Genomic DNA, 60,948 nt, shown 5'->3' on the forward strand with positions numbered 1-60,948 from the left:
CTTGTACAGCAGAGAGACCGGCCCGCCCTCCCAGGACTAGCTAATCCCCAGTGAATCAAACAACAGGACGGACACAAGCCTTTTAAAGGCAAACCACCAGTGCCCACCCCAAACACCACCTCTAGCCTCTCTCTTTTCTCTTTAAGTTGTTGTTTATTTACTTGCTCAAAAGGCAGAGAGAGAGAGAGAGAATCTTCCATCTGCTCGTTCACTCCCCAGATGGTGCAGGGGCTAAGCTAAGCCAAAGCCAGGAGCCAGGAGCTCCATCTTGATCTCCCACATAGGTTTCAGGGACCCAAGTACTTGGGCCATCCTCTGCTGCCTCCCCAGGTTCATTGGCAGGAAGCTGGATTGGAAGCCGAGGAGCTAGGACTTGAACCAGTGCTCGAATCTGGGATGTCAGCATCCCAAGGGGGCTTAGCCCACTGCACCACAATCTCTGTCCCCTCTGTCGCTTCTTAAACTCAGGAGCCCACCACACCTGCCCTAATCATCCCAGGGCAGGTTCCAGACATCTCCTGGACCCCAGAGCCTGCAGAGATTATTCAAGCTGGCCAGTCCTGAACCTGCTCACCTGCCCTATCTTCCCTTCCCCATGCAGTTGGACCAGTGCTCAAACCACAGCAACAGAAATCTCTCTCCCTCTCTCTCTCTCTCTCTCTCTCTCTCTCTCTCTCTCTCTCAGCTCTGCTTCTTTTGGTGGTAGCATCACTCTAAGATGTAAGGTGGTGGGAAAGATAACCACAGAATGCCTCCTATACACCTTCCAGCTTGGTAACACCAGGGAGCGAGAGCTTCTCTTTCGCCACTGCCCTTGCAGAAGGCCCAGAGCTGACTCTCATTGGCCTGGCTTCAATCACACACCTGAGCCTATCACTGTGGCCATGGCGGGCGAGGGGGTGGAGATGGGGTAGACCCAGTGTTCTGACTGGATAGATTTTCCTCAAACCAAGGAAGGGGTCAATCCCACTTAGAATAAGAATGGAGATAAAGTTTGCCAAAGGAAAAGAGAGTGGATTCCCCCATTCCCTCCAGGAATGCTCTGAACCCGGTCCTGGCCCCTCTGATTCCTGTGGCCCTTGTCACAGTCCAGATTTCCTTCTGAACTCTAGAAAGAAATCGGAGGTCAGGGAAGAGCCGAGACTCACTTCGACCCATCAGTCTCATTGTACCTGTGGGGAGCAACTCGGACTATACTGTTACTGGAATTAAGACTTATTCTATGCATCTGCTCTCCCACAATATGGCGCTGGGAGAGAAGAAAACAGCTTCTACACAGCTGCCTCCAGTTCAGCCAATAAGCTGTAGGACTTGCTCCTGATTGGAGGAGAGCAGCGTACTCGGCCTGTGGGCAGCCGAGTTGGGATTGGCAGAGGAGGACTATAAAGGAGGAGAGAGACGGCATGCACCAGGAACATCTAAAGGGAACATCTAAGGGGAACATCTGAGGGAACACCTGTGCAGCCCCCAAGAGAGCCGGCCGGCGGTGTGCCGCTCCCCCGCGGAAGTGGGGAAAGCGGCCAGGGGGAACCGCCCTTCCACGGAGGTGGAAGGGACAGTAGCCAACCCGGGAAGAACCAGCAGCAAACCCGGGGAGGGCCGAGCAGACGAAAGAACAGCGCAGGGTCCTGTGTCGTTCCTCCACGAAGAGGGGGAGCAACAGTACCAACAAACAAAACCAACTGAATCGCTCTTGGCTGTAACCACACAGCTTCAAATACAAGATCGCGTCTGACCCTGGGCTTGGAAAAGCGTGCCATGATTGTCCTTGGCTCTGCCAACTGCTTCTGATGGGAATGAAAACCACTTTTGTTACTGGTGGTGCTGGATTGGGCCTTGGTGGTAAATCATCTGAATTGTCATTGTTCCCGTCGGGGTTATTGTATCGCCCTGTCTGGGGTCACCCTTCTATAGAGAAAAGTGGTTCTTTTCATCCTCTCTTCTAATGGAGTTCGTGTTGCAAGGGGTGGTTGTCCAGGCTGCTGTACCAGGGGCACAAGCATGATAGTGACCTCCCCGAGCGGAAAAGTACCTTGCCATTCAGAGAGTGTGTTCCCACAATAGCCGGGGTGGAAGGCAGCCAATAGGACGACACTCGGTTTCTATAGACACAGAGAGGTTAAGCAACTGGATAAAAGTCACAGAGCTATGGTGGCTTGTCTGGGAATACTGGAGAAGAATGATCAGGCATTTATTCAAGGCTTTATTTAACAAGATTAGGCTTTATTGCTGAAAAAAAAAAATAACTAGGGCCAGCTCCCAGCTCCACTTATTTTGGTGCATGAAGCATGGCAGCTCAGACGGACAAAAAAACACAGATACCAGGTCACCAACAGTCGGGACTAAAGCCCAGGCCAGCCACCAGCACATGGGCTCAGCCACAGTCCGGCGCTGGAGAGCAGTTCCCGCTCAGGGCCAGCACCCAGGAGCCCACACCTCGCTGCAGACTCCTTCCCCTCTGCCCAGCTCCTTCCTTCTTCCAAGGGGCGGGCCGCGGGGCTGGGGACGGGGCTGAGGCTCTGCCACACCAGGGCCTGGGCCAGTGTGGCAGTCACCCACAGAGGCGGGCCCTGCCCCCTGCCCCCTGCCCCCTGCCCTCCACCTCCGCCCTGCGCTCTCAGCAGGTCACACTGGCCGGGCAGGAGGAAATGGCCCAGCCCCAGAGGCCTCTGGGTCCTGTACCCTGTGCTGGCCCCAGACCCCCTGAAGCTGGTGTCTTACAGGTTGGAGCCCCAGCACTGTGTGGAGTGGGCAGGACTGGGCTGCTTCAAGTCTGCCTCCGCCCTGGCCTGGATGCAGGCTTCCCCGCCATGGCCCCGCTGTACACAGCTGGGAAGGCCTGCCAGGGGGCAATGAAAAAATAGGAGATGCCAGAAACCCACCCAGGTGGTAGGACTGCTTTTTCTTCATGGGAGAAAACCCCACCCTCACCTTCTCCCAGCTGGAGAAACTGCGGCTCCCCAGCCCCCAGGAGTGAGGAAAGACCACCACTGGTCAGCCAATGACGTCACTGGAACCTTGTGCACCCCAGAGCCCGTGTTTCTGAAAAGCCCAATATAGAAGGTGACACATTCAATTTGTCTTGTCTCTAGCAACAACAACAAAAAACCATGAGTTTTAAATATGTGAATCAAAAGTGCTGTCTTGTGTACCAGGCATTAGTGAGCCAGAACAAACGCCTTGGGAGAAAAATTCCCCTGAAAATGTTACGTATTCAGGTTACCAAACCACTGGGAATTTAGGCTACTGTCCAAGCACGGGAAGTCCACACGGCACACCCCATGTACCCGGCGGCCTCTGCAGAGCGCTGGGTCGTGGGGGCAGCTGCTGCTGTGGCTTCTCCCAGGGACCCTTCCCGCCTCCTGGGGACCCACAGTTACAACGCCTTCGGGCGGGCTCCAGGGAGCCAGGGCTGGGGGCAGAAGCTGGTGTGGTCACAAAGTCATGTTACAAAGCAGGGAAGGTACTGGTTGTTTCTCTTCCTGCACCAGCTGGGGCAGGGCGGGGTGGGGGTGGGGGCCGCAGCTCCAGGACATCGGGAGATGTCTGGGTTCTAATCCCAGTTCTGCCAGTAGCTTGTCAGGGCCCAGGGTCCTGGTCAAGTCCCCTCCCTCCCCGGTCTCCAGCAGGTACAACATGGAATTGGACGTAAATGGCGTCCACAGGGAATCCGGGGTGAACAGGAGCACAGCCATTCACATCAATGGGCAAAGGTTCGCCTCCCAGCCCTGCTGCTTTCCAACTGCGTGACCTTGAGAAGTCACTTAACCTCTAATCTTCCATTTTCCCTACTGCAACAGGGAGATAACAGTGCCCATCCTGGGGCCCAAGAATAAGGTGCACTAACATGTACAAAGGACTTGGAATAGCTCCTAGCACATAGCTGTCATGCATTGAGCAACTGCTGTATACCAGACTCTACACCAGGCACAGAGAAGATGCAGCGAGTGTAGAAGCCCTTCCCTGACCGTCAGGGGTTTGTGTCCCCAGGGGTGGGGTGACGCCTAGCATTCTGCCTTTATTTATTTATTTTTATTTTTTTATTTATTTATTTTTTTGACAGGCAGAGTGGACAGTGAGAGAGAGAGACAGAGAGAAAGGTCTTCCTTTTGCCGTTGGTTCACCCTCCAATGGCTCACCCTCCAATGGCTGCTGCGGCCGGCGCGCTGCAGCTGGCGCACCGCGCTGATCCGATGGCAGGAGCCAGGAGCCAGGTGCTTTTCCTGGTCTCCCATGGGGTGCAGGGCCCAAGCACTTGGGCCATCCTCCACTGCACTCCCTGGCCACAGCAGAGAGCTGGCCTGGAAGAGGGGCAACCGGGACAGAATCCGGCGCCCCGACCAGGACTAGAACCCGGTGTGCCGGCGCCGCTAGGCGGAGGATTAGCCTAGTGAGCCGCGGCGCCGGCCAGCATTCTGCCTTTAGCACGACGGCAGGCACAGGGCACGTCCCCCTGCAGCCGCCTGCCGTCTCTCGCCTTTTTTCCTGCCCTGCATCCTCCTGCTTCCCCGCCCTGCCGAGCCCACTTGAAGTCTGCCTGCAAAGAGAGCAGAAATAAATAAATAAAGGCACCTGCAAAAGAGGCTCCCCCCTCCCTCCCTCCTCCATCTCCACAATCCGCACCGCCGTCTCTCATCCGCGTTGCGTCACTCTGTCTCTCTGCCTTGCTCCACTCGCCCAGCTGGGGAGCTGCGCGATCCCTCGGTGCCTCCTAGAACACATTCTGGCCTCGCTCTTCCTAGAACCCGGCAGAGCCATCGTCGCCTTGGTCAGTGAGGACAGCGGCTGTGGGAACATTCGGCTTCGCTTTCCCAGGGGATGCAGAAGCTGTTCGGCTCCTGTGCCGCCCGCAGGGAAGGCAGTCTGGAACTGTCTGGGCACTGCCAAGTGCGGACGAGTCCTGAGCCAGGAAGGAGGACAAGCAGCTGCTGTCTCGGGGGCCAGCTGTGGCCGGTGGGGGACCCAGAGACAGGAATGAGGCCCTGGCACTGAACCATCAGCCCTGGGGGGCCTTGGCCGGCAGCCTGGAGGTCTGAAGTTGCCCCTCCCAGCCTGGCCAGGAGGACTGGGTGATGGAAGCCTTTAATAGACGTGCTGGGGAGCTGGCAGGCCAAGCACTCCTGCCCGAGGCACACAGGCTGCTTAAGGAAATCCCTTGCAGGAGCCTAGAGTATGAAAACCAGTTCCACAGACTAGAAACTCTGGAAATCAGCCCCCGCATCTACAACCAACTAATCTTTGACAAAGGAGCTAAAAATCAGTCCTTGGAGAAAGGACAGTCTCTTCAACAAATGGTGCTGGGAAAATTGGATCCACATGCAGAAGTATGAGACAAGACCCCTACCTTACCCTTTTTACAAAAATCCACTCCAAAGGGATAAAGGATCTAAATCTATGACCTGATACCATCAAATTACATTGGAGAAACTCTGTAAGACATTGGCACAGGCAAAGGCTTCTTGGAAAAGACCCCAGAAGCAGGCAATCAAAGCCAAAGTAGACAACTGGGACTACAAGCTGCGAAGCTTTTGCACTGCAAGAGAAACACTCAGCAAAGTGACAAGACAACCAACAGAATGGGAGAAAATATTTGCAAACTATGCAACTGATACAGGGTTAATGTCTAGGATCTATAAAGAGCTCAAGAAACTCAACAGGGCTGGTGGTGCCCTGGCACAGTGGGATAAAGCCCCGGCTTGCAGCACAGCATCCCATCTGGGCTCCGGTTCAAGTCCTGGCTGCTCCACTTCCGGTCCAACTCTCTGCTGTGGCCTGGGAAAGCAGTGGAAGATGGTCCAAGTCCACCCATGTGGGAGACCCAGAAGAAGCTCCTGGCTCCTGGCTTCGGATCAGCACAGCTCCGGCTGTTGCGGCCAGTTGGGGAGCAAACCAGCGGGTGGAAGACCTCTCTCTCTCTCTCTCTGCCTCTGCCTCTCCCTCTCTGTAACTCTACCTTTCAAATAAATAAACCTTTAAAAAATGAAATCTTGTCTTTTGCAACAAAATGAATGCAAGAAAATGAATGCAACTTAGTGAAATAAGCCAGTCTCAGTCAGCAAGAAAATACCATATGTTTTCCCTGATCTGTGATAACTAATAGAGCATCAAAAATGTAACATATTGGAGTGAAATTGACATTTTGAGATTCGATAATCCTTTACAGTCCTTCTCTCTTCTGTTGAGGAACAGTGCTTTTTCTTCTTAGTATTTGTTGAATTCTTTACTTACTGTGGAGTTAATCTTATGAGTATAAAGTAAACTGAAAGTAAATCATTATAAAAATTAAGAGAGGGAATAAGAGGAGAAGGAGGGGGAAGGGTGGGAGGGAGGGTAGTGTGGGAAGTATCACTATGTTCTTAAATCTATGTATACATGAAATACATGAAATTTGTTTACCTTAAAAATAGTTTAATTTTTGTTAATTGTAGGAAGAATAATCTTGGTGGACTTGGCCAAAACAAAAACAAACAAATCCGTCCCAGAGGCATTCCATGGTCCCTCCCTGGCCACCATGCTCACCCAGAGCTGCCAGGGAGTGGGGGGTGAGGGACAGGAGTGCAAGTGACGACTGTTTGGCCAATCCTGGCATCTTCCAGGTTAGGCAGATGAAAGCACAAAATGGGAGGAGCTGGGCTAGGGATTGCTGGTTGGCAAGCACTCCTTGAGGACCTACTGTGTGCTAGGTGCTGTGCCCAGCTCCAGAGAAACCAAACAGAGTGGGTGCACACTGGGGAGCTCAGAGCCGAGTGGGCAGACAATGGCCCCGAGGGAAGAAGGGGCTCCTTGAGCTTCGGGGGGCTCGTGCTCCTGTCCCACCCCCTTATCTTTGCTGGTGCCAAGGATCCATCTACAGGATCAGTAGCTGCTCTGTTTCGGATGTGGTTTGTACCTCAGGGGTTCACGTCTTAGAAGCTTGGTCCCAAGTGTGGTGATAGTAACAGGCCGTGGGACCTTTAAGAAGTGGGAGGTTGGGGCTGGAACTGAGGCATAGCAGGCTAAGCCTCCAACTGCAGTGCCGGCATCCCATATGGGCACTGGTTCTAGTCCCGGCTGCTCCACTTCTGATCCAGCTCTCTGCTACAGCCTGGAAAGGCAGTAAAATATGGCCCAAGTGCTTAGGCCCCTGCACCCATGTGGAGACCTGGCTTCTGGCTTTGGATTGGCTATTGTGGCCACTGGGGGAGTGAACCAGCGGATTGAGGACCTTTCTCTCTGTCTCTCCCTCTCTCGGACTGTAACTGTATCTCTCAAATAAATAAATAAATAAAATCTTTAAAAAAAAAAAGTGGGAGGTCATTAGGCCACTGAGGGGTTCTGCTCTGGGAATAATTAAGGTAGTTCTCACTCTCCAGGGACAGGGTTAGCTCTCACAGGAGCACTGTTACCAAAGAGCCTGGCTGGCCCCTCCCATCTTTGGCTTCCTGCCTGGCATTGCTGCCACGCTCCATCCACCATGATGTTACAGGCGGGGGCTCCGGCCAGCCTATGCTGTCTGGATTTTCATTCTTCCAAATGGAATTAACCTCTGCTCTGTAAGGTACCCTGCCTGGAGTATTTCCTTATAGCAACAAAAACTGACAAATTCAGGGACCAATGAAAGGTTGCTTCCAACCTGACTTGCTGAAAGCCTGCAAACTCTCCAATGGGAAGAGTGGGGAGGGGACTCCCTATGCTTGTGGCCCTAAGGTCAGTACCCCAGCGGGAGGGGCTCCCAACCCTCCAGACCTCCCTCCTGGGGAGTTGTGTGCAGCATAGATGGTGGATGTATAGGTCAGGAAAGGGGAAGGGGCCGACCCCCGGGCACCACCAGCGAGGCACACTTGTGGGATCCTTCCTAGCTTTCTCCTTGCATATCCAGCTAGGCCTGGGCGGGGTGCTGAGTTTGGGGGTGCGGGGTGTCACTGTCCACACTCATTTCCTTGCGGGGAGGGGACAAGAGTCCCTGTGACTCCCACGGTTCTTGACCTTGCATCCCAAAGGGGTCTCATGGTGAAAAGGCAGCTCTTGGGCCATCTAAAACCTGCTACTCGGTTGCCAGCTCTGCGCGGGCCTGGGCAGCCGAGGCCGCGGGTCTCTGGCTCTGAGATGCCAGTCCTGTAGCCTGAGTCAACTCTGATTTGCAGCCGGCGCCTGATGGTTGCCCAACACTCACCACCCGGTCCAGCAGTCCCCAAACCCAGCTGCGGCGCGTGTCCGGGACGCGATGCCTCACCCCCTTCGACGGCGTCCACCGCCAGGCGGCGCCCAGCCCAGGGGCCCGGCCTCCGCTCCCACTCTGGAGCTGCAAGCTGCGCCTCCCGACTCCCAGCGCGCAAGAATAGGGGCCCGGGCTCCGGACGCCGGCTCGGGTCGGCGCTTCCAGGGTGGGCTGGCGGTGCGGCGCGCAGGGGTGCGACACCCGGGTTCTAACCCCGATGCTGTGTGGCCCTGGGCAAACGCGTGCACGTCTCTGGGTCTCAGTTTTCTCACCCGAAAAACCCACATCCTGCGTCCTTTGTGAGTTCCTAAATACACGTGTCAGGCGGAAGGGCCCCCAACGGAGCCACCCAGTAGTCGCAGTCCTGTGCCTCCGAGCGCATGAGCTAGGCTAAACCAGCCTGGGAGCCAGGTTTTATTTCTCGCGCCTGCTCAGCCCCCGGGGGCGGGCCGCGGCTCTCCGAGAAGCAGGAGCCAGGGCTGTCAAGGGTTAAAAGCCGGGCTCCGAGGCCGCCGCCGGGGTTCTGTCTCCCAGCTCAAGCAGGGGCCTGGGTTTGCTGTGGACGTGGAATAAGACAGCGCGAGTGAATCCCCGCGCGCCCCACGCGGGACCAGAGCTCCGCCGACAGCAGGCGGCGCCCAGCGCCCGGGTCTCGGCCTCCGAACCCTGGAGTCACGCCCGCTATCGAAGGCGAGCAGATCGGACGGGAAGGGACCCTGGAACCACAAGGGTGGGATCCGGGCCAGAGGGGGCGCGGGACCTTCCGCAGACGGCCTGAAATGGCGGAGCCCTCGCGTGCGCTCGCGGTTTCAGGAAAGCTGCCCTTGCAACGCGGATTCGGAGAGGGCCCAGGCCGCCAGGTCAGGGGGGAAGCTGCAAACTCGTCCGGGTCGGGGTCCGAAACCGAGTGTGAGCGTCTTGGGCTTGGGCTCGGGCGGGAAGAGCAGGCCATGACCCTGAGACTCCTGGTGTCCTCCCGCAGCACCTGCCCCGCAGTCCCCGGCCGTGGAGCTTCCCCGGGGCGGGCGTCTCCTTTCTGCTGTGTGAATTCGTTGTCTCCAGGGCATGACCCTGCGACCCCGGCCCCCACTCTTTCCCTCCCTTTCTTTTCCCCCCGGGGCCGAAGTGCTCCCGTCTCCTGCCCAGATCCCGGCGCCCTGACTTGGGCCCCGCGGGCGCCCCGCCGCGCGCGCCCGCGGACTCGCTGGACTGCACCGCCAGTTCCACCCGCTCAGCACATTTCCCTTTATCGCTGTTGGTTTTGTCGGTCGGTTTTGACATCCTGTGTCTCTTCCCTTCCTCCGAGTCAGCCAAGCTGAGCCCAGTGAAGCAGACGGGGCGAAGAGGGGGCAGATGCGCCCTGGGCGGCTGCAGCCGCATCTGCAGCTTCGCGCGGCGGGGACTCGCGCTGGGGGGCCTCTTCCCTGTCCCGGCGGCTGCAGGTCCACTCCGGAGGGCCTGGGCGCCGGGCACTGGTGGGGGACGCCTTGGGCGCTGGACCCCAGGGGTCCGGCAAGCGCTGCACCTGCCCGTTGCTGCCTTTCTCTCAACGCCTCCTCCCTGGGGGACCTCGGTCCCTTTAAGTGCGTCTGACTCTCTGTTACTACTATCCCATAAGTAGGTCCTTTTACTATCCACAGCGTTTGCAGCAGCCAAACCGAGCAATAATAATAAAATAACCAAGTAAAGCAAGCCAAGAACTTCTCTAAGCACCAAGATTTGGAGGGAACACTGGGTAGATCCTTGCCAGCACAGATGTAGTCCTCCCCTCGGGCCGGCAGCCCTGCTGAGTCGAGATTTCTCGCTGTCCTCTGTAGGGCTAGAACTGCCTGGGCTTCGCCTGGGTCTAAGTATGTCCTTAGCAGTGCTGGGGATAGACTTACACTCACATTTTATCTGTGGGCTATCTGCTGATACATTTACACAAAGAACCATCTGCTGCTGTTCATTTGAAATTCGAATTGGGCATTCTTTCTTTTCTTTTCTTTTTTCTTTTCTTTTTTTTTTTTTTTTTGCTAAATCTGGCCTTCCTAGCCCTGTGTGCCCTTCCCTGGGTCTCACAAAGGCCACCCACTTGAACTTGGACTCCTAGCTGGGCCTGCAGAGAGGCCTGATGCCCTGGACATGCCCTCTCCAGGACCACTAAGGAACCCCAGAAGCCCCCACTTCTGCTCCAGTGTTCCGGGCACGCTCACCCAGGGCTCTCCTCCTTTCTCCTTCCCTGCATGCCCCAGCCTGCCCCCACGTTCGTATCCCCCCACCCCACCCTGCTCAAGTGAGCAACTGAACCCATGCACCTGCTGTCTCGGATGCTGCAATGGACACACCCTGGCCTGGGCGCTGAGTGAGACAAATCCCCCAGCTTGGGGCTCTTCCTGAGGCCTCCTTCCTTGCCCCAGCAGGAGAGGAAGGGCCTTGCCGGATGGGTACGCCCACCCCCTTCCAGAGCCCATGTGAGGCCAAGATGGGGGAAGGAATGTGTGTCTGGAGCCCTGGACCCTGCCCTCCGCTGAATATGGCTCTGGGTTCTCAGGGGCCTGGCACACGGCTGGCGCTTCCACCTGCTCACCTGGGAAGGAAGCGTCCTAACGCCCAGCTCTCTGCACTGCAGTGAGCTAGATGAGAGAATGCAGGTGCCCCAAGTGTGGCTTGGGGACAAAACATGCAGGCAGGTCCTGCTCCCCTGCCTCGCTGTCCAATTCCAGAGCCGCCTGAGCAGCATCCACACTTGTTTCCAAACACACACACACTCACACACACTCACACACACTCACACACACACACACACACAGAAAGCCAGTGCTGGCTGGTCTGTTGCTGACTCAGAGGACAGAAGCCTTAGCCTCTATGGGGTTCTTGGGGTGACTCCCCCCCTGACTGCCCAGAGGCGGCGGCGGGCGACCTCTCTGGCTGAGCTCACGGGGAGTCCTTAGTGTAGCCTCTCGGGTCCCATCTTCACGTCTCTTGGGACGCAGTTGCCTCCTGGGATGCAACCGTGAGGCTGCAGCAGTGCCACCACGGAGAGGAAGGACAGAACCTCCGCAGCGTGGCAGGCCCGGGAACCTCATGCTGGCTCTGCAGGGGTGCCTGAGGAGCCAGGGTGCTCTGTGCTGGCAACCCCAAAGCGAAGGCCCGCCTGTTCCCGCTCTGATCTCCTCCAGACACGTGGAGGACACCTGAGTTCCTGCCATCACAGGGGCTGGGGCGACAGGGACGAGTGCAGCCCTCTGCATTCAGAGCCTGGGCCCTGCAGCTTCGCCTCTCCTGCACCCCTCGCCACAAAAACCCTGCCTGACTCTGGGCTGGCGGCCTTCCCTCACCTGCATCCCAGACTCTCCTGGCTACAGGGTCTCGTCCAGAGCCCTTTGTCTTAGTCCATTTGCTGCTGCTCCAACAGAATTCCTAAGAGTGGGTTATCGATAAATAAAATACACTGAGGGCCGGCACTGTGGCGTAGTGGGTAAAGCTGCCATCTTTGATGCAGGCATCCCATAAGGGTGCCTGTTCAAGTCCCAGCTGCTCCACTTCTGATCCAGCTCTCTGCTTGTGTCCTGGGAAAGCAGTAGAGGATGGCCCAAATCCTTGGACCCCTGCAACCACATGGGAGACCCAGAAGAAGCTCCTGGCTCCTGGCTTCGGATCAGTGCAGCTCTGCCCACTGAGGCCATTTGGGGAGTGAACCAGCAGATGGAAGCCCTCTCTCTCTCTCACTCCCTCCCTCCCTTCCTCCCTCCTTCCTCTCTGTAATTCTGCCTTCCAAATAAATAAATCTTTAATAATAATAATAATAAAATCAATGGAGAGATCTATAGAGTTATTGAAAAGTTTTGGAAATGAGATTAAAAGATGCTTATTTTGGCCGGCGCCGCGGCTCACTAGGCTAATCCTCCGCCTAGCGGCGCCGGCACACCGGATTCTAGTCCCGGTCGGGGCGCCGGATTCTGTCCCGGTTGTCCCTCTTCCAAGCCAGCCCTCTGCTGTGGCCAGGGAGTGCAGTGGAGGATGGCCCAGGTGCTTGGGCCCTGCACCCCATGGGAGACCAGGAAAAGCACCTGGCTCCTGGCTCCTGCCATCGGATCAGCGCGGTGCGCCGGCCGCAGCGCGCCGGCCGCGGCGGCCATTGGAGGGTGAACCAACGGCAAAGGAAGACCTTTCTCTCTGTCTCTCTCTCTCACTGTCCACTCTGCCTGTCAAAAAAAAAAAAAAAAAAGATGCTTATTTTGGGTGCCGGCGCTGTGACATAGTAGGTAAAGCCGCCGCCTGCAGTGCCGGCATCCCATATGGGTGCCAGTTCAAGTCCCAGCTGCTCCACTTCCAATCCAGCTCTCTGCTATGGCCTGGGAAAGCAGTGGAAGATGGCCCAAGTCCTTGGGCCCCTGCACCCATGTGGGAAACCTGGAGGAAGCTCCTGGCTCCTGGTTTTGGATCAGCATAGCTCCGGCCTTTGTGACATCTAAGGAGTGAACCAATGGATGGAAGACTTCTCTCTCTCTCTCTCTCTCTGCCTCTGCCTCTCTGTAACTCTGCCTTTCAAATAAATAAATAAATCTTTTAAAAGAGAGAGAGAGAGATGCTTATTTAAATAAAAAAAAGAGGGGGAGGGATGGAGAAAGAGACTATCCTATTCTTAGAATTGTATCCATGAACTATACTGCAGCTGTTAAAAACGAATTAAAATAAAATTTAAAAAAAAGAAAGAAAGAAAAGACCCTTATTTGTCAGGGTCCTGGGAGCTGGACAGCCCACGGCCGTGAGCCTCCCATGGTGATGGCCCCTTGCTGGGGCGGGGGGACGCTGCAGAGTGCCAAGTTGGCCAACCCGGCCTTTGTACCAGGCCCGCTCCCTTGGGGACCCCATTCATCCAGAGCCTGAGGACCCAAGGGCTCGCCTCGAACACCATTTACTTAGGACTTCAGGGAGTGCGTTTCCAACCCAAGAATGCGGGGACAAACATTCAAGCCACAGCCTAAGAGCAGGAGGAGAGAAAGAAAGAACAAGCGGCCGCCCCACCAGGCTTCCAGGTGCCCGTACAGAGCGGCCTGGCCCTGCCCAGGAGCCAGTACATATGGACTCCCCTTTCTCACGTGGCACGGGCTTTCTTTTTAAGGTTTATTTAATTTATTTGGAAGGCAGAGAGAGAGAGGGGGGCTTCCATCCGCTGGTTTACTCTCCAAATAGCCACAAAAGCCAGGGCTGGGCCAGGCCGCAGATAGGAGCCTGGAACTACATCCAGGTCTCCTGTGTGGGTGCAGGGGCCCGGGGACTTGACCCATCTTCCACTGCTTTCCCAGGCATATTAGCAAGGAGCTGAATCGGAAGTGGAGCAGCTGGGATTCCAACCGGCACCCATATTGGATGCTGGCATTGCGGGCAGCAGCTTAACCCACTGCAGCACAATGCCGGCCTCCACAAGGGGCTTTATACTGAATGCTTCTACCTACATAGCATACCCGAAATGGCGAAATTAGAGAGGCGAGCAGATTACTGGTTGGCAGGGGGTAGAGGGTTAGAGAAGCAGTTAGGCACAGAAGCGTTGCCAGAGGGGATGTCGGGATGGAGTCATTCTACTCCACACTGCAGTGAGACTGTGGAGAATTAAATCCCCAGACCCGCAGCTCAGATCCCATAGAGTCAGGGGCGTCCGAGCGAGGCAGGGAGAGTGTACCCACGGCAGTGTCCTGGCTGTGAGCCGGGACTAAGACGTCATTGCTGGAGGCAGGGTGGGGAAAGACTTCCCTGTGCTATTTGTTGCACGTGAACGTGAAGATACGAGTCTTGCAGATATTAAATCCTATAAAACAACCGATAGAGAAATTCCACTTTAGAAGACAAACGTTCCAGACATATCACTTCCTAACTGTTTCTCTACTCTCTGTGCCCCAGAGTTTGTATACATTTGCTGCATCTCTGTGCTGACGGCATGTTGGTGGTCTGAAACACGCCACAGCGGGAGGAGTGACAAGAAGCAGCTGGTCACTGGGCTCAGCAGGGGCGCATCAGAGTGTCCCAGCCCACGCGGCACGGTGGGGAGTCGTGGCCGCGTTCACGCTGGGTTGGGACTTTGCCAGGGGCCTACAAAGGAGGGAGAACACACAGAGAGGGCTTAAGAGGCAGGCTGGCCCTGATGCTGGCACGCGGCGTCAGAGCTGCCATCTGCTGTGTTCCCAGGCGCATTAGCAGGGAACTGGATCTGAAGCAGAGCAGCCAGGATCTGAGCCAGGCTCTGATACGGGTGCCAGCCTTGTGGCTTCACCGGCTGCACCACAACACCAGCCCCAGCGGAATCCAGGTCTTTCTTAATCACAGGTGGATTTTCCTTACACAGCCCAGTGTCTCACATATAGTAGATGGTCGGCAAATGTCTGCAGAATTACATGGGAAGAGAGAGAGAGAGAGAGAGAGAGAGAGAGAGAGAGAATGAGGGCCTGGGCCTAGCACCTCCATCCGCCCACCGCACAGCCTGCTCTGAGGTCAGAGCGAGTCGCCCCCACCCAGCTGGTCCCGAGGCGGGCATGGGAAAATGCACAGATGGCACTTTGAGCAGTTCACGTTGAGGGCAAGAGAGGGGCAGGGGAGGAGGGAAATACAAGAAATGCTTCAAAAACAGCTGAACTTGGAAAAGCAGCAGAAAAATCTGCCAGGCACTGCCGAGGAGTGCATTTTTAAATGAGCCCGCGCCAAGGGACTGAAGAACTGCTTATGAGCAGAAGGCATTGGCTCCGGGAGCAGGGGACTGACAGGGCGGACAGAACTGCTGAGGCGGGGTAGGGCGGGGCGGGGTGGAAACTCCAGGCGTGCTCTTCATCACTGAATTCCAGGCGGTCACCAGGTGCCCCAGCCTCTAAACCACAGAACCTCTAAATACAACCGATTCCAAATACACCAGCCCCTAAGTCACAAGACCCACCCAAACCAAGGACTAGAGCCACCAGATCCCACAGCTCTGAAACGCTGGGGACCACAGCCACTAATCCCGTAGCAACTGCACTCCACAGCTCAGACACGTGAGTGCTGCTACTATGCGGGAAGACCAGGCCCAAGGGCAATCCATACATGTGGCCCAAGAAGAGCCTTGGGCCCTGGATTCACCTGTGGGGTCCATTGTCTGCCAGCCAGGTGGGGCTGGAGGGTGCACAAAGAGCAAGGTATTAATTTGCTTCCAGGTGAGGCCGCGTGCCTCGCTTTCCCTCCTGAGCTGGGCGGGGGCAGTAATGCTCGCTCCAGGCTGAGTCCTCTGAGTCTGGCAGCCAGCCAAACCCTAGGCTGGCCCGGGGGTGGGGGGTGGGGGGTGGGGTGGTGAGCACTTCCCTTCCATCGGCTGTGCGTTTGGCGTGCCAAAGCCTGCCAGCAGTGAATCCCCAGGGAGAGCACCCAGGCTGCCGTGGGTGGGGGATGTGCAGACTGGAAGGGAGAATCCAGGCTTCCCGTGTGGGTGGCAGGAACCCAGCCGTCTGAGCCATCGTCACTGTCTCCCAGGGGCCACACCAGCAGGAAGCGGGAGTCAGAAGCGGGCGCCAGGAATTGAACCCGGACACTCCAACATGGGACATATTTGTCCCAACCAGCATCTTGGTTGTCAGGCCAAATGCCCGCCCCATGACAACCTTTCAGTGTCCGGCTTGGACAATTTGCTGGACTGTGGTGACTCAAACTGGGACAGACAATGTAGGAAAAGGAGTGAGCTGGGAAGGATTTCATTTACCTCTATCCCTGGGGGATAGGCATTTGGCCAGGAGGTTAAGAGCCCACTGGAGACTTCCACATCAGAGTGCCTGGCTTCAAGTCCTAGCTCTGCTCCCAAGTCCAGCTTCCTGCTAACACAAACCCTGGGAGGCAGCAGATGATGGCTCAAGTACGAGGCTCCCTGCCACCCACGCCCTGGATTGCGTCCCTGATTCCCAGCACCCGGCTGTTCCAGTTCTGAGGGAGCAAACCAGCAGATGGAAGATCCCTCTGACTCTGAAATAAATACATGAATAACTGATTTTTGAAAAGACATGTTACGGCAGCTAAGAGACATTTCCAAGGCTCCTCACTACCTCTGTGCACGCACAGCCTTCTCCTCCCGCCAGATTCCCTCGATTTAGAAGAGGCCCCGTTTAGGTAAGGTCATCGATTCAGCCGGAGAGTTAATTATTCGTCTGAATTGGTTTGTGCGAAAGGTTCCAGAGAGCCCACAAGAATAAATTGAAAAGCTATTAGAACTAACAGTCGAATTGAATAAAGTGGCCGGATGCAATACTAGCAACAATCAGAAATGTAATCGGGTAGGGGAGGGGTCAGCGACAGCAACACAATAACAAAAACACCCAGCGATTGGAGCGCCACGCCTCGCCTCGGGGTAGGGACTGGGAAACTGTCTCTCGGACATTTCTTAACTCTGAAAAGTCAGGAGCCGAATAGACGGAAAAGCTCGCCCTGCTCCTGATGGGAAGATGGGCTGCCCGGTAGGTCACCCTACGGATTCAACACGGTCCAATTTAAAGTCCAGGGAGATTCGTTGCGTTGCCGTGGTTTGGTGTGCATGGTTATCTCAAGTGTTCTCAGAAGGAATGGGCAAGAGCAGATGAGAGGACGCTAGAGGAGGAATGAGGGGACGCCGCCTTCTCAGAGGCTAAGCACGTGACAAAGTAGAGATGCAAACAATGCAGCCAGACGCACGGGCAGACCTGGAGCGGGCGCAGCCGCAGGCAGAAGGTGGTGATGCCCGCATCGCAGGTGGCAGCTTTACCCACTTTGCCACACACTGGCCCCCAGTGCACACACTTTCAATAGCAATAAAGACTTGATAAGCAAAATAAATAAATAAATAAATAAATAAATAAAATTTAAAAAATAGAGCCGTCTAAAGGGAAAACCAATGCTTTTTCTACGTAATATAGTCAAAATATCTTCTTCAAAAGTAAAATGTAAATAGCAAAGTGGGAAATACAGTTGCCACGAATAAAACGCAGCAACTCCACTTACTACATCAGGAGGTCCTGAGACCCCAGCGGACAACTGGGTGACAGACACAGAGAACTCGCAGGACATATGAGGATATCGAAAAAGTTTGTGGAAAAGGGAACTATGATTTAATGTGGGTATAAAAAGTTTTGGAAATCCACGATTAGAGGATTCTTCAAGTTGATTGGCAATTGCATTATTTAAAAGCTATTGCAGGGGCCGGCACTGTGGCGCAGTGGATTAACGCCCTGGCCTGAAGCACCGGCATCCCGTATGGGCGCTGGTTCTAGTCCTGGCTGCTCCTCTTCCGATCCAGCTCTCTGCTGTGGCCTGGGAAAGCAGTAGAAGATGGCTCAAGTCCTTGGGCCCCTGCACCCACATCGGGGACCTAGACGAAGCTCCTGGCTCCTGGTTTTGGATTGGCCCAGCTCCAGACATTGTGGCCATTTGGGGAGTGAACCAGCAGATGGAAGACTTCTCTCTCTCTCTCTCTCTCTCTCTAAATCTACCTTTCAAATAAATAAATCCATCTTTAAAAGCACAATAAATAAAAACTCCCCATTCCATCCCTTCTCCAGCCCCTGGTCAATTCTGTTCTATTTCCTGTGTCTCCGTGATTTTGTATATTCTAGGAACCCCCTGCTAGTGGAATCACACACTGTTTCTTTTGCGCCTGGCTGATTTCACTTAGCAAAAAGTTTTCAAGGCTCATCTATGCTGGTTGCAGCCCGAATGAGGTTTCTCCGTGTGGCAGAACAGTGCTCCGTTGTCTGTGACCTACGCTGCACATCGGATTCACTGGTGTACCCCTGTGTGTTCAACGCCCTGCTTCCACTTCTGGGTGTATACCAAGGGAGTGGGACGGCTGCACCACACGGTCACAGTTATTTCCAAACGCCTCTACCGCTTGTCTCGCTTCTGTGTGTAGCGGTCTGCTCCCTTGGAACCAAGCCAAGCCAAGCCTCGCTCCGATTCTCCCCTGGACCAAGAGCAAGAGGCGCGCATGCGCACAACGGCTGGATTAAGATGTAGGCAGCCCCGGCTTTGATTGGGTATGGCCAAGTGTGGACACAGAGAGAGCCGCCTTGGGAGGAAGAGCGTCCAACTTCCAGAAGAGGAGGTGGCCCATGGCGGGCAGCACTGGGGTTGGTCAGGAGGTGGATGAAGTGAGGGGGAAGTGAGAGCCGGAACCTCTCTTCCAGCTTGTACTGGCTGGGCATGCGTGTCCTGCTGTCTTCATCTGAGCTCTGGGGTACACATTTCACTTATGGACATCGTCACTAGCACCTGTGCGACGCATGGGGCGCGCCGTGTCGTTGGTGGTGGTTACCATCCACTGTCATTGGAGTTTAGAGCATCTATCCTCCCACAGGGAGCAAGACAGCAGGGGCCTGGGACCCTCCCCGGTGGCTGGTGGCCAGCCGCAGCCACACACAGCAGGGAGAGCCAGGCCGGCTGGTCGGGGCTGGCTGCTGTCCCTGAAGACGATGATGGGGCCCCCGTCTAATCTGCACAGCCACTTCAATCCGAATGTGCCTTTAATAGCGCTCGTCAAGTTGCCATGGCTCTCCCAGGAGGCTCTCAGGGCTATGGAAAACAAATAGCCTTTATCCGACCTCTAGGGGAGCGAAGATGTTTGCAGAATTCCAGGAAAGGCAGTTATAAAACTGAGCGTCGGCAAGCCGGCTGCAGAACCGAGGCTGGGCGCTCTGGCTGCTGCCAAGGGCGCCACAAAATGGCTGTATCCACGGCTCACTCTCTTCCACCTGTTTGTCTATGAGTACACTGGCTGCTAGAAGCCCGGAGAGAAAGAGAAAGAAAAACCTACAAGGTCACGTCCTGACTGGTGTCTTTTGTCCCCGGGGCCATGAGGAGGAGGAGTTGGTCATGCAGAAGGCTGCATTTTCACACGAATTACTCATCATAAAAATTGCCATTATTGATGACACGAAGTTATGTTCCGAGAGGATGTATTTATTTATGCGAAAGGCAGAACCAAGAGTCCAGAACTCGCTTGGTTTCTCCCACGTGGTGGCAGGGATCCAAGTACTTAAGCCATCACCTGCTGCCTGCTAGGGTGCCCATGAGTCGGCAGCAGGCTCAGAAGTAGAGGAGCCGGGGCTCAATCGGGGATGCGGGCATTCCAAGCGGGGACTTAACCTGCTGTACCACAACACCCATCCTCAGTTAGATGGCGTTTGAGAAGATTCACCAACCCAAGAAGGAAAACGCTCTTTGCTTTCATAGCAGTTACTTTGAAAAGGGAAAGCAGGTTTTTTTTTGTTTGTTTGTTTTGTTTTTGTCAAATACAAAAGAGCTCCTTAAACAGACCCTGGAGACAGACCTCCGGTGGCTAAGGGGTCTCAGGAGAGGGCGGACTCCCTGCTTCCATCAGCATTAAGACGGGGTGGCCTTTGTGGGGCTTGTGAGCTGAGCTGCACAGGCACGGAGGCAGGTGGCCTGCGGGACCAGTGTCCAGCAGACATCCCTGCGGCCTCATCATACCAACTCAGCACACGTAGCCCTGGGCTAGCCCACTTCACGCCGGGGCATGACAGTGCAACCCCCCCCCCCCCCCCGCCGCGCCCCAGGAAGCTCCCCAGGGTGCGGCTTGAAAGGGGACTCAAAACCCCTTCCCACTGAAAGTCTTTCCACGTCCAGGCCCGCGGAGCCGAGACTTCCCATTAACACTCGTCACTCAGAGCAGACCAGTCGAGAAAGGGCCAGGTCTTCCTGGGCCACCGCATTCACCAGGCAGGACCTCCTGCGAACACCCACGCCCACGGCAGCAGCTGGCCGTGAAGGGCCAAGGGCCTAACACTGAGCTCCCAGACCTGGAGAACCCTGACATATAAGCCCTGCGGGGAGGAGGAGCCTGGAGGCTGGTCATCGCGAGACTTGCACAACTTAAGAAGCGAGGACACCGAAAACAGTGGGCTGGCCACTCCCGCACTGGTTTACAGCAGGGTTTACAGCAGTGGTAAGGGTTTCCCGGCCCTCAGGCATAAACGTGGATCTGCCTAAGCGTCCTACGTGTTTCATTGCTGGGGATGCCAGCATACAATGTACGATAATCAAATATGCAATGCCCTTTACTATAACTCTGCGTCACCAGTTGATTTTTTTTTTTTTTTTTTTTTGACAGGCAGAGTGGACAGTGAGAGAGAAAGAGACAGAGAGAAAGGTCTTCCTTTTCCCGTTGGTTCACCCTCCAATGGCCGCCGCGGCTGGCGCGCTGAGGCCGGCGCACCGCGCTGATCCGAAGCCAGGAGCCAGGTGCTTATCCTGGTCTCCCATGGGGTGCAGGGCCCAAGCACTTGGGCCATCCTCCACTGCACTCCTGGGCCACAGCAGAGAGCTGGCCTGGAAGAGGGGCAACCGGGACAGAATCCGGCGCCCTGACCGGGACTAGAACCCGGTGTGCCGGTGCCGCAGGCAGAGGATTAGCCTAGTGAGCCGCGGCGCCAGCCACCAGTTGATTTTTAAAGGATGCATTTGTCAGGGGCAGTGTTGTGACACAGCTGTTTAAGCTGCCACCTGTGATGTGGGCTTCCCACAGAGCACTGGTTCAAGTCCTGGCTGCTCCACTTCTGATCCAGCTCCCTGCTAATGTACCTGGGAAAGCAGCGGAGGACAGCCCAATGGGGAAGCAGTGGAAGATGGCCCAAGTGTCTGGGCCCCTCTCACCCATGTGGGAGACCCAGATGGAGTTCTAGGCTCCTGCTTCAGCCCTGGCTGTTGCGTCCATTTGGGAAGTGAACCAGAAGATGGAAGATCTCTCTCTGTCTCTCCCTCTCTCTGCCTTTCAAATAAATCTTCTAAAAAAAGAAAGAAAAAGAATGTTTTTTGTTGATGTTTTGCCAGCTCTTGTGTCTGCAAGGCTGTAATTTTTTTTATTATTTGACAGATAGAGTTAGACAGTGAGAGAGAGACAGAGATAAAGGTCTTCCTTCCATTGGTTCACCCCCAAAATGGCCGCTATGGCCAGCGCTGTGCCGATCCGAAGCCAGGAGCCAGGTACTTCTCCTGGTCTCCCATGCGGGTGCAGGGCACAAGCACTTGGGCCATCCTCCACTGCCTTCCCAGGCCACAGTAGAGAGCTGGGCTGGAAGAAGAGCAACCGGCACTAGAACCTGGAGCCTATATGGGATGCCGGCACCGCAGGCAGAGGACTAACCAAGTGAGCCACGGCGCCGGCCACCAGGGCTGTAATTTAGCCATAGTTTGACACAGTCAGACTACAAACACTTGTTATGACAATCAGATTCAGTGAGGGGACGGGGCTCCTGGTCAGTGGGAGGACAGGTGGGATGGCTCACTGACACTGAGCCCACCAAGGAGGCTCTGTCGGTGGGGCCAGGCAGGGGAGTGCAGCTGCACCGGGCCAGCCCCAGTTTCCCAGGAGCACTTGCTCCAAGTGTAAGGGGGACAGGTTTTCCTCTTGCCAAGCTGGTGACGGGGGCCACTTTTGGACTTCAAGTGGACACCGCTGGCTTGGGAGGGGCCGAGGCACTCTGCCTCCAAGAATTGTTCCTCATCTTCTTTGTGGCACCGCCCACCAAGGCAGCAGCACAGGCCTGCTTTGCTCCCCAGACCCCTGCTGAGAGCTGGTGGGGCGCTGAGGGCTTGGACAACTTTACACCCTGTGGCAGCTGACGGCCCCTGTGCTACTGAAGGGGGAGAGGCTGGCAGGGTGCTTTCAAACACGTGTTATCTTATTACAAACATGCACCTCAGGGCTGTTGCTGTGGCACAGTAGGTAAAGCTGCTGCCTCTGACGCCAGGATCCCATGTGGGCGCTGGTTCACATCCCAGTTGCTCCACTTCTGATCCAGCTCCCTGCTATGGCCTGGGGAAGCAGTATAAGATGTCCCAAGTGCTTGGGCCCCGGCACCCACGTGGGAGACTCAGATGAAGCTCCTGGCTCCATCCTGGCCCAGCCTTGGCTGTTGTGGCCATTTGGAGAGTGAATCAGCCAATGGAAGATCTATTTCTTTCTCTCTCTCTCCCCTTATTCTTTCAAAATAAATAAAATCTTTAAAACAAAATTAAAAAGAGAAACATGAGCCTCTTGTACGTGGCACAGGGACAACGTTCTGGGCCCGGCCCTTGGTGGGAGGAGGTGCCAAGTGCTAGAATGGGGTCTTCCCTGTCGTGGGCCATAATACGAAGATAGCATCTGCTCTGTGGCAGCACCCAAAGGGAAAACGTCACCAAAGGCCCAGCCTGGAGGACCTTTCGGCCGGAAAGTGCATGCAGACAATGAAGTGTCTGCCCCGGGGGAGAGGAGGAAAGGAAGCGGGGAGTTTCCCAGTCTGGCTTCTTGCAGCCCTGTGCATAAAGCGGGGAGTCCCTCGGCAGCCAGGGCACAGGAGTGCCAGGGCCCTGGGCACGAGGCAGGTTAAGCAACATCTCAAGAGAGTTGCTCTTGGATGGAGGCCCAGACAACAGCACAGGGAAAAGAGGAAGGGAAATGAGGGGGAGTGGAGGGGAGAGACGCTGCTGAGCACTGACAATGAGAGAGGAGGCAGAGCAAGAAAGGAGAGAGAAAGGGGAAACAGAGGCTGGGGAGGGAGAGCTGTGGCGGACATCCGAGTGGCTGGTGCCCCTGTCGCCATCCTCATCATCATCAAGGACTAATCACTCGGGACAGTCACATGCCAGGATCTGGGGTACAGGGCGCCAGTTCTCGCACCCTACTTGGGAAGACAGCAGCCTATGTCTTGTCGAGGGAGGGGACGCCAGCGCAGGATCCGGGGATGAAGAGGGATCGCAATGGCCTGGGACGCTGGAGGTGCCCAGAGAGCAGTTGGACTGTGATACTGGGTGGCATCCGAGCAGCGAGGAGGGACCCAGAGAACTGTCCAGATTGGCAGGGACAAAGCGAGGCCGAAAGAACACAGGCCCTGCGTTCAGGGCACCGGGAGGAGCACTTTATTGGTCTTTCCCATCACACGTATTCTAGGACCCTTCCGCGCACATCACCTTGGGAAGGGGCTTGGTTGTCCTTTGGGAGCCCAGCAAAGCCTGGAATGGATGCCCGGTACTGGGCCCCACGATGCTGAATGAACCCGCCGCGTTGAGCAGGTCAGTGCTGGGCCTGCAGGCTCTGTGGGAAGAGCGCCACGCAGCCCCTGCCTTCAGGGACAGAGGGCTTTTCCTTCCACCAAATGTGCAGTGAGGAGACGAAGGGATGACCCGTGGCAGGGAAGTCTGCCCTCACGTGAGAGGCAGCAGGCTCTGGGCAGCAAGGACAAGTCCAAGGACAACGGGATCTGCCCTTGTTCAGGTGCTCCATCGGGCAGTGACCCTGCAGCCCCCCTCTCAGAACTGGCTCCCCGCCGGGGTCCTGCAGCCGGCTCAGCACACCCCTTCACCGGCACAGAAGCTCGTCTACAGCTGAGCTCCAGTTCTGAATCAGAAGCCAAAGAAACTGGGGCCAGCACTAGGCACGCAGTGGGTAAAGTCACTGCCCGTGATGCCAGCACCCCCCAAGGGCACCGGGTCATGTCCCAGCTGCTCCACTTCTGATCCAGCTCCCTGCTAATGGCCTGGGAAAAGCACTGGAAGACGGTCCAAGTGTTTGGGCCCCTGAACCCTCCTGGGAGACCCATAAGACACTCCTGGCTCCTGGCTTTGGATAGGCCCAGCTCTGGCCTTTACATCCATTTAGAGAGTGAACAAGCAGATGGAAGATCTCTCTCTCTCTAACTCCACCTTTCAAATAAATAAATAAATCTTAAAGAAATAAAGAAAATATGTTTCTATAAAGCTGGGAGGCAGACGGACTGATTAAGTACCTCACTTCCTCCACACCGTGCAGACCACCCTGGACAGAGGAGTTGCCAGGCAACTGAACAGCATCTGAAACTCTCCAAGTCACACTGTCTCAAAGTGACCTTGGATATACAGCACCTGTTCTTTTGAGCTCTCCAGAAAGTTTAATCTCTATGGCCTTTCCTTCATCCATCTTTTGTCAAAATTTTTTTGTTTATTTATTTTCATTTTACTTGAAAGGCACAAAGAGAAATAGGGAGTCAGGGGGTTGGGGGGGGTGAAAGCTTCCATTTGCTGGCTCACTCCCCAAATGCTTGCAAACAGCCAGGGCTGGGCCAGGTGCCAAGAACCCAACCTGGGTCTCCCACATGGGCGTCAGGGACCCAAGTACTTGAGAGCTGTTCCCTGCTGCCTCCCACGATGCATAGTAGCAAGACGCTAGGTTGGGAGCAGAGCTGGGACTTGAACCAAGCACCCTGACATGGGATGTGTTCATTCCAAGCAGTGTCGTGATGGCCAAGCCAGACGCTCGGCCCTCCTTCGTCTGCACTGTCAAGGGCATCTGGTGCAGTCAGCTGTTCACCGGTACACTGCTCTGACACAGTCACGTCCCTGGCTCAGCAACACTTCTGTGAGAGCGTCCACCCCTTACAGCACTGGACGGGCCTTGGGAACCAAAAACTCCGAACTGCACACCTAACATTTTCGATGTCCACTGAGTCCTGTTTCTTCTTTTCTTCCCTTATGCTTTTCTCAACAATTATTTGATACCTACTACATGCCAGGGTCAGCTGCTGGGTCTACAAGAGCAAACAAGAAGACAAAGTCCCCCTTAGAAAGTACACTCTGAGGAAACGAGGTCAGATACAGAGTAGAGCTGGAAAGTAAGTAAACTCCGCGGGGTGGGGCGTGGGGAGGCCCCGGAAGAGCTCCAGGAGGAGCCGGAAGGAAAAGCCCTCCAGCGGAGGGAGCAGACGCAAAGGCGCCCAGGTGGTGACGTCTAGAGATCTGAGGGGAGGCCGCTGTGGCCCAACGTGAACGGAGCGGAGAGGGTGCGCGGAGTGGCTGGAGCACCTAGGGCACCGCGTGCCGTGGGAAGGAGCTGAAACGTCAATCAAGTGGGATGAGAAACCGCTGGAGGGCAGGAGCTGAGCCATCGCAAGGTGCAGAACTAGTGAGGACATGTATAGGAAGGTCACTACAGACAGGATGGCCAGAGAGTGTCCAGGAGGGCCCTCAGGGACCAGGGAGGTACCGGAGGCCAGTCTTCTGGTCACCCTGGGGGCCAAATACGAATGAGCCGGGTGATCCTTACCATCTCCTCCACCTTAGCTGCCGGGCAGTGGAGCCCCTGAACAGCACCCTGGCCGTGCCACAGTCGGAGACAGACTCACACCCCTGAGACAGCTACGCTAAGTTCTTCCCTACACTGAGCGAAAACTGGCTCCCTCGTGGCTTTCACTCAGCTGCCTCCACATCCCCTGGGCTGCACCCCCAGCTATGCCACCCCAAGATTTCTCATCGCAGGCAGGTGCATACTACTTCCGTCAGCCACTCACTTGACTGTTCTGTTATTACAGAAAATTTCAAATGTTCACAGAAGCCAGGAGAATACAAAGGGTCTCTAAACAGTGCATGTTATGAAAAAAATCTATGCACCCATTTCAAAATGCTTTGCACCAAATAAACTTATCTACTGACCCCACGTTCCCAGGAACTCCCTGAAGTCCTCTTGCAGCACCACACCTCTGCTCACCCGTGAGCAGTTTCAACAACGATCAACTCAGGACCAGCTCTGCTGCCACCCGGCCTTTTGATTTCCTTCACCAACCCGGGCATCTGTGTGTCTTACAGGTGAGGTGACCAGCTCGCAGTACCGGCAGCTCATTCACTTGAGACATCACAACGTGTAGTAACACAGCCTAACAGAGCCAACACACACGTGGCGGCCAGCCTGTCGCTCCACCCGACGAAATCCACAGACTCAAACTTTCCACCAGAAACTCTCCGGTTGGGTTTTTGGATCTGGGCATGGGATTCGTCTGCCCCCAGCGAGTCCCCCTCAGAGCCCATTCCTTGTGCCATCACCTCCTGGTGGACCCTCACTCTCACATATTCACCACTCCCTAGATCCTCTAACACCTTTACAAATTTTGACAAAGGAGTAACAGGAATATGAATAGGAGTGAATGAGGGAAAGCGGTTAGGGTTGGGAAGGATCAGAGAAAACACTGTCTAATTCTGTATTTTACAGATGAGAAAACCAAGATCCTTATAGAGATAGAGACAACATCTGACTCAAAGGCCCGGATGGCAATGAGCCGAGAGCCTGGGCCTCCTGCTCCCCGCTTTCTCTGCCACACCCACGAGCCCTCCGAGTTCCTGAGAGGAGGTGCCCTCTAAGGGAAACGCAGGCCATCGCCGGCCAGGCCAGGGTCCGTGAGCCACTGCAAACCAGCTAAAAGTCAACCACCAGCAACAACCCTCTTACTGGGCAAACTCCTACTAGGTGACAATCCCCCCCCTCACCCCCACCCCAGGCCTCTCTGCCCTCGATTACTTTCCAGTGTCTCCCACCTGCTGCGTTAGGTTTGAAAGCACTTTTCTCTGCTCTTACTTGGTCAATGGTCTGGTACACAGGTGTTATTAGTTGAATTAGTTAGGCACGTCAAAAACATTCACAAGTAATACAGGATTCACCTATATTAGAAATGATAGTCTGTTATTTAGAAAGCTAAACAACATTTCATTTAGAGGAGATGCTTAACCAAACAGACTTCTTAAAAAATTCACCACTCCAGAATGCTTTTTACAATCGTCCCCATTCGAGAAACACTGAATAAAATGGATAATTGAAGACATAACTTCACAAAACACTCTGGACAATACACAAGGACCACGACGTTTTCGGGTCTGTCTCTGTGGCTAACCAACCACGCACCGGAGGCGGGGCCCAAGTTCAGATGTGCACAGCCCAGGGAGCCTCATGGCGGGTGGCCACGCCCTCAGCATCTTCTTGCCCTCAGGAAGAGACACGGGGAGGGGAGGCCTGGGAGCTTCAGCAAGACGCACACGAGCCTGCTCCACGCCCAGCCTGCTGACGTCGTCAACTGTCAAACCACTTGCTCCTCTTGGCCAGGGGTGCCCCACTGGAAGGCCCCAGGAGTTTCTGTTTATACTGTTCGACCAGCCGGTTGAAGTGGATTTCTGCCTTGTTTCCCTTAGCTTTCTTCTTAGGAACCTACAAATAAAAAGGAAACACGAGATAATCCACTTCAAACACTGAATACCACCTTCTCGCAGACCACCTGGGAGAGAACAGAAGCAGGCACAGATACCAAGGTCCACAAGAAAGACGCAGATTTCCAGTGAGCGCGTAGAGATGCAAGTCCAAGAGGCACCGTCCACTGGCAAGAAACTGGGCCACAGCTGTGTGAGTACAGGGCCAACCAGAGTGTTATCTGGCGCTCGGAGGCCTCTCTGACTCCAGCTACCAAAAGTTCACTTTAATGTCGATCCGGATGAGTCAGCCTCGGGTTTAAGCATCCTTGCTTCTTTACCAAGAACACTACCCATGGGATTTCAGAGATAGGTTTCCTATAATAGTGCAGGGTTACAGATTTGCCAGAGACAGATTTCTTGAGTGGGATGGAAACCAAATGCTTCTTTTTACCTTAAGGGAAACAGGAAAGAGGAGAAGAAAGTCTGACCTTACCTGCTCAAGAAGCTGCATGCAATTTTCTACTGAAAGGAAGTAGAGTTCCTTGGGAAAATGCCTAACGCCAGGACTAGAAAAGAAATCTACAGACGAGTCTGGACATCCTGTCGTGTGAGGCGTCTTTAAAGGTTCATGGAAAATGTTACTATGAAAAACCAGGTGTGGATTTCAGAAACAAGCAAGGACACTGCCGAAGACAAGAGCGTGTCAGAAGTCTCAGGAACCGCCCTGCCGGGGCTTCAGCTGCCAACACACGGCAAGGAAACGACAGCCTTCGACCGGAACGAGTCAACCCAGTACCCGCAAACTCAGGAGGTCACAGTACTAGAAACCTTGGTCACCAAGGAAGTAGACAACCATAGCTATTCCACCTGCAGCTCCAACATCCCACTGGGCACTGGTTCATGTCCCACCTGCTCCTCTTCTAATCCAGCTCTCTGCTATGGCCTGGGAAAACAGTAGAAGATGCCCCAAGGCTTGGGCCCCTGCACCCACGTGGGAGACCTGGAAGAAGCTCCTGGCTCCTGGCTTCTGATCAGCTCAGCTCTGGCCATTGTGGCCATCTGGGGAGTGAACCAGAGGATGGAAGACCTCTGTCTCTCCTTCTCTCTGTCTGTAACTCTGCCTCTCAAATAAATTTTTAAAAAATCATAGAAAATCACCATTCTATAGTAATGAAATAATGAATTTGTATAACACTCATCAATGGATGCTAAAGCCACTAGGTGGAAGATTGATGGGGGAAAACTTTGTAAGTGGAGGACTAAGACAGATGGTCCCTAAGCCCTAGGATCAGGCCAAATGGGCAACCAGGTATGACAGGTATGACGTGCCATACATGATGGACGGAAACAAGGAACTACCTATGAAACACTCTTGGCAAGAAAACTGAACTTGATCAAGTCTTTCGACTCAATACCGATTGATAGGCACATGAGATATCACAGAAGAAACAAGGCAAATGGCAGCACAAGGAGGCTGGCAGCTCCATCGGAATGGAATGCATTCTAAAGGCAACTGGCCTGGTTTCTCCAGCAAATTAACAGCATGGAAAAAAGGGTGGTGGTGGCAGGAACAAGTGGCTAGACTCTAGACTGAAAAAGCAGTGCAGAATCCTAAAAAACGAATATAATGTGTGGACTCTGTTGGGGACCTGACTGGCAGTAACCAAGCATAAAAGATGCTTTTGAGGCAACTGAGGCAATTCTAAGATGGCTGTGAACTAGATGATATTAATGGCTTCTTATTCATTTCAGCAGACATGAGAATGGCATGCTGAGTGTGCTACAGCCTGGTCAGTCAGAGGCGCACTCTGAGGTTTCCCTGAGCGACCGATCTCCTGCCACAGGAGGCGCACTTACATGTGAAGTGGGGCTTGCTTCCTTATACCCTGGTGGGGGAAGCACGCTCGGGGACTAGGTGACTGTCACAGCGGAGTGACAGATGGCAGTTTGATTTGCTTTTCTCTTCACTTTCCCAAGGCTTTTCATTTTGCTCAACCAGCCAAGGTAGGACAGTGGCTGCCAGCCCAGGGACCTCGCCATCGCAAAGATGGATGCCCGGCACAACTCACCTGCTTAGAAGAAAACTGCTGCTTCTCTTGCTTCAGCTGGTTTACCTGGGGCCTGGGCTTCTTGGGAGGGAGGGACTTCACCTTGCCTTTGTCCCGTAACCTGAAATAAGATGGCGAGTGTCAGCCTGCGTCCTTTCTCCACACAGCACCCGTAAGTTGTCTCAGGCCAAGGAAAATGCCCTTCTACACACTGGCGCTCTCTGAGCCCGTGAGAGGTTAAGTCATGCCAGACTGTGCTATGGCTCAACCTTTGTAGGATTATTGTTTTTGCTTTTTATGTTTGCTTAAGACCTCATGAGAACCTCAAAGACCTTCATTAATTTAACAAATATTTTGTAAAAATTGACTATTTTACATAGCACTGACCTGTTGCCCCAAACAGAAACTACATGAACGTCAAGTATGTGGCCTCAGCTGACAGAGGAAGACAGGAGACAAATGGCACAAAAGCCGGCCCCAGAAGCCTGCTCCGGGATCCCCTCTGCCAGTGACCTTTGGCCCAAGGGCGCCACCTCCCCGTTGCAGGACTGTGTATGTATTCCCCTTCCTTATGGGTCTGGCACAGCACTCAGCATCACTTTCACCCAGCAAATGCCACAAGGAGGAAGAGAGCTAAGCAAAGACAGACCTGCAGCTCACCTGATCTTGGGGCCTCGGTGCGAGGGGAGCGCCAGGACCTTTCTTCTCTTCTTCCCATCGGGCAGCTCCACCTGCTCCACTTCCTCCTTGGTCTGGAAGCCCATCCAGTTAGTAGAGCCTGCCTTCCCCTTCTGCTTGGAGGGTGGCTTGCTGTGTTCCACGGCGCGACTTTGAGCTCCCTTCTGCTGCTGCTTGCCTTTTGCAGGCTTTGGTGGCTCCTTCTGGGGTTCGTTGGTTGAAGGCTTGGATTTCACTTTTTGCTGCAGAAAGCAAGAAACAAGCCACCTGGTTTCAGGACGAGGTGTGTTTGTGGAAAATACTCAACCGAGGAGGAGCTTGATGGGAGCCTGGTCAAAGAAGGGGGCTTTGTCCTCCACACGTTGCAGACCACAGCGGAGTGAAGCCAAGTGACTCACAGGATCACAGCACAGTAACAGGCAGCTACTGAGTGGGGGCACAACACAGCCACTTCCCTCCCTTAACACACAACGAGGGGAGGGGGTGCTCACCCCAGACTCAAAAGCCAGCAGCAGGGGACAATTACACATGGTATAACATACATGGAAGGGGAATACCATAAGAAGAAAGAAAGAAGCTAGAGAATTTGAACTAAAATCCTTAACAAAAGGAATTTTTCAAAATCAGACATTAACCCACAGATCCAGGAGCTCAGGGAATATATCACAGTGATAACCCCTACCCAATGCTACACCTATCAGTCACACTGGAGAAAATCAAAGGTAAAATCATAGAAGAAGCCAAGGTGGGAAAAATCTTATTTATAGATGAGTAAGGACAAGATTCCGTACAATTTCTCTTCAGAAACTGTGAAATCAAGAAGAGTGTGGAGAGGGATATTTAAGTTTTGAAGGAAAAACAAAATCATCAACCTAGACTTCTATTTCCAATGAACTAATCCTTCAAAAGGTGCAGGAGAAATACAGACTTTCTCAGACAAACAAAAACTGAGGTAGTCTCACCAGTATACCCACCTTGCAAGAAACACTACACACATTTCTTCAGAGAGAAGAAAATGACATGGCAGAAACTCGGACGGACATAAACAAAAGAGCACGCCAGACGGAACAAATGAAGATGACAGGGAAATGGTGCTGTGGGAAGACACAAAGAATGTTCCAGATTTATCTGCACTGAGGTGGAAGGAAAAGAAGATTCAAGTGAAATTAATGTAACAAGTGCATCATTTTGCCCTTTCATCGTCAAAATCCAGACAGGTTCACCGACACAAGCCACACCGAGTATCCGCCCACTGCATGCCTGTCTGTTGATGAGTGGTGACAACACAAAAGCAGAGAACAGAGTGTTTCCCTCTTGGGACTTACTGCCTCCTGGAGACGTGAGACACACCTGCAAAGCACAGTAGAAACCAAGATGGTTTGAGGGAATTCCTAAGAATCCAAGTGACAAGGGCTTATCCCTTTCAAGAGGAGAGGGAGAAGGACTTGAGGAAGGGTCATCTGAGTATGGAAAGTGAGTCAGAGAGGACAATCCACAGAACAGCACCTGCATGTAAGAGTAGTGGAGGCAACAAGTGACGCAATCTGGATGGTTAAGAAGGCTGCGGCTTCAGAACCCCCTCAAAGCCATGGCTGTGGGCAGTAACGATTCCATTATCTGGAACAAAGCTGTCTCAAACAACAGCCAGATCCCAGGGCCTCCCAGCCAGATCCCAAGGCTTCCCACCCAGAACCACTGTCTTAGCCACTGGAATCACTCACCTCTTGGCCATGCTCTAGGCACACACCAAGACTACAAACAGCTGCTATTTGTGCAAGCTGAGGTGTCGTACTGATGAGAGCTGAGAGAGTTATGGAATCTAGAGTAATCTGGCCTGTGTGTCCTGGAGGATGGTGGATAAGAAAATGAGTATTGGACCGTGGTGTTGCCACGTGCTATGCGAGGCAGTGACATGTGGTATCTCATTTAATCCTCATCAACCATGGGACGCGAAGATCTTTCACCCATTTACATACTGAAGTTCAGAGAGGTAACAATGTGCCAAGGGACGAGCAGAGCCAGAGTCCGAGCGTGAGCGTGCATTTGCTCTGCCCTCTGTACCACAGTAGATTCAAAACAGGACCAAACCATCAGGCACCACAAGAGATGAAAGGAGAATTAAAGAGAGGACAGCTGGCAACTACAGGTACTGTCAAACCTCAGGCTGGCCACTAAGCGTGACACTCATCATCACCAAACGCTGCACAAGAACCGCCCAGGGCAGTAACGGGGGTCTGCTTCTCCTCCCCGTCCTTCCCTTCTCTCGTGGCACTGTCACAAGTGGGCCACCAAAGGAGAGACAGCCTGGAGCGTATCAGGAAGAGGGTAACAAAAAACCAGCTTTCCTGGCGCGGAATCACAAACTGAACAAAACAGAAGCTGCGGTGCATCCTTCGGAAGAAGAGGGGCATTGAAAGCTCCGCACCAGGCTGCGCTGCATCCTCAGTTCCTTCACTTTAAGCTTCCTCCGATCCTCCAAGGAGAACTCCACTATCGGTCTCTGCAGCGGGGGGAGACAGGACGTCATTCATTAGACTCCTGAAGCTCTGAGGCCAGCGAGCTGAGCGGTCCCCCACCGCCACTCCTTTCTCTTCTTCTGCAATGCTCACCTCTTGAAGGGAAGGGCCACTTTCGCAAGCAGTCTCTCTAAAATAGTTCCCTCTCATCCCCTTATCGCCTGGACCCACCGCTCACCCCCCTTCCCATCCACCCTTGCCACTCTTCCCGCCATTCAAATGCAGAGGGCACGGCATGAAGGCGAGTGGCCCCAGGAACGGATCCCCCCAGGGGCGAGGCTCACCTTCTGAGGCCCGAAGATGTCGGGGTTGTTGTTGATGTGGCGGAGGGCTCCCAGCGCATGCTCATGCTCTTGGAACTCCGCAAAGGCGTAGCCCAGGGACTGGCCCTTCACTGCCCCGTGGGCGCCTTTCAGGTCTCGCATCACCCTGCACTACGAGTAGAATAAGAAAACAGTCAGTCTTCAGAGTAAGAAGTCTTGCCTGGCATGAGCTGCTGTAACAGATTCTGTAAGAAATCAGGTGACGGAAAAACAGACTTCAATTATATTGTACCAGAGTAACACTTAGGAGTGCCCATCTTATATAGAGTACACCTACCCCGAACAGTTTACAGACATCGACGCACATCTACAAATAAGCATACAATAAAATAAAACCTCCCAAGGAAAACTTGGAAGAGCCACCTGTTCACAAGACATACAGCTGGGAGGTGTGTGCTATTCTAAGCTTTGTGACAGTGACTGTTGAGGATGGAGACGGTGGATCTTAGTGCAGAAGAAAGCTCCCAGGAAGGAAACTACTGAAACAGGAAGGAATGCCTGGTGGCTTCAAATAAGACAGACCTTTCAGGGTAGGAAAGAGCCTTCCTAACACGCAGGACAAGGCTTCAGCTCTGCTGGAAGTCCAATCTACTCTGGCATGAATTTTCCCCAAATTGTTCAGCTGCATATAGTAGGAATCCTAGCAAACTGAGGTACGGTAAGATACCTTCAGGAAACCAATCATGTTTATACACTACCACTCATAGAAGCTGTCATGCCCATGTAATGGAGGAGTTAAGCACAGGGGACAACTGGATGCTACATTTGGTTTACGTCCAGTATCTACGCCAAGCCTTGCACTGTCAGGAAGGCATTCAGTGAGGTTCCCGTCCTCTAAACGCCTACTCTCTGGGTGCCTACTACCCAGCGTGGGGCACAGATTAAGCCGCCACTTGAGTCACCAGCATCCCATACTGGAGCGCGGCTTTAGTCCTGGCCACTCCAGTTCCGATCCAGCTTCCTGCTAATGCACCTGGAGAGACAGCAGAAGGTGACCCAAGTACTTGGGCCTCCATCACCCAAGTGAGAGACCAGGACAGAGCTCCTGACTCCTGGCTTCAGTATGGCCCAGACCTGGCTGTTGTGGCCATCTGAGGAAGTGAATCAGTGGATGGAAGATATCTGTGTGTGTGTGTGTGTGTGTGTGTGTGTGTGTCCCTCTTTGTCTGTTGTCCTCCCTCTCTGTTGTTCTTTCAAAAAAATAGATTTTTTTTTAAAAGATTCGTTTATTTAAGTGAGAGGCAGAGTCACAGACAGTAAGTGCAAGTTTGAGCTGCTCTACTTCCAATCCAGCTCCCTGCCAATGAGCCTGGGGAAGTAGCAGAAGATGGCCCAAGTGCTTAGGCCCCTGCCACTCACACTGGAGATCTGGATGGAGTTCCAGGCTCCTGGCTTTGGCCTGACCCAGCCCTGGTTGTTGCAGGTACTTGAGGAGTGAACACGGGATACATCTGCCTCCCCTGCTGCCCTCAACTCTGTCTTTCAAATAAATAATCTTTAAAAAAAGAATTGAGCCGGCGCCGTGGCTCAATAGGCTAATCCTCCACCTTGCGGCGCCGGCACACCGGGTTCTAGTCCCGGTCGGGGCGCCGGATTCTGTCCCGGTTGCCCCTCTTCCAGGCCAGCTCTCTGCTATGGCCAGGGAGTGCAGTGGAGGATGGCCTAGGTGCTTGGGCCCTGCACCCCATGGGAGACCAGGAAAAGCACCTGGCTCCTGGCTCCTGCCATCGGATCAGCGCGGTGCGCTGGCTGCAGCGGCGGCCATTGGAGGGTGAACCAACGGCAAAGGAAGACCTTTCTCTGTCTCTCTCTCTCACTGTCCACTCTGCCTATCAAAAAAAAAAATAAAAAAAAAATAAATAAATAAAATAAAAAAAATAAAAAATAAATAAAAAAAAAAAAGAATTAAGAGGAGCTGGCACTGTGACGCAGTGAGTTAAAGCCCTGGCCTGAGGTGCCAGCATCCCATATGGGCGCCGGTTTGAGTCCCAGCTGCTCTTCTTCTGATCCAGCTCTCTGCTATGGAAAGCAGTGAAAGATGGCCAAAGTCCTTGGGCCCCGCACCCATGTGGGAGACCTGGAGGAAGCTCCTGGCTCCTGGCTTCGGATCAGCACAGCTCTGGCTGTTGCAGCCAGCTGGGGAGTGAACCAGCGGATGGAAGACCTCTCTCTGTCTTTACCTCTCACTGTAACTCTTTCAAATAAATAAAATAAATCTTTAAAAAAAAAAAGAATTAAGAGAAAAATTCAATCTAATGCAAATACTGTAGAACACACATAAATTTTTCTGAATTACAACAGGTTTAAATGCACAGACATTAAATGTACATGGAAGAGGATATAGATATACAACTGATTCCTATGTCAGTAACAAATTGAGCCATTTTACTAAGGGTGGCATGAGATATGTGCTGATCTATTCATATTCTCTCACATAATCTCCCAAACACCAACAAGACATTCTGAAAAGGCTTTCAGGGATCAAAACAGTTTATGGTGATGAAACAGAGCAAAGTAGGCCTCAAACACTGGCAATGGTACTTTTCAAACAAAGCCTGGGGCAGACATTTAGCCTAGCAGTAAAACCACCCACAGCCCATGCTGGAGTGCCTGGTTTGACTCCTGGCTCCAGCTTCCTGCTTACACAGATGCTGGGAAGCAGTGGTGATAACTCAAATATTTGGGTTCCTGTGACCCACGGGGAAACCTGGATTGAGTTCCCGGCTCCCGGCTTCAGCCCAGGCTCCGGCCCTGGCCAGTGCAGTTACCTGGGGAGTAAACCAGTGCATGGGAGCTCTCTCTTTGTGTCTGTCTCTCTGTCCCTCATTTAAGTGAACAAATAAAATACCAATTAGGGATTACTGTGTATCAGGTACTATGCCAAGAAAGGAGGAGAATTTTAGCCCTCGAAGAGCTCAGTCTGATGGGGAGAAAGGACTGACAACTTCAGGTCAGTGCAATAACAAGTGTGACCACACACATGGGGCACAGCAGGGGCCCAGGAGAGGTTTCGGTACTCAGAGCCTAATGCAACTGATGAAGACCCGCATGGTTTTATGTGCTCAGCCCAGGGCGTTCCTACCACAGGCAAGCCTACCTGGCAGTAAAAGGCTCTTCTGAAGAGTAAAGTACCAGGGCCAGCACTGTGGCTCAGCGGGTTGACGCCCTGGCCTGAAGCACCGGCAGCCCATATGGGCGCCAGTTCTAGTCCCGACTGCTCCTCTTCCGATCCAGCTCTCTGCTATGGCCTGGGATAGCGGTGGAGGATCGCCCAAATCCTTGGGCCCCTGCATCCGCGTGGGAGACCCGGAGGAAGCTCCTGGCTCCTGGCTTTGGATCGGCACAGCTCTGGCCATTGCGGCCATTTGGGGAGTGAACCAGTAGATGGAAGACCTCTCTCTCTGTCTCTACCTCTCTCTGTAACTCTGTCTTTCGAATAAATAAAATCTTTAAAAAAAAAAAAAGAGTAAAGTACCCAGATTATTTTCTCTGCAAGAAAACTCACATGTCAATGCCTAGTTAGAATGCTGAGACATTTAACAGACGGATTCTTGCGGACACAGACTTCCTCAGAGTCTGCTGCAATCTGGTCAGAGGCGAAAGACAGTTCTTAGAAAAAGAAAAAACAAGAAAACTGCTGAACTCCACCTTGCCTGCTGAAGAGTCCAGAAGAAAATCTACGGCTCTGCTGACACCAGGGCCTGAAACAGATGTTCACTCTGACACAGGAGGACCCAAGTTCTGATGGAGCAGGGCCAGTTCTCACCTCCTTGATGCGCACCCCCTTCTCGCCTCTAGTGGCACTGAGCAGCAGCTTCCTGAGCTGTGTGTCGTCCACAGCCTTTGGCAGGTTGTGCAGGCAGAGCCTGGTCCGAGAGACGAAGATATTCTGGTCCTTGAGTTTCTGGTGTTTCAGTAGCTCAAACTAAGAGAATAACACACTGTTAACAGAACATCCCACCCTTTGAAAAGGCAAGTTAGCAATTCTCCTAAGCAAAAGTACCACGACCCCACCTACTCTAACCACACCTAGAGAAAGGGAAACAACTGTCCACCCTGCAGCTGTATAATGCCCAGCATAGGTTCATGCAGGCAAGATGGTGGGCCAGCAAGACCATGGCTCTGGAGTCAGAGCTGAATCACAAAGTCATCCCTAAATGGAGAAGTTACAAGACATTTTAAGCCTCAGTTTTCCACCTATAACATGGAACTGCAGATCCACATATAATATGAGCCTTTTAGCACTAATGTGAGGCCAAAATGAAATAACAGAAAAAAATTCCTAGCTCAAAAGCTGGCCCACTGTCATCCCGTATGGGCACAGGTTCAAGTCCCAGCTGCTCCACTTCCGATTCAGCTCCCTGCTAATGCACCCGGGAAAGCCAAAGATGGCCCAAGTTGTCGGGCCCTTGCCACCCATGTGGGAGACCCAGATGGAGTTCCAGGCTCCTGGCTTCAGCCTGGTCCGGCCCTGGTCATTGTGGTCATTTGTGGAGTGAACCAGTGTATGGAAGATCTCCCTCTCTCTGTCTGCCCACCCCACCCCCTACCTAACTCTGCCTTACAAATAAATAAATCTGAATTTCAAAAAAATAAAAGGCCAGCGCCGCGGCTCAATAGGCTAATCCTCTGCCTAACGGCGCCAGCACACCGGGTTCTAGTCCCGGTCAGGGCGCTGGATTCTGTCCCGGTCGCTCCTCTTCCTGTCCAGCTCTCCGCTGTCGCCCGGGAATGTAGTGGAGGATGGCCCAAGTGCTTGGGCCCTGCACCCGCATGGGAGACCATGCAGACCATGCAGCGCGCCGGCCGCAGCTGCCATTGGCGGGGTGAACCAACAGAAAAAAGACCTTTCTCTCTGTCTCTCTCTCTCACTGTCCACTCTGTCAAAAAAATAAAAAATAAAAATAAATAAATTTTAAAAAAAAGCAAGTTGACCCAGAGTACATAGCAAATCATAGTGAGGCTATCATCAGTTCTCATCTTCTCAACTCAAACATGACCCAGTCCTTCTGAAAGGAAATGGACTTGAACACTGGAAGGGGCACTGTCCTGTCCCCACTCTGCCACCCTGAGGCAATGGAAGCCAGTGACCATGCTGCCGCAGACACCCTCTCCGGAATGAGATGATGGATGACATCTCCTAATTTGTTTTTTGAAACGAGGTGGGGAGAAAATAGTTTACAATTAATTATTTCTTCTTATCAAGTCTTCTCAGACTCGCTGCTTCTTATCTGGTGAAAGTTCCCACCAGATCACAGAATACACACTTTGGAAGAGAGGATTAAAGGGACAGCTAAAGCGGGCACCACGTCAAGGTTCAACAGGCTACTTTGCTCTTAGAAAAAGCTGTGCCTGCTGTGAATCTGTAACGCACACATCTAGGCTAGTGAGCTCTGTGCTAGCAAAATTAGTTCTCAAATTAAATAAGTCATTATTGCACTATGGTCAGAATGCACCCCCAATATCATGATTTCCAGATGCTCACTATCCAAACAGTCGAGAGCTAGTCTGGGATGCATGTGGGCTGAAGGACACACTGCTCTGCTGTCAGCATATGTCGCCCCTGTTCAGTGTCTTCTCCACTTCCAGGTTCCACAGCTAATTCTGTTAATGGTTATGCATCTTCACCATGCTAGACTGGCTTAGCTTCTGGGATGTAAGCTACATGGGAAAAAGTAAAAATTACTGGGAACCACCACTACCCAGCAGCAAAGGGACTTCAACAGTACCAGCTAACAGGGGAAACTCCTATAACACGGATTTCTCCTAAAATGATTTTACAACTTGAAGACAGGAATCCCTTCCAAGACCTGTGTCTCTTCCCTTCCCTAATAACTCCAGTCCAGACTGGGCTTTCTGACATTACCCGGGGTTTATACTGGCTAGCCTCTAAGTGTCTAGGTGGGTCACTTGCTGTTCCCCCCGTGTGAAACACAGTGAGCAGACTCTGTGACCTAGACATGGCTCTCTGACAGCACAGCAAGCACTCACTAATTGCTTTTCACTGAACTCAGAAGTCACGCAGAACCTCACGGCGGGGCCTTATCTGCTCACCCGTTCTCTCTTGGCCATATCAGCAGCACTCACACCCTCGGCAGCCTTCGTCCCAGCACGAATCACTGCAGAAAGAGGGAAAAAGGCCAAGACATCACCAAGGGGATTCTCATTGAGCAACAGGAGGAATGTGAGTTGAATGATGCAAACTCTGTACGGGCCCAGAGGACTCTGTTGGCCAGGACATGGTGGCACTTGGTTAGATCCAGAAATAGGCTACAGGGCTAAGCTGGGCTCAGAGCTGCTCTCAAGGACTAAAACTCTCAACATTTGGGGATTTTATTCCTCTTTTCCTTCTCTTCCCTCACAGAAGCTTCATGGACATAAGCAAAGTCAGATGGAAAGGAAATCCTGGAGGAAATCCTGAAATTAAGGACATTTTCAGCATTTAGAATGCAAAATAGGGGCCAGTGCTGTGGCGTAGCAGGTAAAGCCACTGCCTGTAGTGCCAGCATCCCATACGGGTGCCAGTTGAAGTCCTGGCTGTTCCACTTCTGATTCAGCTCTCTGCTATGGCCTGGGAAGGCAGAAGGTGACCCAGATCCTTGGGCCCCTGCACCCACGAGGGAGACCTGGAGGGGGCTCCTGGCTCCTGGCTTTGGAGCGGCTCGGCTCCAGCCATTATGGCCAATTGGGAAATGAACCAGCAGATGGAAGACTTTCTCTCTCTACCTCTGCCTCTCTGTAACTCTGCCTTTCGAATAAAGTAAATCTTAAAAAAGAATAAAAGAATGCAAATGTTCTACCTGGAATCTGCCCCTGGAATCTCATGCTGCTCGTGTACTGGGGAGGGGGCCAATACTCAGCAGTGAGATGAGCCAGTCCGGAAAACAGTTACACTGCCGCAGACGCCCAATATCAAAGGCTAACGGAGTAGCATTACCAGCCCCGACTGTGCAGCTGGGCGGGCAGTAAGCTGATAAATACTGTGACTGGGAAAAAGCGATTATTTAACTTGAAGCTAATGTCTGATGATCCTTCTGCCATTATGGGAAAGGGACAGCATACACATTTTCATCCATAAACAGTCCAAGAGTAATTTAAGTCATACTTTTCAACTCCTTCAGAAAACCTCTTATTAGAACTGATGACAAGAGGCAGAGGTAATTTGAGTTTTCTTCCCTCTTTGCCTTGCCAAACCTCTAATGGGAAGGTCTGAAGGCATCCAGGCAGAAAGGAGAACAAGACTGGCTAATCCCAAAAATGGGTGATGGCTCCTAGCGGGAAGCCACATCCACTAAAGTGGGATAATGATATGTGTAACACTGTTAAATAGGACATTTGGGTTTTTAATTTGAAACATGCTTCAAAACACAGTATTCCTGGATCCCTGTCAGGGCACAGGGCCAGCCACTTAGAAGCCAGATTCACGGCTCCCTTGCACTACTCACAGCCTTCTCGGGCCAGATAAAGGTTCCGGGTTCCAGTCGGCTTCTTCACCTTCTTTGTCCGGAGCTTGGCAGCCTCATCACGGGTTACTGCCAGGTCAACCTTGAGCTGTCGGCCGTCCAACTTAAGACCACCACCCTGTTACGAGATGGCAACGTCTCTCTTAAGATACACAAGTAGGAACTAAGGACAAGGAATCCCAAGGAGAGGGAACCCAGTGTGTTGTGGAATCTGAGTGCCACCGAGTTGCAGCCCACCAGTGGCCACGAGTGGATCACTGAGCCTCACAAGCGCTGTACAGCTGTGAGAAGGCCACATGTATACTTAGAGTAGGCAGCAGAAAGTAAGTTACTTCATGGGAGCTGATTAATTTCCAAAGTAGGCCCAAACTGAGGAAAATGATCTGCAATAAAATTTTTTAGTAATCTTAAGAAAGCTAACAAAGTAGTACAACATTGTCTACTTATGAGAATTTATGGGATAATGGCAATACAGAATAACTTAAAACATTTTACACACACAGAAAAATTCTCCGTCACCCACTTTCTCTCTCAAACATTTACTCCACGTGAAACACAGCCTTATACCTTCTTGTCTCAGTCTTTCATGTCCTCAGTCTAGAATAGAGGTGGACACACAGATGGCCATCAGTAAATTCAGATACATTACTCGACCTGATTCCTCGTCTATGAAATACAGGGCTAATTCTACAGACCTCGCAGGGCTGATACAGTGATTAAATAGGTAATGCAATCAAGTTCAGTGCCTACACACACAAAGTGTTCACTAAATGCTACTATTACTGATAATAACAATAACAAGGCTTCGTGTAAAGGTCAGATGGCCCTGGGAGCCACCCTCTCTAGACACAGGGTAAAGGACATGTCTTTCCTACCTCAACCTCTGGAGAAGCAGCTGCCAGGCACTTCTGAGCGGCTTCTTGAGTCGTGAACTGGGCAAATGCACAACCTACACAAGACACACACACACAAAAAAACTCCCATGGCCCACCAGGAAGCCAAAGGCAACACTCCAAGTCGAAGCTTGACACCGAGTGGGCGGGGTAGGGATAGGCGGCATCCACTTTTTAAGTCCAAGGAGCTCGGCACTGTGTCAGGTACTATGTCAGGGACTGATAGTCACTTGCTCTCAGTGAAATTTTACCTTTGCTTCCTTCCCCTCTAATGCTTCTTAGGACTTCAGTCTCATCATCTCTCTACTTAACAAGAAATATCCACAGGAAATGCTGGAGAAAGTCCAGCCTCCCGCTTATTTTAGCATCACCTACCAAGTGCCTACTACAGAACTAAAAAACGAGGCAGGAACCATGTAACCCTGAAATTCATTACAGATCTCACTGTCTCAGTCACTGGGGAGGCATCAGATAACAGCAGATCTGCCTCCTGGAGTTAAAGCCGTTGGTCTCTATCACACGAACACGGTCAGGAAATCGGAAAGCCGTGCGCTCAATTCTTGGCTCATGCTCTAGAATCTACAGGGCATGCCTTTTGTTGGTTAGATGCAGGGCCAATCAACCCATCCAAATTTCTGCTACTGGCAAAAAAAGCAGCCATTATAAGCAGAGGGAAAAAAGTGTATAAAGTAGATTCCAAACAAAGAAATGGGGCGAGTGTCTGGCCTAGTGGTTAAGGAGCCCGTCAGGACATCCACATCCCACGTGAGAGTCCCTGGATTCAAGTCCTGACCCCGCCCCGCATATCAGCTTCCTGCTGATGTACACCTGGCAGGCAGCAAGTGACAGCTCAAGCACCTGGGTCCCTGTCACCCACGTGGGACACCTGGATTGGGTTCTAGGCTCCTAGCTTTAGTCTGGCCCAGCCCAGCAGGCATCTGATGAGAATCAGCAGATGAGAGTTCTCTGTTAGTCTGTCTGTCTCTCTCTCTCAAAAAGAAAAATCGTGGGGCCACTGCTGTGGCACAGTGAGTTATGCTACCACCTGCAATACCAGCATCCCATGTGGGCAGCTGTTCAAGTCCTGGCTACTCCACTTATGATCCAGCTCCATGCTAATGTACCGAGGAAAGCAAAAGAAGATGGCTCAAGTGTCTAGGCCCCTGCCGCCCATGTGGGAGACCCAGAGGAAGCTCCTGGCTTTGGCCTGGCTCAGCCCTGGCCATTGCAGCCATTTGGGGAGTGAACCAGTAGATGGAAGATATCTCTCTCTAACTCTGCCTTTCAAATAAATATATAAATCTTAAAAAAAAAAAAAAAAAGTCATTTAAAAAAAAGAACTATGGTTTCAAAATATTTTGTTGGTATTCCTTTAAACATTAAATATTCTCTCATTTATGAAAACACTGCCATATTTCCTGGAACTCGCAGGGCTTTAACAATGAACAGCAGCACACTAACTGTGAGGACACATGGGGCAGGCCAGCCTCCAAGCAGAGCTGAGTGCACCTCCTCGTGTGTCCCCATTCCCTCATTCCTCCACTCCTGCCTCTATTATAGCACTGGTCAGTGGGCGTCTTCCTGAACAGAACAACAGCTCAGGGATAAGAACTGTGCTTCCTGGCTGTCTGTCTCTCCATCATCCACCAAAGAGCACAGCATTTCCAGATACTAAAAAGAAGAAAACCAATGCAGTCAGCCCTGCATTATCTGATGGTTCAAGCACAGATCGAAAACATTGATGGAAACAAACAGATCTGTACTGAATATGTAAAGACTATTTCTTCTTGTCATAATCACCTAAATAACACAGAACAACTATTACACTGTATTAGGTATTACAAGTAATCTAATGATGATGTTAAGTGTGAGTACACAGGATGCTCATCGGTTATACGCAAATACTGTGCCATTTTATACAAAGGACTTGAGCATCTGCAGATTTCAGTACCCATGAGGGTCCCGGCACCAGTCTCCTGAGGATATGGAAGGATACCTACAATAAAAGAAGAATGGGAGGAGGGAATGTTTCTAACAGGAAGATTAGCCAACAGAAAGAAAATGGGTGTTTCTCGCTCATTAGGTAAGAATTTCATCACTGGCATTCCCAAGGCCAGTACTGGGTTCAGTCTTCCCATTTCCCTAAAAGTCTGCAGAAAAACAAGTATTTAACTCTTCCAGTTTATGACACGGCCCAGTGAGAAGGGCAAACTATAGGAGCACAAGGCTGCATGAATAGACATGACAGGTGTCAGGAAAGTTCAAGATGAGCTAGGAAAGATAAAATATGAAGGAAAAAAGGATTAAAACTATCCTTGTGGGGCCAATGCTGTGGTGCAGCCTGTTAAAGCCCCAGCCTGCAGCACCGGCATTCCATATGGGCACCAGTTCAAGTCCTGACTGCTCCAGTTCCAATCTAGCTCTCTGCTGTGGCCTGGGAAAGCAGAAGATGGCCCAAGTGTTTGAGCCACTGCACCTGCATGGGAGACCTGGAAGCAGCTCCTGGCTCCTGGCTTTGGTCTGGCCCAGTCCCAGCCATGCAGCCATTTGGGAGTGAACCAGCAGGTGGAAGACCTCTCTCTCTCTGCCTCTGCCTTTCAAATAATTAAATAAATATTTTTTTAAAAAAGGCTCAGGAACAAAAAAATCCTACTGATTTATTATTTTTCTAATTTATCTGAGAGGTAAGAGTTATAGACAGAGGAAGAGACAGAAAGAAAGGTCCTCCATCTACTGGTTCATTGCCCAAATGACTGCAATGGCTGGAGCTGGGCCAATCTGAAGCCAGGAGCCAGGAGCCTCCTCTGGGTCTCCCATGCAGGTGCAGGGGCCCAAACACCTGAGCCATCCTCCACTGCTTTCCCAGGCCACAGCAAAGAGTTGGATAGGAAGAGGAGCAGTGGAGACCACAACCATTGCAGGCAGAGGCTTAGTCCTCTACACCACAGCGCAGGCCCGATCTTAGTATTTCAAGCAATGTGGAATGATTAATGCCCAGGAGATACTATCACATTTGAAATTCAAAGTAGAAAAAAAAAAAAAAAGAAATTCAAAGGAGAACAAATAGAATTCATTACCCTAAAGGAAATAAACAAGGGCTTAAAAAGTTGAGACAAAACATGTCTGGCAGCACCAATGAAGACATCATGGGAGACAAGCTCAGAACATCCAAGGGCTCCTATAGCACCAGAAACCTGAGCTACGTGCACTGCCAACCCTCAGAATGGCCCACATTATGCACACTCGGTGTAACCTAGTCAATGCCCACGGCGGGGGTCTCCATCCTTTCAGGGCCTGGGCAACTCGCAGCAAATACCTTTAGAATGCTCTGTGTCTGGATGCAAGACGATGCGGACATATTTAAGATCTCCAAACTGCTGGAGGAGCTCCCCAAGGTCTTCTTCCTCCGAGTCAAAGGACAGGTTTCTAAGAAGATACAAGGTTACAGAAGGGTCAGTTACAACAGTGAGATCTGCCTGAAGACTTCAACTGGGTGGATCCCTTCCTAAAAAGCACCCTCCGCTGTTTAGAGATAGCCATCAGTACACAGCAGTGGCCCCTTGTGGGGGCTTCTGTTACAGGACTCTGCCCCTTGGTCCCAGCTGACTGTCCTGTATCACCTAATCTTCTCCCCCAGAGATCTGAAATAGACATCTACAAAGATCAGAAGCTGTAGATGCAGCATCACGTCAAAATGTTAGCATTTCCACCTGAGGGACGTTTCTGGGGTGCTGGAAATGCTCTGCACCTTGATCTGGTGGTGTCACATGGAGATACGACCATAAACACATGAAAGAAATTCAGAGCTGTACACCTAAGAGTAATGCAATTAACAGGACATGTTACACCTTATTGTTGTTGTTGTTATTATTATTATTATTTACAAAGGTGGCGCTCCCAGAGAAAAGACTGCAGGCTCCAGCCTCAAGCAGTGAGGGTCTCAGAACTGTCGGGATTTCCATCTCCCTCCTTGAGCTTTGTTCTCGAACCACTCCGATTCTGACAGCCACCCCGTATTCACCCAACGGGCTCTCCTCCTCATTTAACATGGCCAAAAGTAGTTTCTCTTACTGCAGCCAGAAGATTCATGGCAAGCTACCTAAAAAAGTTAAATCTCTCTCTCTTGAATAGTCACTCTCTCCTCTGTGTTGTAATGGAAGACTTGTCTCTCCAGCTTTCAGTTAAAATGTTATACAGATCAGAAAAGAAAATCCTTCAGAACAACCAAAAGCAAACCTGGAAAAATTTGTTGGCTAAATGCAAAAAACAAAAACAAAACAACCTTACAAATTAGGCATCTGTAACCTGAAAATCCAAAATGTTTTGAGCACCAATAGGATAATCAGAAAGTTTCAGATTTTGGAGAATTCTGGATTTCAGATGTTTGGATAAGCGATGTTCAAACAGAAAAGTTTATGTAAGCATTCCAAAATCCAAAAACTCTAAAACTGTAAACACTTATGGTCCTCAGCATTTTGAAAAAGGGATACTCAACCAGCACTTAGTCTTTTGATGGGGATTTTTTAAATGTTGGAAGATTTTTTCTCCTAAATTTCAATATAATATTGATTCCTCATTCCCCCAGCTGGCACATCCTTCCAGGAGTAAGAAAAACAGTTCTTTTTTTTTTTTTTGACAGGCAGAGTGGACAGTGAGAGAAAGAGAGACAGAGAGAAAGGTCTTCCTTTTGCCGTTGGTTCACCCCCCAATGGCTGCCGCGGCCGGCGCACCGCACTGATCCAAAGGCAGGAGCTAGGTGCTTCTCCTGGTCTCCCATGCGGGTGCAGGGCCCAAGCACTTGGGCCATCCTCCACTGCACTCCCTGGCCACAACAGAGAGCTGGCCTGGAAAAGGGGCAACCGGGACAGAATCCAGCGCCCAGACCGGAACTAGAACCCGTGTGCCGGCGCCGCAAGGCGGAGGATTAGCCTAGTGAGCCACAGCGCCAGCCAGAAAAACAGTTCTTAATAAATAGCTGCAATTTTACTTTTATACTCAATAAATAACCCTGCAAATGATTCTATTTCATGAAGCAACTCAAATTTTTTTTAAAAAAAAGCTTTCTAGGGGCCAGCACTATGGTGTAGTAGGTAAAGCCGCCGCCTGCACTGCCAGCATTCTCATATGGGCATGGGTTCGAGTCCTGGCTGCTCTACTTCCAATCCAGCTCCGTGCTATGGCCTGCGAAAGCAGTAGAAGATGGTCCAAGTCCTTAGGCCTTACACCTGCATGGGAGACCCGGAAGAAGCTCTTGGCTCCTGGTTTCAGATTGGGGCAGCTCTGGCCATTGCGGCCATCTAGGGAGTGAACCAGCAGATGGAAGACCTCTCTCTCTCTCTCTGCCCCTGCCTCTTTCTCTAACTCTGCCTTTCAAATAAAATAAATATTAAAAAAAAAAAAAGCTTTCTGCAGTAAGCCAGCCTAGCTATATTATTTCTTCTGATTTACCTAGCATGTATGTCTATGCTTTTATTTCCTCTCCCATTCCTTTGTTGCCCTAAGCTCTTTATTCATTGAAAGATATATACAGAATGGTAATCTTGCTATTGAGGCCACAGGCTTCTGACCATGAAGCTTCTTCCTTCTCATTAGGCAGAATCCTCTACAAATAAATAAGACCAGTGTATGCTAATAATAATTGATATAATTAAAAAGGAGAGAGGCCGGCGCCACGGCTCACTAGGCTAATCCTCTGCCTTGCGGCGCTGGCACACTGGGTTCTAGTCCCGGTTGGGGTACTGGATTCTGTGCCGGTTGCCCCTCTTCCAGGCCAGCTCTCTGTTGTGGCCAGGGAGTGCAGTGGAGGATGGCCCAAGTACTTGGGCCCTGCACCCCATGGGAGACCAGGAGAAGTACCTGGCTCCTGCCATCAGATCAGCACGGTGCGCTGGCCGCAGCGCGCCGGTCGTGGCGGCCATTGGAGGGTGAACCAATGGCAAAGGAAGACCTTTCTCTCTGTCTCTCTTTCTCTCACTGTCCACTCTGCCTGTCAAAAAAAAAAAAAAAAAAGAGAGAGAGAGAGAACAACCCAACATGGGAAGCAGGATACACAGCAGACTCATAGAATGGCAAATGACCTAAATAGCACTCTGGCTTCAGAATCAGCCCTTAAGGCATTCAGATCTGGCTAAAAAGCCCATGAGAGTTTCTCAGGCATGGAAAGCCAAGACACTCTGGAAAAAAATGACCTAAATGATCTAAATGAAAAAGTGGAAAGAACAGGCCATCAAAGAAGGAGGTACCTTTCCCTGAAGGGAGGAGAGAACTTCCACTTTGATTATAACCTTGTCTAAATAAGGTCGGAGTTTGTGAACTCAAGAGGCTTCCATAGCCTTGGCAGCTTATGACAAGAGCCTCAGGTGATCACTGACATCATAAATAAGAGTGTCAATTGTTAAATCAACAACAGGAGCCACTGTGCACTTACTCCCCATGTAGGATCTCTGTCCTTAACATGTTGTACTATGAGAATTAACAGTAAAAATAGTCATCAAACAGTACTTTACACTTTGTGTGTCTGTGTGGATGCAAACTGTTGAAATCTTTACTTAGTATATACTAAGTTGATCTTCTGTATATCAACATAATTAAAAATGAATCTTACCGAAGAATGGGATGGGAGGAGTAGGAGATGGGATGGTTTGCAGGTGGGAGGGTGGTTATGGAGGAAAAACTGCTGTAATCCCAAAGCTGTACTTTTGAAATTTATATTGATTAAAAAAAAGGTAACAGAAGGTCTTTTATTCAATTTTTAATAAACGATATATGAAAAACCAAAATTAACTCTGCACAGGTTCTGAGTAACACAGTTAAAAAAAAAGTATGGAAAGACATGCTTTCAAGTAAAACAATCTTTTTTTTTTTTTTTTTTAGATTTATTTATTTGAGAAGTAGAGTTACAGATACAGAGAGGGAAAGACAGAGAGAGGTCTTCCATTCACTAGTTCACTCCCCAAATAGCCACAATGGCTGGAACTGAGCTGATCCAAAGCCAGGACCGGGAGCTTCTTCCAGGTCTCCCACACAAGTACACAGGCCCAACCACTTAGGCCATCTTCTACTACTTTCCCAGGTCATCAGCAGGGAGCTGGATCAGACGTGGAGCAGCCAAGACTTAATCCAGCACTCTTATGGGATGCTGGTCCCACAGGCAGAGGCTTAACCATAGCGCAGCCCCTAAAAAAATCATCTTAAAATACTGTACAAAAGGATAAAAGGCATACCTCTAAAATCAGACCCAAATCAGACCCTGGTGCATAGTACTTAAAAAAGGACAAGGGGCGGCACTGTGGTGCAGCAGGTTAACGCCCTGGCCTGAAGCGCCGGCATCCCATATGGGCACTGGTTTGAGACCTGGCTGCTCCACTTGTGACCAGCTCTCTGGTGGTAAGGCCTGGGAAAGTAGTGGAGGATGACCCAAGTCCTTGGGCCCCTGTACCCAGCGTGGGAGGCCCAGAAGAAGCTCCTGGCTCCTAGCTTTGGACTGGTGCAGCTCTGCCCCTTACGTCCAATTGGGGAGTGAAGCAGCGGATGAAAGACCTCTCTCTCTCTCTCTCTGTGTAACTCCAACTTTCAAATAAATAAATAAATCTTTAAAAAAAGAAAAAGATACACTGCCCTATGAAACTGGCAATCTACTGCAGCTAGCAGGGCCAACACAGCAATGCTAACATGAGGTAAAACCTATCTCCAGTACTGGCGCTGTGACACAGCAGGTTAAGCCACTGCCTGCAATGCGGGTATTCCATACAGGCACCTATTCAAGTCCTGGCTGCATCACTTTCAATCCAGCTCCCTGGCAAAGGGCCTTGGGAAGCAGCAGCAGATGGCCCAAGTACTTTGCCCCTGCCACCCACGTGGGAGACCCAGATGAAGCTCCTGGCTTTAACATGGCTCAGCCCTGGCTGTTGCAGCCATTTCAGAAGTGAAACAGTGGGCGGAAGATCTCTGTGTGTCTTTCCCTCTTTCTCCCTCTCTCTGCCTTCCAAATAAACAAATCTTAAAAGACAAACAAACAAACAAACAAAAAATCTATCTCCCTGACTCCTACCCCCAGTTTCCCTGGAAACAGATGTGATATCTTTATTCCAGATACTCTGCTACGAGGTAAGTTAGACATAAAGAGAAAAATCACAGGGGACAAGTGGTGCCAGTCCTCCCCAGCAATCCTAAAGCAAAGGCCAGAACCAGATCCCTCTAATGGCTTTGATTTCTCCCAATGATGCCATCTCAATGACAAACAATTTCAAAGCCAAATGAGAACAGGACATCAGGACCTCTGTTATTTATCTTCTGTGTTATAGTTCTGATTCCCCTACATTTCTCACTGTTTGGTATGTTCCTAGGATCAAATGTGCTAAGTCTTACAAAGGCACCTAAATTTCCCGGCTAGGAAACAGAACTAGCACCAAAAAGGAGGTGAGGAAGAGACGAAGTGAGGGGGAGGGGAAAGGGGGAGGAGAGGAGGGACCCACGAATGCAACACGAACAGCAACCCTCAAGGCAGAAAGGCGTACCTGATAAAAACAGTCTTCCCTTCACTCACATCAGAGGGTAACTTCCTCTTCTTTTTCTTCGAGACTTGTGCATCTAAGGTAAAGAGAAAAAGCAATGAACTGAAAAAGACTAGTGCAAGTCACTCAACAAGCAGCAAACTTCTTCAAAGATCTTGTATGAATCTTCAAAAAAAATTTTAATAGACAAAGGGCATTCACCAAATATATGAAAAGATGCTCACACTCACTCACAATTAAATAAAAACACCACACAGGAAATGAGATATGATCTTTCACCAACAGATGGGCAAAACCAGAAAGATCCATAGATCCAGTATTTCAAAGCATGGGGAAAAAGATAGGCCCTACAGAACCGTAACAGTGTAGATTTTCTGGAAACATAAAATATGAACAACTCGGGAAAATATACAGCCTAGTAATTGTAGCTTCTTGCTAATGCACACCTTAGGAGGCAGCAGCTCAAGTAACTAGGGCCTTACCACTCACATGGGAGACCTGGATTGAGCTCCTGGCTCCTGGCTTCAGTCTGCAGGCTATAAGCATTTGGGGAGGAGTGAGCGGATGGGAACTGTCTGTCTGTCCCTATCTATTTCTCTGACTCTCAAATAATAAAATTTTAAAACTTCAAAACATGGCCGGCGCCGCGGCTCACTAGGCTAATCCTCCGCCTTACGGCGCCGGCACACCGGGTTCTAGTCCCGGTCGGGGCGCCGGATTCTGTCCCGGTTGCCCCTCTTCCAGCCCAGCTCTCTGCTGTGGCCAGGGAGTGCAGTGGAGGATGGCCCAAGTGCTTGGGCCCTGCACCCCATGGGAGACCAGGAGAAGTACCTGGCTCCTGCCATCAGATCAGCGCGGTGCGCCGGCCGCAGCACGCCGGCCGCGGCGGCCATTGGAGGGTGAACCAACGGCAAAGGAAGACCTTCCTCTCTGTCTCTCTCTCTCACTGTCCACTCTGCCTGTCAAAAATCAATAAATAAAACCAACTTTTAAAAACTTCGAAACATGAAATCTTTGATAAGAAAATGCTCACCATATTTTGTTTGTGAATATATATGTGCATTGTTTATAAATGCATTAAAACTCTCACAGGAAGCATGTAATATTGGCTGTCGCCGGGAAAGTGCCCTAAAGGGCTGGGGATCTGAGTACAAGGAAGACTCATTTGCTCTAAAGAACAGACATACATGATTAAACAGACACAGAAAAATTCTGGAAGGTTCCACAACAAACACCAGTGAGTGGTTTCTTTGGCAAACTGTGGAGGGACTGGATGGAACATTTATTTTCCATACCAGCCTCTTCTAACTTTCTCACACTACCATATATTAGTCCTATAATATGGAGATGGTTGAGCCTGGGCTGTAGAATGCATGGTCTCATAGTCCCACCTGTGTAAAAGCTTCTTCAGTTGTAAGGTATCCTCTCATGAGGAAAGCTAATTTCTGGTCTGGCACTGTGGCGTGGTGGGTGAAGTCACCGCCTGCAATGTGGGCATCCCATATGGGTGCCAGCTCATGTCCCAGCTGCTCCACTTCGGATCCAGCTCTCTGCTAATGGCCTGAGAAAGCAGTGGAAGATGGCCCAAGCACTTGGGCCCCTGCCACCCATGTGGGAAATCTCGAGGAAGCTCCAGGTTCCTGGCTTCCACCTGCCTCAGTCCTGGCCATTGCAGCCATCTGGAAAGCGAACCAGAAGAGCATGGAAGATCTCCTGTCTGTCTCTTCCTCTCTCTGTAACTCTGATTTTCAAATAAAATAAATAAATCTTAAAAAAAAAAAAGCTTATTTCTTCAGATTTCTTACCTGGTCAAACCAACATTCCAGCCCCACAGAAATGGAACCAGAATAAATACAGCTGAATAAAAACCTCCACCCAGAAAAACCAAAGTACCAGAACATCTTTTGTCCTCTAACAGCCTGACTTCTTCAACAAATAAGCTGAGTCTCTTGTTGATAACAGGGAGTAACCCGGCTTGTTAAGTTTTACAGAACACTCTAAGAGGTCCTTGTTATAAACTGAATTGGGTATCTCCTCATTTAATGAAGCCCTAACCACCAGTGAGAGACTGGAACTGTAGAGAGTAATTAAGGCTACCTGGGGTCGTAAGGCTGGGCCCTAATCCGCTATGACTGATGTCCTTATAGGAGAGACCAGAGCCCATCTGTGCTCGTCTCCTGCCCCCTCCCTCAGGCACACATGGGAAAGGCCACGTGAGGACACAGAGGAAGTGGCAGTCTGCAAGCTGGGAAGCGGCTCGCCAGGAACAACACCAGCTAGTGCAACATCGGGGACTTCCCGCCTGCAGAACCAGAGAAAGCAAATGTCTGCTGTTCAAGCCACCCAGACTTTGTTACGGCAGCCTGAGCTGTCCGTAGGGTCCTTCATCCCACTCTGAACTCAAAGGAGTTGTGGGAAAATCTACCGGGCCTTAACATGCACTATCTTGTCTATCCAGTTATTCAGTCAGCTCGGACTTGGACATTCAAGACAGAAAGGTTGTACCTTAGCATTAAGCTAGGTTTTAAATTCCCAGGAAAGGATCTTAACCCTCAAACACCACTCCAAACTCACTTAGAAAACAAAAAAGAAAAAAATAAGAGGAAAGACACTTTAGAAGAACACAAAGGTTTCCTTTTCAGCATTTAGATATAAACGTGATCAAACATCCCAGGGTCCTACTGAAGGAGAGGCCAGAGTGGAACGGCTGCACGTTTGGGAGGAGCCCGCTCAAAGTCGGACGGCATTCATGAAGAGCCAGACAAACCTTCGCCCTCCTGCTCCCCGGCGCTGGCGTCACTCTCAGCCAGGTCCTCGCCACCACCCACACGGTCTCCTTCCTCCAGGTCACTGTCCTCACCCGAAGCATCGTCTCCACTGCTTTCTGTGGCGACGGTTTTCTTGACTGCTCTGAAATGGCAAGGTCCACAGCTAAGGCTCGGAGCTGCCACAAGGGGCCGTGTAACTTCAGCACACAGGCCAGACACACAGAGAGCAATGCAGGGAGGGGCACAGGGACGGGACACTCCCCCTCAGAGACAATCCCCACTCTTCCTCTGCTGGCTCGCAACAGGCTGCACCGCTTACCTCTTCTGAACACGCATGGCCTTGGTCACCTTGGAATCTTCCTTCTCCTCTTCATCTTCGTCATCGTCATCATCTTCGTCATCATCCTCACTGTCATCATCGTCCTCACCCTCATCGTCGTCATCATCATCTTCCTCTTCTACATCCTCTTCCTTCCTGCCACTCTTTTTAACTGACTCCTGAAGGTTAGGTTCACAGCTTTTCCCCTTACCTATAGAGAGAGGTAAAGAAAGTTAGGAATTCACTGAGTACTAAAGCAAGGTTATTTTAACAGGAGTGACTAATACTCCAAGTTCCAAGTTTCTTTGGTTTTACAGAATTTTGTAAAATCTGTATATAGCAAGAGAACAGATGAGAGGAAAAAAAGCAAAAAAACACAAACGTTTATTCAGTTCATCAGAAGCCTAATGAGAGAAGTAGCACCCAGGCCTCCACCAATAACCCACTACTTGTATGCCATAGCCAGCACCCTGCTCACTCTGGAGCCCAGCCATGAGCTCTCCTCTCTGAGTTCTGTTCTCTGAGATCATGAAGGCTTAAAAGCCATTGTTTTCTAAATAAAACTCAGGTTTTAAGTTTCTCTGCTACACTGCTCCCTGTTATAAAGAACTGGGAAAGGAAAGAAAGCAGAGGGGACGGAGACCTCAGGCCTTCCTCACACCCACAGCCCAGGTGGACTTACACTCAACAGAGCCTGTGGTTTGGGAGCAGATCTGAATGGACACACATCCCTGCGAGTGTTCTCCTGCACGCTCTGTCCTCTTCTTGATTAACCCTGCGCTTTCGGTCCGTCCAGCTCAGCATTTTCACTCTAACAAGCAGGTCCTCTTACAATTTTACCGTAAGCACGGAGTAGTTCCCCACTCTCAGGACATACAAGCAGGAGACTCCTCCCCAACACTACATCTTACCTGGGCCAGACACAGCCTGTGTGTCTTTATATTTATCCTTTGCCACAGCCCAATCCACAGCCACTGTCCGCCCTGTCAAACAGAAAAGTGGCATCAGAAAGGCTTTCCTCAACATCGCCCTCTCTTGTAAGTAAATTCCTACTCATCGAAGACAGTAACAGAACAGCGGAGACAACGAAACTTCCAATTTTGAGAATGTTGCTCCTTAATTCAAGCTTCCAGTGGCTGCCTGCTCTTTTTGACCCTTAGCCTTTTGTTCAAGGAACAGAAATTCTGCCTTTCTACCCAGCCACCACACCTGGGACAAGATGCAGTAGGAAGCAGTGTTTCTAATTAGAGTAGCAAGAGGCAAAACAGGGATTTTGGAATAATCTGTACCATTTTCAGAGTTAGGAAATCTCTAAACTAACTGCTTTTTAAGCACAGCACATGATAAATCATAGTTACAACCATGAAAGAAGAGCTTAAACACCAACCTGCAAGTAGTAACAATTATTCCGGGGAGGGGTGGGTATTTGGCATGGTGGTTGAGATGTCCATACCACATTCCATATCAGAGTACTTGGGTTTGAGCCCCAGCTCCACTCCCAGTTCCAGCTTCCTGCTACCTGCACACCCTGGGAGGCTGCAGGTGATAACTCAAGTGCTTGGGCCCCTGCCTCCCACAAAGGAGACCTAGACTGAGTTCTTGGCACCCCAGCCATTGCAGGCATTTGAGGAGTGAACTAGCAGATGAAAACTGTCTCTCTTTGTCCCTCTGTCTATCTCCTTTACTTTGCTTATCAAATAAAATAAAATAAAATAAAAACCATTATCCTAGGGACATTTTTCATTAGGAGTTAACAGGATACTCTTAGCAAATAAAAGAAAGGATATTGAAATAGGTTCTTTCAAGTTTAACTCCAGGATCAAGTATTACAAACATTTCTCCTAGGTATCCTAGGAGAGACTCAACATTAGCAGTGAGACTCAACAATGCAACCATCTCTTGAGAATGTAGAAAGTAGATTACTGTGCTAACTCAACCAAACACCGAAACTTTTCTGACCAACAGTATGGGTACAGAAAACTTGCCTTTTATCTCTTTCATGTTCATGCCTTTGAGAGCTTTTCCTGCTTCTAGAAGGTTTTTGAACTGCACAAAAGCAAAACCACGCATCTTTCCATCTGTGTACAAATGTACAAAAAAGTTAGAGGCAGCAAAGGGAGAGTCAAAACTATAAGAAAGAAATTACAGCAAGTTGGACTGGCAAGATGGCCCAAATCCTGCCGAGTAGCTAGCCCCTTCCTAAAGCAACAGCTTACCTCCTCTTGCTGAGTACACCCTGACTCAGGCTGGGAGACGCATTTTTCTCCAACTGTAACTAGTCTTCTAAAACTAAATCTGGGGGCTGGTGCTGTGGTATAGCAGGTAAAGCTGCCACCTGCAGTGCCAACATCCCATGTGGGTACCGGTTTGAGCCCTGGCTGCTCCACTTCTGATCCAGCTCTCTGCTATGGCCTGGGAGAGCTGGCCCAAGTGCTTGGGCCCCTGCATCCACATGGGAGACCTGGAAGAAGCTCCTGGCTCCTGGCTTTGGATCGGCCCAGCTTCAGCCATTGCAATCATCTAGGGAGTGAACCAGCAGATGGAAGACCTCTCTTTCTCTCTCTGCCTCTGCCTCTCTGTAACTCTACTTTTCAAATAAATAAATAAATCTTTAAAAATAAATAAGTAAATAAAACAATCTGATCTAGCTTAAAAACATCACTGAGGAATAGCACTATTATTTGGGTTTCTATTACTCGTCAAGTACTGTGCCAGCTACTTCATACATATCTATCATCCATGACATATACCTTGTATTTCTATTTCAAACAGTACTTAGTTCAAAGGTAATATGTAAAACCAGGGTAACTAATCTTAATCTATGCCAAGTGAAAGTGTACCAGTACCTGGCTTCTTAGGGACATTGACTTCCAGAACAGCTCCAAACTGAGCAAAAATTGTCTTCAAGTCATCTTCTGAACACTGAAGCCAGATGTAAAGAAAGAAAAAGAAACATCAACTACTAAGTTCATTCATCAGAAGACTGAATATTTGTACTCCTTTTATACTTTTTCTACTAGGACACCAAACATTCCTGAACAGAGACATCTTGCTCTGTATCTAAGAAGCAAAAAGACAGATGTCAGAGGGCTCTTCCTCCCCGCTTTCCCACTGGTTTCCCCAAGACGAAGGCATCACACACTTGGCGTCACAGGAAGCTCTTGTCTCTTGGGCTCACTTTCTGGATTCAGCAGGGCTAAGTTTCACTCCCAGAGGAATGAAGCCCAATTACCCCATCTTGGTGAGGCACCCCACCAGGGAGCAGGCCTTGGCTCTGACAGCCTTCAGCATAGGCAGCGTCTTTTCTCTGTCACTTACCTTAAAGCTCAAGTTCCGAATAATTAACCTGGCTTTCTTATCTGCCGCTTTGGGTTTTTTAGACTTCAGCTCCTTCTTCAGGGTCTCTGAATTTTCTAAAAACATAAGAGGCAACGGAGTAAGTCTGTGCTCCAAACCACCCACTTCTAAACCATAACATCACAGGAAAAAAAACTACTGTGACAGATACTTTCCACAGGCTAGCATGGCAATATTCAAGAACACGATTTTCTAAAGTGAGACGGAGACAAAAAACTACAATGAATATCAAAGATACACTGGATGATTCTGGACATCAGAACGAATTTCAGGAAGCTTTAAGTTCTAGAAGCCACGCCCCCGAGGCACGCTGCCTCTCTCTTTCATGTGCTGCTCCTCACCGTGGGGAGAAACTCCCCTCAGTCAGGAGAAACTCACCATTTTTCCCCTTCTCCTTGGACTTAGCCCTCAGTTTTTTCTTGGCAATAGTCACGTTGATCTTGTGACCTTCAAAGGTGGTGATCTCCTTGAGAGCCCTCTGAACATCTTCCGGCATTGAGAAAGTGACATAGCCAAAGCCTCGGCACGACTTACTCCCTGCAATGACACAACACGGCAAGATGAGAGTGAAAGCAGAGAATCACAAGCCACGTGCACTAAGCCAGTAAATCCTAAACGCCTAAACTAGCAGATATATTGCCAAACCATCCCAAGAGTTTGCCAAAAGTGTCAAAAAAAAAAAAAAGGCTGACACCAGTGGCCCCTTCCACACTTTGCTCAGAAAGTGTTAAGACTTCTGCCTGCTTCTTATTTGCTGTCTTCACTGTCAGTTCTTCCCCCTTTCCTGGTAACCTCTAGAATATGAAGGATCCATGATCTATATATTAAGCCTCCAAAGAAGTACTCACCATCAAATACAACAAAATATCACCAGAGGGGCCGGCGCTGTGGCACAGTGGGTTAACGGCCTGGCCTGAAGCGCCGGCATCCCATATGGGCGCCGGTTCAAGACCCCGCTGCTCCACTTCCTGACCAGCTCTCTGCTATGACCCGGGAAAGCAGTGGAGGATGGCCCAAGTCCTTGGGCCCCTGCGCCCACATGGGAGACCAGGAAGAGGCTCCTGGCTCCTGGCTTCGGATTGGCACAGCTCCGACCATCATGGCCATCTGGAGAGTGAACCATCGGGTGGAAGACTTCTCTCTCTCTGCCTCTCTTCTCTCTGTGTAACTCTGACCTTCAAATAAATAAATCTTTAAAAAAATATATCACCAGAGAAGGTAGGAAAGGTAGGTACAGTAGCTTTGAAAATCAGAATATAATAACATAGTCCCTTCTCTGAACAGATCAGCAATAAATGCCTGGGGTCCCAACAGAAGAACTTCAAATAACAAACACTGGGGCCGGTGCTGTGGCGTAGCAGGTAAAGCAGCCACCTGCAGTGTCAGCATCCCATAGGAGCACCGGTTCGAGTTCTGGCTGCTCCACTTCTGACCCAGCTCTCTACCACTGCCTGGAAAAGCAGTAGAACATGGCCTAAGTCCTTGGGTCCCTGCACCCACATAGGAGACCTGGAAGAAGATCCTGGCTTTGGATCAGCGCAGCTCTAGCCATTGTGGCCATCTGGGGAGTGAACCAGCAGATGGAATACCTCTCTCTCTCTCTCTCTCTCTGCCTCTCTGTAACTCTGCCTTCAAATAAATAAATAAATCTATAGGAAAAAAGAAAGAAAGAAAAGAAGTATGGGTAAGAGGAGGAAATGCTTCTACAATGAAAACCCTTAGAAGTGTCCTCATTCTAACACAGGCCACCCACCGTCTCACTAACAAGCTGAGCAGCAGAACATGACACAGCATTCTGTAAGTCAGTAACTCTCTGGCGGCTCAACCCAAAACCCTGGACTCAGGCCTGACTCCCTGTACCTGCTTCCTCTGGTAGTTGACATCTGACCCATCAGCTGATCCTCTCATCTCTAACTCCAGAAAATGTCCATATTGCAACCTCCTTCTCCCACCTCAACCGCTACCACCTTGGTCCAACACCAAGACTTCTCATCTGGATGATTTCAAGAGCTGGCTAACCGGTGTCTCTGCTTCTGTCCTATTCTCCAACAGCCTACGCACACCACAGCAGCCGGAGAGAATCTTTCAAAACGTAAACCAGAGAAGCCGACACTGCGGTATAGTGGACTAAGCCTCTGCTTGCAGCGCCGCCATCCCATATGGGCGCTGGTTCTAGTCCCGGCTGCTCCTCTTCCAATCCAGCTCTCTGCTATGGCCTGGGAAAGCAGTAGAGGTTGGCCCAAGTGCTTGGGTCCCTGCACCAACGTGGGAGACTCGGAGGAAGCTCCTGGCTTTGGATTGGCCCAGCTCCAGCCATTGTGGCCATTTGGGGAGTGAACGAGCGAATGGACGACCTCTCTGTGTCTCTCCCTCTCTGTCTGTAACTCTACCTGTCAAATAAGTAAATGAAATCTTTTTTAAAAAAAACATAAGCCAGAACATTCTACCGCCCTCTGTCTGAAACCAACGGCTTTCCAGCTCAGAGCTAAAGCCAGTCTTTGCAGTGGCCCATGCGGTTCTAAATGGCCGGGCAGTGTGGAGCTCCTGTCCTAACCCTCCGCCCTTCACGCATTCATTCCAGTCCCTGTGGCCTCCCCGATGGGCCTCCACACGTGTGCAAACCCCTTCTCGAACTGGCTGCTCTCTCCACCTGGACTGCTTGTCCCCCAAGAAACAAACTCATTCTCGCCTCAGCTGGCCTTTCCTGACCACCCTTATCCACACTGCCGCTTACCACCCACACGTGCCCATTACAGACACTTGCTATCCCCTTCCCCTGGCTTTCTCCTCAGCCTCCATCAGCAATATCACTACACAACTGGCTGTCTTCTCCACCCTCAAGACCCAAGAACAGGGATTTCTGGTTTGGTGGTGCGCACTGCTGGATCCCCAGGACCTACAAGTGCAACAGACACACAATAGACATTCAATAAACAACTGCTAAATACATAAATGGTCAAAGAGACGGCATACTGGCCAGGAACTTCGGGTCTGATGATCAAGTTCTCGTCCACGACTTCCTACCTATTCCGACCTTTAAAGTAAGGAAATTTCCCTAAGCCCCTAGATTCCTGTCTGTAGCATGGGATTCAGACTCTACCTAATAAGCCGATGAGCTCACCCGTGTCAAGCTCAGCACCGTGCCTCGTAGTCAGCTGACTCGATACATCTGACTGATGCTTTCTTAAAAGTTAGCTATTTTCATTTTTACCAAATGAGACAGTACACGCGAGCGCGCACAGCGAACGGAAGGCGCTAGAGAAACGTCAGGGGATGCTTTGCATTCCACAAACCGACCCCGATGGAGACACCCAAGGCAGATTGTTTGGAAAAGAATTCAACTCCCAAGCCCTTCCCGTGAGACAGGGCTCCCTGAAGCTTGGGAAGGTGTCCTCGCCCCCATCCTACTCCCAGAAAACCCCAGCCCCATCCTCGACCATCCCGCCCCCTACCTTTCTCAGTCACCACGAAGCACTGCTTCACCGGCCCCACCTGACTGAACAGCTCTTCCAGCTGCTCGCTGCGGGCCGAAGGCGGGAGGCGGCCAACAAACAGGGTCAAGCCCGCCATGAGACCCGGAACCTGAGGCTCGCGAGGCGGCGATCGAAGTAAGCCGACGCACGCGAGAGAAAACTCAGCTTCAGCAGGACAACCGCACCAAGGGACCGGAAGATCCCGGAAGTGTCCGTTGCTCAAAAGAGTCCGGAGGGGCACATGGTAGGAAGACGAAAGAAACGTTCCGGAGTGAATAAAAAAGAACACCGCCCAGGAGGCGGAGCTGCTTGAGCAGGGTTCCACCCCCTGTTCCAGCGCCGCTCGGCCTCCTGCAGGGAAACCCGCCCTCAGCAGTTCTCCAACTGCTTAGAATCTAGGAGAACGACCCCCAGTTCCCGAGGACAGGCAGGAGTCACTTCTGCCCAGAGTCTAGCCCAGCTCTGACATATAATGGATGTTTAATAAATATTCTCCGAAGTATCTATATTTCCAGGTTACATGCTTAAGTTGCACATAGAACACACAAATACAGACATAAGTATGCCACATACATCATTCGGACAATTCTTATATGCTCAGAGACTGTGAGACCACTCGGCCTCACTGGAAAATTGTACCTACTAAAGCACAGGCAAGGATCACCGTAATTATTCTTTTTAAAAAATATTTATTTATTTAGGGGCCAGCGCTGTGGCATAGCGGGTAAAGCTGCCACCTGCAGTGCTGGCACACCGTATGGGTGCCGGTTCGAGTCCCAGCTGCTCCACTTCCCATCCAGCTCTCTGCTATGGCCTGAGAAAGCAGTAGAAGATGGTCCGAGTCCTTGGACCCCTGCACCTGCATGGGAGACCAGGAAGAAGCACCTGGCTCCTGGCTTTGGATCGGCACAGCTCCGGCCGTTGCAGCCAATTGGGGAGTGAACCAGCGGATAGAAGACCTCTCTCTCTCTGCCTCTACCTCTCTCTGTGTGACTCTGACTTTTGAATAAATAAATAAATCTTTAAAGTCAATTAATAAAACTTTAAATAAATAAATCATTGCTTTTAAGTGGTGGTAACCCACACAAAGGAGGCAGACAATTCAAAACATGTAAACGTGCAGTGAAAATTAAGTTTCCCTTTCTCCTCAAGTCAAATCCAACCACTTTAACTACATTTTGGACAGGCAGATGACTGGTTAGTGGTGATGAAGGAGAATGCTAAACACCAGATTTATGAAGCCCTAGCCCCAGCTAAGTCATACATGCTTTGAAGAAAAAAACAACGGCCATGGTTACTGTTAAACCCATAGCTCAAGAAGGAAAGCACTGAAATACAAAACAGATTTTTTTAAAGGCTGCTACGTTAATCTTATCTAGGATAAAGACAAATTGACTAAGTGGGTGTGGGACCCCATATTCCTCCCTCTTCTTTCTCCTTCCTTCCTGCCCACCC

At 51.1% G+C, this 60,948-nt stretch overlaps 1 protein-coding gene and 1 long non-coding RNA gene across 2 annotated transcripts; one reads left to right on the forward strand and one right to left on the reverse strand.

Moving 5' to 3' along the window:
* The first annotated feature begins 8,707 nt into the window (after nucleotides 1-8,707).
* LOC149127581 (uncharacterized) lies at nucleotides 8,708-9,889 on the forward strand. The gene is made up of 2 exons (XR_016231013.1): nucleotides 8,708-9,057; nucleotides 9,508-9,889. It is a non-coding gene; the product is annotated as an uncharacterized LOC149127581 (long non-coding RNA).
* Nucleotides 9,890-26,615: 16,726 nt separating this feature from the next.
* Nucleotides 26,616-59,740, reverse strand: RBM28 (RNA binding motif protein 28). Its single transcript, XM_002712070.6, has 19 exons — nucleotides 59,473-59,740; nucleotides 56,399-56,557; nucleotides 55,982-56,076; nucleotides 55,510-55,585; nucleotides 54,649-54,741; nucleotides 53,575-53,646; nucleotides 52,664-52,874; nucleotides 52,344-52,486; nucleotides 49,580-49,652; nucleotides 44,380-44,489; nucleotides 41,046-41,119; nucleotides 40,153-40,288; nucleotides 38,762-38,826; nucleotides 36,474-36,632; nucleotides 32,669-32,818; nucleotides 32,294-32,368; nucleotides 29,851-30,110; nucleotides 29,212-29,311; nucleotides 26,616-27,161 (listed from the first exon to the last, which is right to left on the reverse strand). The coding sequence occupies exons 1-19, from the start codon at nucleotides 59,588-59,590 to the stop codon at nucleotides 27,027-27,029; spliced, it is 2,304 nt and encodes a 767-aa protein (XP_002712116.2). The 5' UTR covers nucleotides 59,591-59,740; the 3' UTR covers nucleotides 26,616-27,026.
* Between the last annotated feature and the right edge of the window lie 1,208 nt (nucleotides 59,741-60,948).

The sequence above is a fragment of the Oryctolagus cuniculus genome, chromosome 3 (genome assembly GCF_051225735.1).
Source record: "Oryctolagus cuniculus isolate XC-2025 breed Fujian yellow rabbit chromosome 3, ASM5122573v1, whole genome shotgun sequence".
In the NCBI taxonomy this organism is placed as follows: Eukaryota; Metazoa; Chordata; class Mammalia; order Lagomorpha; family Leporidae; genus Oryctolagus; species Oryctolagus cuniculus.

Coding starts and splice junctions, on each gene's coding strand:
- RBM28 (XM_002712070.6), bottom strand. CDS start 59,590: ATGGCGGGCTTGACCCTGTTTGTTGGCCGCCTCCCGCCTTCGGCCCGC. Junction 49,653..52,343: donor CGGGGAGCAGGAGGGCGAAG/GTTTGTCTGGCT, acceptor TCTTTACCTTAG/ATGCACAAGTCTCGAAGAAA. Junction 41,120..44,379: donor AGACACAGAGCATTCTAAAG/GTATTTGCTGCG, acceptor TGTCTTGTGTAG/GTTGTGCATTTGCCCAGTTC.